The sequence below is a fragment of the Gigantopelta aegis genome, unplaced genomic scaffold, assembly GCF_016097555.1.
Source record: "Gigantopelta aegis isolate Gae_Host unplaced genomic scaffold, Gae_host_genome ctg2132_pilon_pilon, whole genome shotgun sequence".
Lineage (NCBI taxonomy): Eukaryota > Metazoa > Mollusca > Gastropoda > Neomphalida > Peltospiridae > Gigantopelta > Gigantopelta aegis.
In genome coordinates, this window is record NW_024532853.1 from 60,995 (window position 1) to 133,083 (window position 72,089).

The following is a 72,089-nucleotide window of genomic DNA, read 5'->3' on the forward strand; positions in this document are numbered from 1 at the left end:
TGAGCAGTTTGCATTAGCAATAATACTTTTAATCTAGTTACTTCATACCTTGCATGGAGTTGCTATTAGCAACAGTTATTATAAGATGCTTTTTCTAAATCATTGTTATTCTAATGGCTTGTCTTCCATTCTAATAGCAACCCAGCTGATGCAAGCTTTCGTTCAAATGTTGTTGAAAAGCTTAATTAAACTAATTGAACTAATTGCAAAAGAAACAAATCGATAATTAAATAGTATTAAGAAGTATTTGGATTATGTAATCCAAATACTTCTTAATACTATTTAATTATCCATTTGTTTCTTTTGCAATTGCTTTTCAACAACATTCAAGCCTAGACCCTAAACATAGTAACATGTGATTATATGTTACTATTTATAGTAACCATGTGGCTACCTCCAGAAGGACCCAATTAAAGTGATACTGAGTTCTAATAATAAAATCTGATAATTAAAAAATCAATTCTAGTTCTAATTACTGCATTACAATGCAGTAGCCATTTGTAATTCTAGCCCTTGTCAGAGTCTTTTCTTATCGTTTTTATCTTTTATTATAATAGTGGATTAATTGCTGATCGTGTCAATTTGAGGTATTTTCTAACTATTGGAATGATAGGTATTGAATCAATATGTGTCATGTGATACATAGGTTGTACCTCTATAGGTAGTGGAATATTTGTTTCTCTACTGGGCGTGGCTTATTATGCTGAAATCCATCATCTTGCTTATTTCATTGTTATACAATTCTTTGTGGGCATATTTGAGGTACATCCTTATTTTGTTATTTTTTCATAACAATCTGGTCCTCCTTTAGTCCACAGGCTGGCCAGCAGTAGTAGCCATTATGGGTAATTGGTTTGGTAAACAACATCGTGGTCTTCTTTTAGGTATCTGGAATGCACATACTTCAGTTGGTAATATATTAGGAACAGCTATACCATCAATATGGGCTAAGACAGGACAACCATGGTAAATAAATAGTGTTTTTATTATTATTAACACTAATAGTATTTATTAAATTGTTGATTATTTGTCCGTAGTCACTCTTTTCTCTCTATTTTAATCTCAGGGCATGGTCCTTTCTAGTGCCAGGATTTGTTATAATATTTGTTGGATTGTTAATCTTCTTTTTTTTAATACTTGGTTAGTATCATTTAACATCATAAAGTTTTCCATATTATCTAATTATAACTATTTTAAACCTATCCACCTCATTCTTTCAGAACCATCTCATGTTGGTCTTCCTCATCCTGAACATCACTCGGTAGGACTATTATATTAATGTTAATGACAAACTAAGTCCATGACTGTTATAATTACAGGATGGGAACAAAGACGAGTCATCTCAATCTTCTGCTACTAGTCATAAAGGATATAATACTATCACATCAACAAATGTGGAAGTAGTAAGTATAGTTAATAAGTACTGAGTGATGAGTTATTAAATTTAAATTTTGTCAACAAAAAAGAAAAAAAAAGACGACAACACAGTAGATGATCGTACTTCCCTTATTAATACTGAACGGTACAATGGTACTGGTGCGGTAAGAAATTCTATTGAAGTACATTTACCATTGACTTACATTTCTCTTTTTTCTTCCTCCCTCCATTCCTCCATTCTAGACAAAAAATAAGGCCATTAGTCTTATAGGAGCTATCAAAGTACCTGTAAGCTTACCATAACTTAACTATCTACCTAACATATTCTAAGATTATTTTAAGCTATGTGGTGTGTTGATTTTCATTGTCGCAACTTTTGAAGACAACAGAATTACCACAACTTAATGCATATAGCAGCCAAATTAATGGTTCAATTCAGCTTTATTATCATTATTATAATAAATGTGACTATTTGAAATCACTAAAACTATTTTTCTTCTTTAATTGTGCTAAAACTTTTGAAAACATTTTAGGTCGCTTTTCATCCTTTTTACTGTAACTTACATCACTTACCAAATAATGTTGGAACATTTTAAACAATTATCATCTAATTACTTTGTTTTCATATTTGTCTGTCATTTAAGGGAGTTATTGAATTTGCAATTGCCCTTTTCTTTTCCAAACTGGTTGCATATACCTTTTTATTTTGGTTACCATACTATGTGGCATATCATCGTAAGTGGAGACAGTACATTTATAATATTATATACTATAATAATGCTATAGGTATTGGTGGTCGTTATATTGGCAAGCAAAAAGCTGATCTGTTAGCTACATTATATGATGTTGGTGGTATTATTGGTGTGTTACTGATAATTATCACATTACTATTTTCATTATCTCTCTCCGTCTTTCCTGTACATGTACACGTAGGTGGTATTTTTACTGGTGCTCTATCTGATATTATCAATGCTAGAGCTATATCTTGTGTTATAATGACATACTTAGCTGTTCCTACCGTAAGTGTGTGTGCGTGTGTGTGTGTGTGTTTATGCACACATGGAGTCTTAGTTGATTTATGATCATAAAATGATGATATTCTCTAGTTATTTTTATATCGCTACTTTGGACATGAATCAGTTGGAATATCTATACGTCAGTAACAACAATATTAGTTTTAGTAAATAAAAATCTTGCTCTCTCATTCACAGTCCTTATCATGTTAAGTGGTACTTTTATTAATGGACCATATGCTCTCATCACTACAGCTGTGTCTAGTGATCTGGTTAGTAATAGAGTTATTAATAGAGTTAGTAATATAATAATTGAGTTAGTAATAGAATTAGTAATATAGTAGTAATAGAGTTAGTAACAAAATGAATAGACAGTTGATGTGATATGTATAATTATATCTTTTAAAATGTATTGTACAGGGAACAGACAAGTCCCTTAAAAACAACCAGAAAGCTAAAGCTACAGTTGGTGCTATTATCGATGGCGTGGGATCTTTAGGGGCAGCATGTGGTCCACTAATAACAGGATGGGTCTCTGATTATTATGTAAGTAATCACTGATATCCTATAGCTCCACTGTTGTGTCAATTTTAGGGATGGGACAAAGCTTTCTATGTATTAATGGGCTCTTGTTTCATGGCTTCTCTGGTGAGTTCTAACAATTATTATGTACTTTTATTTGAATATAGTTTTAAATGCTATTGCACTAGGCTTACATTTTCCATATTACTTACTTTAATTAAAACATTAATCAATATATAATGAAACACCTCATGTACTGTCTAGATGCTTAGTCGACTATTTTTTAAAGAAGTTTATAAATTCTACAAAAAGATTGTAGAATGGGCTAGAAATAGAAAAAATAGGTAAGAGTATAATATTATATACAAAATTGTATGGTTGTTATATTCTTGATTTATCAATGCCATCAAAGTTACTCTTCATTTTCATTTTTGTCTATTACATGCAGAGCTCTCTAGATTAAGTCACATATGAACTAAAGACAATGACAGTGGCACTTGCTTGTAACAAACTGCCACAATATTATATTTTTAATACTTTCTCTATACATTATATAACTTTGAAAATAGTGTTTGTACTCCCCCATACAACTTTACTGACCTGTTGGGCCTCCTACTTAGTATTCAGGATTCTTTGCTGTTATAAGCTAGGACCACCACTGTAGCATGGTAATCTTTATTTGAAGACAAGCTAATCCTGGCTTGATTGAGCATTGGCCCTCACTTTAAACCATCTGTACTGGGTCTGGAGATAATAGTCTGTCATAGTCAGTAGAATTAAGAAAGAAATGCATCTTCTACAATTATAGCTAGATACTGGTATGTATATATGGATAGCCACATGAACTATTGATGGTTAGATGACTAGCATGAAAGTACATATTACTATAATCTGTATATTATCCAAACTACTCATAATAGCTATGTATGTAGTACCATATATGGTGATTTGTTAACTAGTTATTAAACATGATTATATTATCATGAAATTATTAAAGCTGATAATACAACACAGTATGAGAATACAGACTACCACAGCAGTAGCTCTATTCTCTCTCCATAGCAGTTTGATGCACATTAGGTAAATATTGAAGTCAGCTGGTCCTGTTGGCTGCGTGAGGTAACTTGGTACAATGATGACAAAATGTAGTAGTTTCAGGATCTAGTGGTACATAGACACTGAAGATGTTGTTGACAGAAAAAATGGGTGATGCAATAAGATCTTATGATTGGTATAGAGGTCAATCATAGGTGAGTTGTTCCTTTAGTTATATTACAGCTGTGGGGGAGGGAGGAGGTACTAGATACTGGAGATAACATTATAGAGTTAGCCTTGACTATGAAATAAGATGATCCAAATATTGTTAAAAGTTCAAGATGATCTGGAGATTCCTCTTAATAAGAGGTAATGAGGTTTTAAATACATCATGACCTGAACACACAAGACATTAACTTAACATTAACCAATAACAAATACTATTGTTAATAACTCAAATAGACCAGTATATTGACCAGAACAAAACTGGTTTGTAGCATCAAGAAACAGTAGGATACTAAAGTTATCCTTTCTCTACCAATTGAATTTCACAATGAATGTGGTTAAGTTTTTGATATATTATATACATACACAAATCTAGAGTATCTAGATGACAAGAGATAAAACTACCTGTCCATAACAAGTCCTGAAGTAAGCTAATTGTGTTAGTTGGAGGCTCTACTTTTCCTGCAATGCAACAACTAATTCATATGAATTACTCACTCTCTATTTTGTTGCAATCAAATTGATTCTTAAAATAACAGAATAGTTTTTACAGTGTGCATTAAATATAATAAAATTTAATAATTTATTAACTCAATACACAACCAAATTGAAAAATCACATTGTATTACAACAGTAAAATAAAAGTATATAAAAACTATCACACTGTATTAATATTTCAATATACTACTAGTCTGTTATTATTCCTATCACAAACATACAAATATCCTTCTCTGTCTAATGTTATTCCATATGGAACATTAAGGTGACTGACACTGCCACCATATCCTCCAAAAGAACGTATAAACTGACCATTAGTAGTGAAGATAGAGATGCGATGATTATCTGTAATGTACATTAGATTATTATCTATTACAATCCCTGACGGACATATAAGTTGTCCAGAACTAGATCCTTTGGTACCAAACTGAGACAAAAACTCTCCTTCGGGAGTGAATGTCTGTATACGATGATTATGGTATCAGTCACATACACTAACCCTTGGCTGTCAATAGCAACATCTACTGGTCCATTAAATTGTCCCTCAGCTGATCCATTTGTACCAAATGCATGAGAGAATGTTAGATCATGATTTAAGACTTGTATACGATGGTTGTAATTATCTGCAATGTAAATATGACCAGTTATAGGGGAATGGATATACCACAGGTACATCAAATTCAAGTGGTCCACTACCTTGATTACCAACTGATGTAACACATTTCCCATCCATAGATATCTTCTGGATCTTGTGAATATCAGCAACAAGAAGAAAGTTGTCTTGAGTGATGGCTACACCATGAGGTTGATGGAACTTGACATTTTCACTTCCTTCACTTTTTTGACCAAAAGACTTCATTTTCTTTCCATCTCTTTCCAGTACTGTGACACAGTGCTTACCAAACTCACTTACTATAATATGTCCATCATTAGTCACAGCAACTCCCCAGGGCCAATTAAGCTCAGATATAGTACATACTGGAATGATGTTATTAAGGTAGGGATTAAATGGGATCACTACTGTGGTATTATCAACTTGAATATTGTCAACTTGGACATTAACTTGATGATGACCATTAATTACAGGACTACAATGTATTATATAAACTCCAGGATGGGTGGTGGTAGTGACTGTAGTTGTGATGGGTGTAGTTGTACCAACTGGTACTACACTACAACTGAGTGATGATAGAGGAACAGAAGAGGACTGGAATCAGAAAATTGAATAGATAATGCAAATGATACTGTTTTTAATATTCATATTGATGTCCTGACGATCAATCTCCTTGACTTTGCATTGTCGTAAAACAGTAGGTGAGAGACATATAATATCTCCAATATTACATAGTGTATCAATAATGTTGTTGTCTTTCTTAAAGTAAATATTAGCTTTCTCTCTAGGATTAAACTCTTCAATCTTAACCTGTTGAATTACATGACTCATACGCTCCATCATTTGTTTTTGAAATTTCACAACTTGAGGACTACCTATCTTAAGAGCCTGTTCCACAAATTCTTGGCAATCTGTCAATTGACTCAATCCTCTTTCAGCTGATTTTTTCTGCTCTGATAATGATCGCAGTTTACTACCAATGACTTTGTCCACCTCTCTAGCCAGATGTCTCTCAGACTGATGAAGGACATCAATCATTTCTGCCATCATGACATGTATCTCCTCTTTGACAAGTTCTCCTTGCTTTTTAATCTCATTCTCTCTATCTTTGAGAGAAGTTAGGACATTAATAACAGCTGTTACTTTGTCACTAACTGACTTCAGACTCATTTCTAATTTTTGAAAATATTGGTGTCTTGACACTTTTGCCATTTGATCGTAGACCTCCTTAAGGTTGTTAATTAAGAAAGCTGTTGGAAAGTCAGCTGCTCCTGTTGATCGAGGTAACTGAGTATAACGGCGACAAGTGGGACAGGAGATGAAGTATTTATGTCCTTGATTATTCACTGGTAGACCTTCCAGACATTGTTGACAGAAAGAATGGAGACATGGTAAGGTCTTAGGGTGATATAGAGGTGAAGACATATAGCACAGGTGAGCTGTTCCTCTAGTTTCTTGAGAGTTGTAGAGGAAGAGGTGCTAGGTACTGCTTTCTTTGCCATAATAGGATGTAAAGAAACAGAGCAGATCTAGATAGAAGCCACCCCTATTGTGACCATATAAGGAAATAAAAATTTTTAACATATATCACAAGTTATGACAAGTACTATAGTACAAACCTATGTTGTCTAAATATCTATCATTTTTATAGGCTACTAATATAGGAATTTATATATGGAATTATTTTTGTGTATGTTGCTACTAACCTTGTGACTGTAATTTTAGACATTGTCATCTTTACATTTATAGTGATAATCACCCCCTTAATGAATATGGACTTTCTTACTCTCACTGCTAAATAAAAGCCACTTTATTTATGTATCATTAAAGCTATTATTGAGTGAACATATATATAAGGCTTCAACAACAATAACTAAAAATGTATACAAACTAACGCAATGTATTAATATCTTGATACACTACTAGTCTGTTATTACTACAATCATAAATATTACAAATATCCATGTCTGTCAAATGTTAGTCTTTATCAAGAATTAAACTGATTTACAAAAAGAACATTCATCTTTCCATCAATGACAGGATGTATGTAGTTGGTTATTACACTTCTTCATTGATAATATGCATAACTTTGACATTGAGTGTCTTACAATCACTGTTTTTGCTAAATATAACAATGATTTACAAAATAACAAAAATTATAATGAAAACCAATATTAATATACTTTAATTATTAATTATTCTAAATAATATAAGAAAGTCATACCAATGATAATTATAAGATCAGTTTAAATTACTTGTACTTAGAGACCACCTCTCAGACGTAACACTAGATGGAGGGTGGATTCTTTCTGGATGTTGTAATCAGAAAGGGTTCGTCCATCTTCCAATTGTTTGCCAGCAAAAATGAGACGTTGTTGATCAGGTGGAATGCCTTCTTTGTCCTGGATTTTAGCTTTGACATTCTCGATAGTATCAGAGGGCTCGACCTCAAGAGTGATTGTCTTCCAGTGAGGGTCTTGACAAAGATCTGCATACCACCTCTCAGACGTAACACAAGATGGAGGGTGGATTCTTTCTGGATGTTGTAATCTGAGAGGGTTCGTCCATCTTCCAATTGTTTGCCAGCAAAAATGAGACGTTGTTGATCAGGTGGAATGCCTTCTTTGTCCTGGATTTTAGCTTTGACATTCTCGATAGTATCAGAGGGCTCGACCTCAAGAGTGATTGTCTTTCCAGTGAGGGTCTTGACAAAGATCTGCATACCACCTCTCAGACGTAACACTAGATGGAGGGTGGATTCTTTCTGGATGTTGTAATCATAAAGGGTTCGTCCATCTTCCAATTGTTTTGCCAGCAAAAATGAGACGTTGTTGATCAGGTGGAATGCCTTCTTTGTCCTGGATTTTAGCTTTGACATTCTCGATAGTATCAGAGGGCTCGACTCAAGAGTGATTGTCTTCCCAGTGAGGGTCTTGACAAAGATCTGCATACCACCTCTCAGACGTAACACAAGATGGAGGGTGGATTCTTTCTGGATGTTGTAATCTGAGAGGGTTCGTCCATCTTCCAATTGTTTGCCAGCAAAAATGAGACGTTGTTGATCAGGTGGAATGCCTTCTTTGTCCTGGATTTTAGCTTTGACATTCTCGATAGTATCAGAGGGCTCGACCTCAAGAGTGATTGTCTTCCCAGTGAGGGTCTTGACAAAGATCTGCATACCACCTCTCAGACGTAACACTAGATGGAGGGTGGATTCTTTCTGGATGTTGTAATCTGAGAGGGTTCGTCATCTCTTCCAATTGTTTGCCAGCAAATATAAGACGTTGTTGATCAGGTGGAATGCCTTCTTTGTCCTGGATTTTAGCTTTGACATTCTCAATAGTATCAGAGGGCTCGACCTCAAGAGTAATTGTCTTCCCAGTGAGGGTCTTGACAAAGATCTGCATACCACCTCTTAGACGTAACACTAGATGGAGGGTGGATTCTTTCTGGATGTTGTAATCTGAGAGGGTTCGTCCATCTTCTAATTGTTTGCCAGCAAATATAAGACGTTGTTGATCAGGTGGAATGCCTTCTTTGTCTGGATTTTAGCTTTGACATTCTCAATAGTATCAGAGGGCTCGACCTCAAGAGTAATTGTCTTCCCAGTGAGGGTCTTGACAAAGATCTGCATACCACCTCTTAGACGTAACACTAGATGGAGAGGTTGATTCTTTCGGATGTTGTAATCTGAGAGGGTTTCGTCCATCTTCTAATTGTTTTGCCAGCAAAAATGAGACGTTGTTAAATCAGGTGTAACCCCCTAAACCCCCCCTTCTTTGTCCTGAAAAACAATAGTTATCTTATATTTTAGCTTTGACACTTTCTCAATAGTATCAGAGGGCTCGACCTCAAGAGTGATTAAAGTCTTTCCAGTGAGGGTCCTGACAAGATTTGCATCTTTAGAACAAGTTTATATGAATAATTTTAAAGACTAATTGCTAGAGCTTACGATTCTTAGTTATCGCAGATGAGATCGGCATTGGAAGCAAGGTCGCTTCTCTTTATACTGTCCTATGACGTAATGTCTAAATATAGTAAGTCTAGTTCTAAATTTAGTAAGGTGACAACGCACATGATTTCCTCGTATTAAAATAACCACCTAATTAGGATATATCGTTATGTAGCACATTTCGTATATGTTTTAAATACAACTGTTAAATAGTTGTTTCTTAGCACTTCCTTTTAGTGTTGCTTAATTTCAGAAACACTCCATCTCTTGATTATAAGTGATATCGGCCTGATCTAGTCTTCAGAGGAACCTGAGATTAACATCAATATACATTGTATGCATTACATCATCAATTTTATTACATAGTATCAAAAGCTCTCTCAAACTTGCATTTCTTTAATATTGACCAGCCCTGTCTGAGTCTCAAACAAACCTCAAATACCATGATAGTTCAAACATGCATGTCTGAACCATATGATTAATAATTTTTTTCCTTTGGTATTAGACAAGTCAGGTGTGCCCTGACTCTTGCAAAATGAAGGATCATGATCACTACATATACAAAATTTGTGACACACTTATATGGGCTGTCCACGGTCCTATATAGGACTGCCATGCTGTCAAATAATGTCAATGTCACGAAAAATTTCGTCCTGGTGCAAAAATTTGGACTTAGATCCAAATTTTGTAACGAAAAGGCTACAAAATTAATTCCATCTTGCAATACTTGGATCCAAGGGTGTCAGACGTAATAATTTGGTGAAGAGAAATGGAACTTGATACATACAAATCATTTTATCACTTTTTAGGCTATGGTCTACTTAAATGGAGAGCTTTATCCACCTGGGGAACTTTTCAAGTGTCAAAAAGGTAATGTCACAGCAGAGAGAAGATGGGAACCTGACTAATGAAGCAATAAACTAAATATAAAATTGGACTTATGCTTCAGATTGTCCTTGCTAACAGGAAGAGAAGCATTGGGAAAAAGGCTGGCAAACTAGCATTGAGAGAAGGAGAAATGTGCTATGAGAAGAAGTCGAGACAAGTTAGTTAGTATTTTTTTCAATTTCTGTGACAATTTGGCGGGAAATTAATTTCTAGCACACTATTGGCTCGTCAGGCGTGGATGATATTTCCCGCCATAATAATGGTGGTCATGCGTTTCCTTGCTTGTTGTGTACACATGCTCTTGATATATTTGGTTTAATAATTAATCAAGTTGTATTTCCTTTAGGTATTAAAATTAATATTTAATTTGCTGTTTGTTACAAATTTAATTTTAGGGTTCAGTGTCTATCAATACACACAAATTTTATTTTAATTACACACATATGATAAAATTGTATTGAAACCCTTCAATTTCAATTTACTATTGCTGAATGAAAAACATAGATGTGTGCTAACTGTGCTTTTATTATGGACTCTCCTTGACTAGACTAGAGACCCTTTCAATTTTCCTGACCAGATCAACTCTGAAGCAAGAGCACCACTATAGATACATAAATACTTACCATTAGTATCAACAAACTGACAATTAATTTTATGTTTTGTAAAAATAATATTAAATATTCAGGATAAATTTGCAAAATCAAATTATTTTTCATATGTTGAGTAGACTGTTACTCTTGCTAATCAAACCAGAGACAAACAGACCATTATAAGCATCTAGATCGAGTCCAAAAGAGAACTCTTCTGGACTGATACCCATTCAATGTGACATTAACAATGTCAAGAAAGTAAGTAATCTAAAATTGAAGTGTACTTGGTCACTGATATAAATATTGAACCACAGTTTGCTACTGTTTATTAATAGCAGAAGCATTGCAATGAAATCATTAACAGTAGCAAACTGTGGTTCAATATTTATACTACTTAGCTCTTTTCCAATAGAGTGTTTGGACTAGCAAACAAGAAAGACATCCCAACCATATATTGGATACAAGAATTAACCTTGTTTCTGTCAGACAGAAAATCATTGATCAATGATAGGTTGCTGAGTAACGTAGTCATTAATTACTGCTACACAGAAAGATGCCTATCCAAACATTGGTGGACATTTGCAAATGTTTGTGGGGTTTTTCATTAGCTTTTGCCACATCTCTTTGTGGCAGGCAAACCCCAACACAAAACCTATATTCAACATCAATTAAGGGACCACTGTCTTGAAATAAGACAATTAAACCCATTGCCCCTGCCAGTGGTGAAAAAAGAAAGCAAAACAATGTGTTGCTGATATTAGTATACTACAAATGTTCATCGAACAGAAGGGGGTAGAATGATTAAGTGCAAAGGCTGTAAAGACTGATATTATGAAGATAGTGTTGAAGTCTCAAGAGACATTGGCAGATCAAGAGGCACATATCATGGATATGTGGCACTTGTGTAAAAACTCTTAATTAATTGTAGCATTACCTATATAATATAACCTATAATTGTATAACATATGCTTGTCTTTATTTAGATTAATATATGCTGCCAAAAAGGACCATATTTTGCTGCCAAAAAGGACCATATTTTGCTGCCAAAAGTGGGACCTATCTCTGGGAACAAATTTTGCAGTATAGGTCCAAATTAGGTAGCAAAATTTGGTCCTAGATCCAAATTTACCTTGCATAAATTGGACCTAGGTCCAATCTTAACTAGGAACAAGTTTGCCATGACAGTCCTTTTTTAACAAAAGTATTATTTAGGAGGAGGTGTGGCCTTATTGTTCCGACTTATGCAGTATACAATGATGAATGTTTCATGAAGAAAGTGAGGCAAGTTGTTGGCAGGCGGGGGAGACATCGTAAAGTCATCTGGAGAAAAGTACCATTAGGAGCATGGCTACTGAGCTATCTAGGTGTCTTCAATTGTTTCTCAAGCAAAAGGTACAAATATTATAAAACAATGCCTTTTGGTGAAAACTTTTTTTTCACATATTATCACGGTCTACTTGAGTTAAAAAGACTGTGATAGAGATGAAGTCTTGCATTACAAAAACAGAAAGTGGCGAGAATCCATGTAGAAAAAGAAACAATATTTTAATCTGGTCTTACTGTATTTATATGCAATCCAAGTTTTTGGGGTTTATGGTTTTTATTGCTTAGAGTAAGTTTATATTAAGGTGGGGACATTATCTTCTTTTTCAAACTCATTAAAGTAATCTATATCTTAAAAACAGTTTACATTAAACAGGAAGTAGACAGCTGCTAATTGTGATGGATTGTATATATGGATAATTTTCTACATAATTCCTTGTTGTCTATTTATAGCTATCGGCTGTATATACTGGTTCTGACATTTATATGTTATGCTGCCTATCACATGTCGCGTAAACCATTCAGTGTTGTTGCTGTAAGTTCATTTGAAACAACGATCTATTGATCTATTCATTGTAACAGAGTTACATGAATACAATCTATTCATGTAACAGAGCTGTAATAGAACAGCAGCTGACATATAAGACAATGTGAAAACACAATAACTGCTTCATATATACCATACAGTTAATATTATATATAGTTATGTTTGATAACGTTATTAATATTTACTGATGTTACTTCATTAAGCACTAAACTATGTTGGCTAATACAATGAATATTAAGTATTAATAGAACATATTTATAAACAGCTAAAGGGAATATAACAAATTCTTTTATAACAACCAAATAACAATTAGAAATTAAATTTTGTGTGTGTATATATTGCTTACAGAATGTTCTAGCTCCCAATTGTAATCTATTAGAAGGCAACAACAATGATAATAGCAGTAAAAATGATCAATACTTACATCCAGTAGATCAGGTGACTACGAACTAGGCTTGCCACCATTCGTAAGTACATATACATGTACACTTATTACTGATATGATTGTTTCACTTCACTTATAGATGGTACATATTGTAAGACTGTCATTGGTGCTGTTGACTATGCCTGGCTCTTTACATATGCTGTGTTTATGGTTGGGAGGTAAGAGAAGATAGGGAGTGAGGAAGGATTTGGTTATTTTTCTACTAGTCCATAGTCACTGTACATTTGTCCTTCTTTTCTCTATAGTGGATTAATAGCTGATCGTGTCAATTTGGAGATACTTTCTACTGTTGGAATGATAGGTATTGGTATTAGTCAATGTATGTATGTATCATGTGATACGTGGGTTGTACCTCTATAGGTAGTGGAGTATTTGTTGGACTACTGGGTGTGGCTTATTATGCCCGAAATACATCACTGGCTTATTTCATTATTATTCAAATTTTGTGGGCATATTTGAGGTACGTCCTTATTTGGTCATTTTGTCATAACAATCTGATCCTCCTTTAGTCCACAGGCTGGCCAGCAATAGTAGCCATTATGGGTAATTGGTTTGGTAACAACATCGTGGTCTTCTTTTAGGTATCTGGAACTCACATACTTCAGTTGGTAATATATTAGGAACAGCTGTACCATCAATATGGGCTAAAAAAGGAAAACCCTGGTACATTGCTTAGATAACGACGGTATTAGTACAAACTGTCCTGTATATTATCGTGCATATTAGATTAATTTTACAATCACATATAGGATAAGGGAATTTGGCGGCAAATATATATTACTATTTAATTCAGTTTTATTGTATTACTATTCACAGGGCATGGTCCTTTTTAGTACCAGGATTTTGTCATGGTTGGTGTAGGCTTGATAATGTATTTCTTCTTAATACTTGGTTAGTATTTGTTAAGTCCATGTATCTATTAATATGTCTGTCTGTCCATTCTCTCTTACCCATTTGTCCATCCATTCCTCTATCTTATCCATTCATTTCTTCCACCCATTAGAGCCATCACATGTTGGTCTCCCACCTCCTGAGCATCATCTGGTAGGATATACTAACTAATAAACAGCAAATAGGACTATTATATAGGATCAAAATAGGGACAAACTTCTCAAATTTCTCATACGAGACATAGGAGTCAAAATGGAGATGATTCTAACTTATTGATAATGAGAGACAACAATACAGAGAATGAAAAAGTAAGTTGAGCATAGAGAATTGACCACAAATATAGTTGTAATTTAAATTAGGTCTGGGAGGAACAAAGTAAAGAAGAGAACAGAGTGGATGAATATACTAGTCTTAAAGAAAATAACAGATCTCATGAAAAAAATTATCGCAGCAGTACACTCGGCAATGATACAGCCGATATTCATGAGGAGAAGACCCCTGAAGTAAGTACATCATCTATACTTGTCTGTTTTTTGTCCCCTCCCCTCCCCCCCTCTCTCTCTCTAGACCAAAAATAAGGCCATTAGTTTATTAGGAGCACTTAAAGTACCTGTAAGTCTGAGAAGTTATGTGTCAACTGTTCATATTATTGTTCATTAAGGGAGTCATTGAGTTCTCATTTGCTCTTTTCTTTGCTAAACTGGTCGCCTATACCTTCTTGTTCTGGTTACCATATTATCTTAATGTCATAGTAAGTTAATGTAGATCACGCCCACATTATTATAAGCAACACTGTAGCTATTGGTGGTGTATTATATTGGTGAACAAAAAGCTGATCTGTTAGCTACTTATTATATGATGTTGGTGGTATTATTGGTGAGTTACTAATGAGTATGACATTACTATTTCATTATCTCTCTCCATCTTTCCTGTACATTTCATGTAGGTGGTATTTTTACTGGGTGGTCTATCTGATATTATCAATGCCAGAGCTATATCTTGTGTTATAATGATGTACTTAGCTGTTCCTACTGTGAGTGTTTGTGTGTGTGTGATGGAGTCTTAATGATCACAATTTTTTTAAATAGTTATTTATTTTTCGTTACATGGGACATGATGCAATTGGACTTACTAGCGTATGTCACTAGTAAAAATGATAAGTGTAAATTACTAGTTATTAAATATTAATTAATAATTATATTATAATTGTTCAGGTTACTACTCTCAAAAAAAAAAAAAATTTTTTTCTTAGTTCTTATCATATTAAGTGGTACTTTTATTAATGGACCATATGCTCTCATTACAACAGCTGTATCAAGTGATCTGTTAGTCTAATAAATTATGAAGTATCTGTCAACAATCAAATTGTTAGTATATGTAGTATATGTACACAATATGATGAGGCAATCTGATTGGTCAAGTAGTATATTTTGATTACCAGGCTTTATGAGCTTTCTATTTACTTCCAATTGCATATGCTTTGCTTTAGAGTTTCTTGACCAATGAGCATTATACCAGCTTGAAACATAAAATCTTCCATTATGTGCTTAAACTTTATAGCAACAGCTGTTAGGGTTCTAAATTGTGTAGTTTCTTGGTTCTGATCCTTTTAATCTAGGTTAGGAGTCCATAGCTTTGTAATGAGTCTTGTGTACACAAAGTGTCACATGATTTCAGTTGTAATGTAGCCTGTGATTTTAGCTTTTTTACCTATATTAGGAAACTATAGTCTTATATTAAGTACAAATGTCATGTGATCTCAGTTGTAATGTAGGAGTTTTATATCTTTTAGGGAAAACACACAAGTCACTTAAAGACAATCAGAGAGCTAAGGCTACAGTGGGTGCTATTATCGATGGTATGGGATCTTAGGAGCAGCATTTGGTCCACTAGTAACAGGATGGGTCTTGATTTCTTTGTACGTTACTTAATACTGTGATCTAAATACAATGCTTTTTAGCAATTTATCAATGTAGGGATGGGACAATGCCTTTCAATGTCCTAATGGTGTCCTGTTTCCTGTCTTATTTGGTAAGTGTCATTAAGCACATTATGTAGGGGACCAACCCAGAAAGATTGACCGACATATTCAATCAGTTATACTATGAAGTTTGTCTTGTGTCATCAGACATGTGTAATATGTATTTTCAGTATTTCTGGCCACACAAGACTGCCTTCAATAACTAGCATCTATTTGCCATTTATGACAGCTAGCTATGAGACTTTTAATAGAATGTTGCTGAAAGAATAAACTTGTAAATAATTCCTTTTTTCATACAATATACATTATTGTATGATATACTATATTGTACTATATTGTACTATATTTGTACTATATTGTGCTATATTGTACTATATTGTACTATATTGTACATATTGTACTATATTATTCTCTATTGTACTATATTGTACTATATTGTACTATATTGTAGTATATTGTGCTATATGTATTATATTTGTACTATATTGTGCTATATTGTACTATATTGTACTATATTGTGCTATATTGTATGGGTTGATAAATGGATGGAAGATGGATAAATGAAATAGTAGGCTAGGAGTTTGTTTATGCGAGAAATGATTTGTAATTTATTAATTTATCAATAATTAACAAAGTAATAACTATTTGTATTAATAATTACATTTCTTTGTAGATGCCCTTAGTAGATTGGTTGTTCGCGAAGTTCGGAACTTTTTATAACATCATCAAAGTCTGGAGAGGAAAAACGAAAGGAAAGGTTAATAATACAATAACTAGGACTATTTATATTCATACCTGACAAAATTATTATGCTCCTTTTTAGGAAGGGCTACCAAGTTTTCACAAATACTAAAGATAAAATCTGTGACTCTATTATGTAGAACACACCTACTAACATATTAGTGTACAATATTTATATATATAATATATTATGTTATAGTAATTGTCATTGAAATTAATTTATGATTTATGAATAAGTGGCTAATCGCCTTTGTTAAAGGGGAGGGTACTCTCCTAAACCGGATCCAATTACCGGATGTATTTCCTGAGTTGAGTAAGCATACTAACTTTTTGCGTTTACTGTTCGAACAAGAAATGAAAACAGAACTTGCTGAAGAAAGTAAGACACATACAGGTGTTGGGAGGCAGGAAGACATCGTAAAGTCATCTGGAGAAAAGTACCATTAGGAGCATGGCTATTGAGCTATCTAGGTGTCTTCAATTGTATTCAAGTAAAAGGTACGAAGAGTAATAATAGTAAAACCATAGATAGTAGAGTACAAATGAAATGCATATTGTAGTGATAAATAATAATGTTATACTCTATACCCTAAATACTAAACATTACATCCTAACTGTATAATTTTGCATTGGAGTATACACTTCCTGCCATACAACTAGTCATTATGTAATAATAAAGAACTTTAATATGACCTTAAAACATTGTGCTACATACTGTACTCATTGTTTTCCTTATAGCTATCGACTATATATATTGTGCTGACATTTTTATGCTATACTATTATCATATGTCACGTAAACCATTCAGTGTAGTAGCTGTAAGTTACTTTATCATTGTGCTATCTATCCTTATTCATTTATACTTTGTTCATCTATCTATTGTCCATCCTCAAAATCTTACATTATCCTACCTATATTTCTACCTCTGTAGTATATTGTCTTAGTATGTTAAATATAGTTTAGATTTAGTTTTATTTATTTAAAAAAACAAATTGTTTAGTTAAATATTAAATTTTTAAATTTATTTTCTCGATTATCATTTCATGAGTGTGAATTGTATAAAGGAGTTAGTTAAAAACTTTCAAACTAGACCTCAAATCTTTGACCACTAATAAAGTTACATGATGTGATATCAACATTATTATTACTATAATAATTATATAGTGTCCCTTTTAGTTAATATACATATTACTATAAAAACTAATCTGTTATTTTATTAACTAATTCTAAGAGTCGACTATTATGGAATTTACAAATTAATCACTTCATAATTTATTAATATGTTGGCTTAGACAGAGAGGTAATAGGTATGATAGGATATTTTAGACTTTATGTTTGTCTGGACAATCAATACTAAAAATAAAATAAATAAAACCAAGCTCATATACAATACAACAACCAATCAAAATACATCTAATGAGTCCATAGCAACAGCATACAATTTTATATTTAATCAACATATTACAAACAATGTACATGTTATAGGATTATATGTAATATATATATTACATATAAATCTACATGTTAAAAAAGGCTTAGGCAGAGAGATAATAGCTATGATAGGACTTTATGTTTGTCTGGACAAACGATACTAAAAATCAATAAACAAAACCAACAACCAATCAAAATACATCTAATGAATCCATAGCAACAGCCAATAATAGCTGGAATAGATCCATAGCAAAGCCAATGAAATAACTGGAATAGAGTCCATAGCAACAGACCTATGAAATAGCTGGAATAGAGTCCATAGCAACAGCCAATGAAATAGCTGGGAATAGAGTCCTCAACAAATTGATGTGTTCTATTACAAGCAGCAGCAGTAGTTACACAATTAATTAATTAATTAATTAGTTACACAGTGACTAATTCATATGAATATTAGATCTCTAATAATCCCTAATGTAAGTTATAATTATTAGTAACATATAATTAATTTTGTAATTTAAACTCCAGAATGATTTTTGTTTTTGTTTTGATTTAGTTCATATTTTTTTCAGTTCTAGTTTTTAGTTTTAGTGATAAAATTTAAGATAACATACTAAAAAACTAATTTCAGTTTTAATTGACTAAAAGAACAATAGTTTTTAAGGAAGGGAAATGTCTGGAAATTCAGTTAATAAAAAATGTAAGTTATTAAAAAAATGAACCAGACAGATTGTAAAAATAATAAAAATATAATTTTTTATTTGTAACTAATATCAACATAGGATGACAGGTATATTTGATTGTCTGAAGTCCTTTTTTGTCTTTAAAGTTTAGATTATAGTATTATAGTATTATAGTATTATACTGATGCAAAATGTTATAAAAAGCATTGATTGTCCCTACCAGTCTATGGGCAAATTTTCATGACAGAGTCTTTGATGTTTCCTATTCCAAAAACATTAAAGAATTCCTTTATAAAGAGACATCAGTTGTCAATAATGATTGTCATATTGACTGTCTACTTTATAAACACTGTTAGTTGAAATCCCACCTTTAAAAAGTTTGACGATATATTTTTAGTGTCATCAAATTTTGCTTAACAAAATCTTTTGTCTGTTTCTTTTTTGGCTCCGCCCACATTCATGTTATAATTTCAACCCAATAGAATGTTCTGGGCTCCAAATTGTACATTAACATAATCAACTAATACATAACAATATCAGGATGATGAGCTAATGGAACGATCCCTTGATGTTCGTGATGTAGATCCTGATAATTACATTGATGGATGGCTCCTTTAGTAAGTGACTGGGTGACTGTATTAGAAGAATTGTATTGTTTCTTTTCAAAAGATAGCTCTCATTGTAAGGCATTATTGGAGCAGTGGGATATTCCTGGCTTTTTACATATGCTATATTCATGGTTGGTAGGTAAGGGAAAGAGAGGAGGAGAGAGAGAGAGAGAGAGAGAGAGAGAGAGAGGGAGAGAGAGAGAGTTTGATACCTAACCTGCCATCATAAATAATTTTTAATGTCTTTTCTTTATAGTGGATTAATTGCTGAGTGTCAATTTGAGGTATTTTCTAACTATTGGAATGATAGGTATTGAATCAATATGTGTCATGTGATACGTAGGTTGTACCTCTATAGGTAGTGGAATATTTGTTTCTCTACCTGGGCGTGGCTTATTATGCTGAAATCCATCATCTTGCTTATTTTCATAGTTATACAATTCTTTGTGGGGATGATTTGAGGTACTTTAGATATTTCTTTTTGTCATAATGAGTTCCTTTTTAGTCCACAGGCTGGCCAGGAGTAGTAGCTGTTATGGGTAACTGGTTTGGTAAAAGACATCGTGGGTTTATTTTTAGGATTTGGAACTCACATACTTCAGTTGGTAATATACTGGGAACAGCTGTACCATCAATATGGGCTCAAAAAGGGAAAACCTTGGTAAAATTCTTTACTAATTTATATGACATGGTATATGCTTTGTATTTTACAGGGCGTGGTCGTTTTTCGTGCCTGGATTTATAATAATAACTAATGGGTATTAAGATTTCTTCTTTTTAGTAACAGGTATATTCGTAATCTATCAAACTAGACCTCTCTTTGTTGATAAGTGAGAAAGGCCTAGGAAAGCAAATGAAAAATGAGGATGCCATATATAAAGGCTACAAATATGTAGACCACTGCTTTTTCATCTACCAAGTTATAAAGTCAAAAAACAATTTTATTCTTGCTATTAATAATTCAAGCAGTTTTTTAGTTATTAAGCAAAATATTTCTAAGTTAGCTAGTATTGTTGACTTTGTTTTTTTTTTTGTGGTCAATTTAAATTCAATTGTTTGTGACTTTTTTCCTGCACACCAACAAAGAGATTATTATTTGAGTAATCATGGTGTGTCTTCCATCAATTCATTCATTGTTATTCATCTATTCACTAGATCCAGTTCATGTTGGATTGCCTCCTTCAAAAACAACACCTGGTGAGTCCCTCAAATAACACAACTAAATATTCGAATAAAACCCTTAAGGAATCTGAAGATCTATGTCATCTCAAACTGAACAAAATGGTAACATGAACACAGACGCTTGCCCAGTCCAAGAAGATGAGAGACAATCTTTTTCTCTAACAGAGAGACAAGTAAGAGAAAATAAAGTCAATATAATAATAATGTGATATGATTAACCTGTTTAGTATCAAAGCGACACTGAGGATGAAGAGACCGACTTATCGAGACAGATATCAAAGGATTATAAAACACTAACACTGAAACTGAGTGAACCACCTGAGTATAAGTGAACGTTTTTTATATGATTTCTAGTCTCACATTCTTTCCATTTAGCCAAAGAAAGGGAAAGCCATTACTTTGTTAGGAGCTCTGGAAAATACCAGTGAGTTAATAATAGCATATTAATTTAATTGATTATCAATTTTTAAGGGTGTGATTGAGTTTGCACTGTCATTATTTTTTGCTAAACTGGTTGCATATACCTTTTTATTTTGGTTACCATACTATGTGGCATATCATCGTAAGTGGAGACAAGTGTATTTATAATGTTATATACTATAATAATAATACTATAGGTATTGGGGGTCGTTATATTGGAGAACAAAAAGCTGATCTGTTAGCTACATTTATATGATGTTGGAGGTATTATTGGTAAGTTACTAATGATTTTAAAGTTACTCTCTCTCTCTCTCTCTCTCTCTCTATCTCTCTATCTATCTCTCTCTCTCTCTCCCTTTCCCGGTACTACCTTGTTTTTTGAAATTTAAAGGTAGTATTTTTTACTGGCGGTCTATCTGATATTATCAATGCCAGAGCTATATCTTGTGTTATAATGATGTACTTTAGCTGTTCCTACTGTAAGTGTGTGTGTGTGAGCGTGTGTACCATTCCCTAGCACATAAAAATTTATTATTATAGACATTTTTGGAGGGAAAGTTTCACTTAAAAATACCCTACTAAAGTACTAAATGTTGTTACCAAAATAAATATCTTAAATTATTAAGGGTTACTTTTAAATTAACAGACTATACAGATTGTTATTATATAATATTTTATATCATCAATTTCTTCCCTTTGTATTTTTAGTTATTTTTATATCGTTACTGGGACACACATCATTAGCAACTTCCATAGGTAGTAGTACATATATACGTTATATAATATTGTATTGTTAACACTCTTTATTATATAAAGTTCTTATAATATAAGTGGTACTTTTATTAATGGACCATATGCTTTAATCACCACAGCTGTATCAAAGATCTGGTAGTAATTGAGTTATTAATAGTTATTAATGGTTAACAATAGTTATAAGTAGTTGCTTATGTAAATTAATCTTTTCTATAGGAAACACACAAGTCACTTAAAGACAACCAGAAGCTAAGGCTACAGTGGGTGGTATTATCGATGTATGGGATCTTTAGGGCAGCATTGGTCCGCTAGTAACAGGATGGGTCTCTGATTTCTTTGTAAGCAGTCAGTCCAAACATCTTGTAATCCAATTATTCTATGTTAATCTTAGGAATGGGACAATGCCTTTTAGTTATTAATGGGCTCCTGTTTTCTATCTTCTTGTAAGTGGTGTGTCAGTAGGTATAATATTAATATATGATCTTGATATGTTATTATTGGTGTACATGTACACATATGTTTTTGTCTAGATTGTTGACTCGGCTACTTATAAATGAGATAAAAGGTTTCTATAGACAATTTAATAGCTGGAGAATAAGAAGAAGGTATTAATATGTTATACATGTAAAAATATCTTATACAATATTATTAATAATAGACTTTAATGTTATAATAGTTGTTGTGGACTTTGACTTCATAGTAATATGTGTCTTTTTTTAGAGAACCGGAAGATGTCATGGCTAACAAATGCAACAACTGATGAATCTGAAATGTAGTTCAGAGACGACAACCTATTGTTATAATATTTTTTAAACAATGTTACAAAGAATAAAACAATTAAAATAATATGTAATGCCCGACTTATTTACATAATATCAAACTATCATTTATTATTGTTAAATTAACTATTCTGTCGACACTGACTCGTAGCCACGCGTAGAGTTGACGCAGACAGACTGGTCAAGAAAATTGCCGACTCAGCCGACAAGTTACAGCTGTAGGCTACCGCGTTTGCTGCCAAAAAGGGAGTGGCTGATTATAGACACAAACACGTGCAGACATTTTGGCTGGTTCATTATTTTCGTAATAGTAATTTTTTGGTCTACACATATAAAGGAGCGTAAGTTATTACGAGTTGATATATATATATTTATAACTGCTTTTACAGGCGAAGACGAAATGAATCCACGTTACCCAGTGAGTTGTTTTTGTCATTTGTGTTTGTTTATACAAGTATTTGTATTTTACATGTTATAAAAATACAACTTCTTACACATATAATGATTATAGGTGTAGCTTAACATTTAAGTTGTTTTACTTCTGCAAAATGAAATCAAAAGTGTTATTATATTGACAGAGTCTATTTAACTACAGGAGTCTAGACTACTCAATATAACATTACGTAATTCATGTAAATCCAAGACTTCGAAATGTAGAGTTTCAATATGGTGTGTTATTAGTGTCAAATTGTTTTGAATGATTGTGGGAGTGGTAATGTCACTGTTATAGTCGTTATTAGACCCTACTTACTTCAAGCTTTCCTGAAAACCTTTAATGGTTGAGTATGCGATGCAGGCCAGCCAGCAGTGAGCCACTCCCATTATTGCAATATTAACAGACATCATGCCATCATTAAAGCATAACAGTTCATTCTTTGTACACAAGGCACAAGCCAGCACAAACAGCGTGCCTTTTGCATAGTATAAAATAGTTTTTATTAAGTTTTAATTATATTAAAGTTTTTCACATACTTATGTTTATCTAGTAGTTTTACATAGTGCACTCTTTAAGAGAATACTTAAAGTGAGGAAGGATGGCCTGTGGCTTATACCTTGAGATGATTGGCTTTTCAGTGTTTGTGCTAAGTCACAACCATTGTGCTTGGTCCTTCATATTTTAATTGTTGTCAAAAAGTTACAATATCTCAAGATATCATTTATTATACTATAATAACTGTTCCACTAGTCTCTCCAATTTAACTTGAATGTATAAATCCTCAGAGTACTTTTGTGCTATGAATGTTCTGTTCTACATGCATCTCAGAGACTTATACATAGCATTTTTGGTCGAGATCTTAACAACTATAATGTTTAAGCAACAATAGTAACTCAGAAAGTACACTGACTTGATTTGATGTCTCTAGTTGTAAAGATATATTTCATTACTTTTTTAGGACATATTTATATATACTCCCGGGCTGTTTGTTAACATTCTTCATGATTATATTCACTGCTTGTTTCCTCTACCATAAAAAGGCCAGTGCATGTTGTCGTAAAAGAACCGCTACCAGAGGTATCACCTATGAAGCCTCCTCAAAGTCCAGGAGATATCACCAAAGAAACAATGTTCAGAAGTGTTACCACCCACGACACCACACTATTCAAAAACGAAAGAGCCTGAATCTCCCACATCTTTATGAAGGAAATTCACCTGAACATATTGAGCTTCAAGAAAATATCTCCGTTACTGAAGTCTCAGTAATTGCCTCGTACTAAAAAACAATAAAGTTTGGCTAGGTGAGTTTGACTGTGTGTCTGTATTTGGTCATGATAAGCCTTTCTTTGTAAGATTTATATATAATTAAAGGATTGTGGAGACATTTTTATAGGTATCCTCATGAGATAGATACTAATAGATACTTAATAGATATTGACTGATACTCAAGTAGTTAGTATCCATTGTTGTCTATTGAATATTATCTATCAGTGTCATGAGTGGATATATAATAAATTACTTTATATGAATAAACCAAGAACAGTGAATTAATTAAATTATAGCTGAAAATTTAATTTAAGGGTTAAAGAACTTATTTGAACTAAAAATATTTTAAAATTAGTCATTTTGATTTAATCAGTTTTAATTTTGATTCTGAGTGTGATGAGTGTGTGATGTGTGGTAACTGTGTGTGGACTTATCTGGTTTTTTTAGGGAGAGACAGTAATGGAGAAACATTTTGCTGTAAAAAACTATGTACGATGAAGATCATTTGAAAAGAGAAGCATTAATAAATCGCAGTTTATCGCATGAAAATATTCTATGTTTTTTATCAGAGCTTATAGATGTAAGTCCTACTGCAATAAACCGATGGAATTTATATTTTATTTTATTACAGACGACTTCTAGATAGTGTTTAGTTTTCCAATATCACAGTAAAGGAAATTTGTGGAAATTTTTAAAACATCTCCACTAATTGAATTTGACCATGCACTGAATATGGCAATATCTTTGACATAGGGCTCAATTACCTTCATAACATCAGTATGTTATTATTGAATGCTAATAGAGTGTACTCCCTTCCCCTCATCCCCTTTTGTCTCTTTCCTTTTACATCTCTTCTTTTCCTCTTTCTCCTCCAAGCATTCATAGCTCACAGAGACATAAAATCTCATACATGTTCTTGTGAAATCAGATGACACCACTATGCCTGTGTGATTTGGTGGTATAGCTGTAAGAAGAGCAGGTGGACAATCATGTTGATTTTGATTTCAATTTTACAACAAAACGGTGGTATGTTAATATCTAATATTATATTGAATCTATTTTTCTTCTATTGATAGGCACACAAACGTTATATGAGTCCTGAGAATTCTAAAGAAAGGATGGACTTTGACGTATTTTCAGAATACAAGATGGCAGACAATTTAGTCCTTTTTGATATGTCTTATGGGAATTTATTTCATTGTAAGCTTTTGTATTCTTTTAAAAACACCAACCATTTAAATTTGTCATCCAGGCACAACACAAAAATATTTGGCTCACTAGAATAAGATATGTTCCTCCTGGACCTACAGTTACCATCCATGAGAGAAGTTGTCTGCCTAAAATAATATAAGGCCTTTTATATCACCTAGTTGGCACGAGGAATGAAGTCAGTGAAACAAATCAAATATGATATGTAATGATGTCAGTTTTCTTACAGCTCTATCATCAATTATACAACTTTTAGAAAATGCTTGGACTGCTGTTCCACCGAGACAGGCTGTCAGTTGAGTCTATTTTAGACATTTGAAAAACCTGCTGAATTGAATTCATAATTATTGTTTATTACTGTTATTTTTCTAAATGCTTATTACACCCACGCAATTAATATCACACTTTCTAAGTATGACTGATCAATGGAGGCCTTCTTTTCTCTTACTATTCCAATATGCTGCTACTAGTTGTCGTCTTGTTAGCCCTGGTCCAAAGTAATGGTCTGTAATAACGATTATTTCATTAACAATACAATATTATTGATATAGATTTGACTACGCACCTTATCAGTTCTTTAAAAAAACTCGGTATACCTCATCCTCCCTGTGACGCCATTTGTTGGACAATACACGTCAAATACAGAAATAGTATGTAACATTTTTATGTAGCTGCTAACCATTGTAGCTGTACAAAAACTATGGGTGTGGCTTTCAATACCAGTTTCTTATCTTATAGGGTGCTCTAGAGAGCTTACAAAGAAATGTGATTAAAGAGTATGGGAAGGTCTGTGGGTATGTTATAATAGATACGGTGGAATATTTTTATTGTGTGTGTAAATCTTTAAATAGTTTATTATATTGGATCCCTTTCCTCGGTTTAGTATTGCGATCCAGACTTGTTAAAAGAGATTATGGTGAAAGAATTTGACAAGTTTTTTGAGAGGCGTTGTATGGTTATAATTAGTTTTGTTGTGCTTTTTATCTCTCTATCACACACAACATTTAGATCGGTTCAAGAATCCCTTTCAGAGCTGCGCGTAGGCACATTCCTCCTGACCTTGTAACAATGAAAGCTGAAAGATGGAAGCCAGGGACAAGGCCAATTATTACTCCTGCTTTTTGCTACCCGGAAGCTGAAACTGGGTGACAGCATAATAGTATCTTTTTTAAATATTTTCTTTTTTATTTAGATGATAACACTAGTTGAAAGAAGCTGTGATTCTTTACTTGATAAGCTGACAAAAAAAAAAAAAAAAAAAAAAGAAGTATGTAAGAATGATTGTAGTTGTAGATATGGAGGTAGTTCCACTTTGTTATAGTATTATCATTATTTGTGACATACAGGATATTCGGTCAGTTCACTATGGAGACATCCTAGCAACCGGCAGTTTGGTCATCAAGTGAATATATTAAAGGAGAGGGGGATGAAAATGACTTAGGCAGCTGGTTCTGTGTTTAGATTGTTTGTAAATCATAATCTGTTATGGGGAAGTCTAATAACATCTGTAAGGAAATATAATTATGTTGATCTCTCTCTGTCTGTCTGTCTGTCTTGTCTCTCTCTCTCTCTCTCTCTCTCCTCTCTCTTCTCTCCCTCTCTCCTCCTCTCCATTAGCTCAGCTTCCTTTTCTAATAATGTTAGTCAATTAAAATATTGGACTCGTATTAATGTAGCAAGCCAATTTAAAACCTCATTGATATTGCCTTCAACTTGTTGAAAGTAGAAGAGCACACTAGAAACAATCAAAGGAATCAATGGTTAAATTTTCCAAAACTAACCATTACTCTTACAGAAAGAAGGACTTTCTCAAACTCTTGCTTGAGGCAAGAGCAGAAAGATAGTAGGAAGAGCTGCTCCATCTTCAAAGAAGACATTGTCAGATGAAGAGATAGTTTCTCTTAGTATTGGTTTTATACTAGATGGTATGAGATACAAGTAATTGTCTGGTATTTACAGGCCTATCTGTTAGCAATTAATCCTGAAAACAAGGACATTTACTTCAAGCTATTGAAGAGTTATCTCCAAGAAAACGAGGAAGTTCATATGTGGGTTTTCACTGCATAACTCCATTTATTATGAAGTATGTCCAATATGCATTAAAAGAATTGTACCAGGATGTAAAATTATAAATTGAATCGAATTACGGCCACAATAACTTCTATCAAAACCAGATCTTCGTCTGAAGTACCATAGTAAATGACATACATTTCTGTGGTGTTGCTATAGAACAGTGCAATCCTTTAAACCTAACATAATTGTATCTGCTAAATTGAAGTGATTTTAATTGTTCAGATTTAGCAAAGTTTAACTTTTAGCACTTATACGTTTGGAGACAGAGCTTGGTCTCATTGCCATAGTTGTTATATAAACATTCTACTAAACATCAGTGGCAAACCAAGTACCCAAAATTGTTAGTATTGAAGCCAGACATTCTATGAAGGGAAGAAGAACTGTGGCAAACTCATGTCCAAAGGCTGGTTCCCTCCCTTTACATGAGACTACTAAATAAGTTAGACCTTTTCAATAACTTAAAAGCTTGCTAAGTATCTGAAGCATAACAATGAGTAATCTTAGCCAGCCTCTCCCACTTCGTACAGGAGGACATCTTAGCTACACAAGATTAGTAAACTATATATTCGGTCATCAATAACTGACATTCCTTTTTAGGACGGCATCTTGTTTAGGATATTGATCAGAATGTACAATATTTGGACTGGGTGATACAGGAGTCCATTAAGGATGTACTCACCAGGGGAAGGTATAGAACATATTTAAATAAAATTATATAAAAATTTATTATATGATGTTCTTAGAACCGTACGATGTTGGAATGAGACTTGTACAATAAAGGTAGAATTTTCCAAAGGAAGCAATGTTTTTAATCGCCATTTTAACAAATTCATTATTGCACCTGATTACTGGGACCAACCTAAATATTCCGACAGAACGGTACATTTGACACCATTTGTTATAAATTCATTCGTATACAGTAGGTTCAGTCCTAAGGAGAAGGAGGGTCGTCAACCCTTTGTGCCACTACCATTTGGATGGGGTCCACGTAACTGTATTGAATGAGATTTGCGTTTAACGGAAGCTAAGATGGCACTGATTAGTATACTAAAAGAAATACAAGTTTGAGAGAGCTATTGATACTCAGGTAACGTAACTAAAATGGATTATAATATGATATTTTTTTCTACTATTGTGAACTGTTAGGTTACTCTTTAAAAACGCCATTGGTATAACAAAGTTCCGTTGATGGTATTTTTATTGAAAGTTGTCGACAAATTCGCTTAAAAGTGATTTTTTTTGCTTGAAATTTCTATTTTTATCATTTTTTTTTCCAAAAATTAATTTTAATTTAATAAATTACATATGACGTCACTGTAATGAGAGCCCTTGCAAGAGTTAGGCAATATGGTTGATATTGGAATACACGAAGCTGGATTTTCTTTTCCCTCACATTCCGATTCTGTTTCCTGTTGGATACTAGCTTGACTGTTCGGGTAGCCTGGGACAAGTAAGCAAAGTATTATCATGATCATTTGACGGTTCATATGATGTAGGTTTGCATATGCCAGCATCCTATCAGTGTCTTTAAAAAAACGGTTTACCTCATCCACGGTCCGGTGACTGCATTTATAGGAAATACCATGATAACTGCAGACGAGGGTCGATGTGTATAATATAATATATCAATTACATAATTAATAGATCTTGCTTTGTTTTGCTTAGGGAGTTTAAGAACTTACGAGAAATGGACTAAAAAAACTCATGGAAAAGTCCTTTTGGTAAGTGTGGAAAAATAACATATTATATAGATGGTTATTTCGTAAACTTTTGTTGAAATTGAGATAGCATTTAATGGTCAGGCAGGGGACAAGTCTCACACAATTCACATTACCCAATATTATTGCTAATGGTTAAAGTTGAGGATGTGTAGATCAGTTAACATGCATTGTACAGCAACTTCCTCCCAGTCCTATGGCTTTTTTTATGGAAAATTATTATAATAATTTGTGAGTGTTGACAGGTATTATGTTGGTGCCACACACCATGGTTCTGTATTGCTGATGTGAATTATGCTGAAGGACATAATGGTGAAACAGTTTGATAATTTTTCCGACAAAAGTGTATGTTGTTTTATCTTATTAAGATTATATTTTAATAAATGTTTTGCATTGGTATGATGCTCTTTCTTCGAAAAATTGTCATGATTATGCCACCTGACTTATTTTATGGGCAGGAGAACAATGGAAACAGTACAAGGACGATCATCAGCTCCCATGGTTTCCTGCTACGAAACAGTAAAGCTTGTGAAGTAAACATTAAAAAATAATATTCTCAAAATTTGCTGTATATGATACCAGCACTTGAGAGACACACAATTTCTCTGGTTGAAAAAATGTAGGAACTCAAGCAAAGTAGGAAGGCAGGTGTTTGACTTATGATGGTAACCATAATGTCTGACAATGTAATCTAGTTTGGGTTTCTTTAACTTTCTAAGGACCTTTAATGCAGATATACAATGGGAAACAACTCTTAGCGACTTCATTTGGTCATGACAGTGAACAGTTTGAAAGGATAAGTGATGATTTTCACAGAGGCTAGCAGAGTACTTTTGGCTGCTTTTGGAAGCAATAAAGTTATTTGGGTTTGACACGATAATTAGGTAATTAAAACTACATCGTTAGTATACTTTGACGTTCCTTGTTCATTTTTTATAGCCCAGCTACCATTTAATGATCTATGTCACTACTTCGGATCCTTGTCGTCGCATTGAAATGTATAATCGAATAAAATGCTTTCGATGTCTGGTCCTTGCAACTTTTTCGAACAGGAAACAAGCATAATCGGTTTGCTATCAGACATCCGATGGTAAGAAAACTCATTTGAAAATTATAATTCCTTTCTATTCTATTTTAAGAGTCACAAGAGTTTCTTCAACTTCGTTATGGACGCTTCAAATGAGAGTTCATCCACTACCATGAATGACGAGTGAGATTGTTTCAGTGTGCATATGGCTTTATTTTGGGCGGGATACCGAGACCACAAGTAGCGCCTAACGTACATACACAGCGTATTGTTAGCACTCAACCTACCTATATCAAGACAATTTATGTGGGATCGAGTAGTGCCAGTGATTATTATCAGGAGAAACAATCAGTAAGAGTAGGGCTAAGAACTAACAAATAATAACCTCAGTTTTTTTGACCTTTATAGGGACACTCCCTTTCTGAAGCTTCTCTGACATTCCCTTATTTGGACTGGGTGATTCAGAATCATTGAGGTTTATACCACCGCTGTTAGGTATGGTATTATCACCTGATTTTGTCTAAAAGTTTTAACTTTATCTGCTCACTTTAGTACATAATACGAATTTTAACAGTTTTACTTTAGAAATTATTAGAAATCCATCAAAATTTCCTGTAAGTGCATACAAATTTTTAGGGGGGGGGGGGGAGTTTTTGTTATTAAACAGTAAGGGGAGTAGTAGTAGAGTAGTTTCAATAAAGACAAATTATAATTACATAATTGCAATTTATTTCGGACCTTCAACCATATTTTATAGTGGTGACCGTGATAGTGTATAGATGTATGCAATATGGAGATAAAAGGATAAAATACAATATGATCAGTGTGGAGTATATTTGTGGCACTAGCAAATGTTAGAGTTACCTTGATATCTATTAGTCACTGTCACATAGAAAAATAGACGTGTTCAAACTATATAATTAATAACTTACAGAACTCGCGCTATTGCACAGAGACTGCATTATTAAGGTGTGACATTCCCTAGAACTCTTATGTTTACATTGCCCATACATCATCTACATTACTCAACCAGAGTTTTGGAGACAACTGAGATTTTCGACCAGACACGGTTAGAAGGTGTTAAGTCTATGATAAAAAATGCTAATATACTACACAAAATGTTTATTCCTGAAGAGAAGGGAAGATCGTCATCCTATTGTTATATTGCCATTTGGATGGGTCCCCGTATGTCTTGGAAATGAGGTTTGTACTCGGGTAGAAGCATAAAATAGCACTTGACAGCTCATGCTTGAGAAAGATTTAGTTTGAGAAAACTCCTGGAAACAGAGTGAGTGACTCATAAACAATACCACTTGCTTTTATTGTTATTTTGTAAAAGATTCCCACTAAGACTAAAGTTGGAATTTCACTAAGGACTCCCTCTAATGTAGTTTTTTTAAAAGTTGGCAAAAAATCAAAGACTGTGTGTTTTGTTGACTCACTTATGAATAATTTGAGTGGATCAATTTTCTATTTTTTTACGTTAAACTACACCAACTATTGTTTGAGTTGATTTACTAAACCCTTAGCCTACCCTACTGATTATGGTTTAAGCTAAAGATATTCTTGATTTTCTAAAATCATTTTAAACTTATTTTGAAAATTGAATTTACATATAATATAATTTAAATATAAATTCTTTAAAACATGTACACAACATCACACTTAACATGCTACCACCATTTACTCAAATAAAGGTAGACATGGTCATACGGTTTAATAAAAGCAAAAAAAATGAAGCCATATAAGCACAAGTGAAGGGCTGGGTCCCCCACTTACAATATACAATAATGTCTAGTAGACAGCACTTTATTGCTTCTGAAAAACTTGAGAGAGCTTCCTATATATTATCATAAAATGTGGTTTTTTATTACAAAAATTACAAAATTTAGTAATGATTATCTATAAGCTTGTTTATTTGAGCTGTAAATATTGCCTTCATTATTAATTTTATTTAAATACTTAACAAATATTTAACATATATGATAATCTGTTTTTTATACTTATATGTTTGTAATGTAATCTAATTTTTAAAAGCCTTAAAAAAGGTTATAGTAATAACTTTGGCATTTCCTTTTTGCCTGAGTTAAAATGCCTAATGAAAAGTGGAGAGAGATTTTTCTCTCTCATTACTCTACCTTTGTCTAATGCTGTTCATATTAGGTGCTGGATAGTTGTCCGTATTATCCTGGTACCAGTAAGTCAAGCCATCATTTGGTATAGTAGTAATAATAAGTTTATTGTTGTGCTCTAGATTTGTTCTATGCTCCTTATCAGTTCTTTAAAAAAACTGGGCATACCTCTCCTCCTGACAAACCATTTGTAGGAAATACACATGAACTACTAAAAAAAAAACTGGTATTATTATAACTGTTTTACTTGTAACAACCATACCTTTTAGGAGTCAATGGGAAGCATACAAAAAATGGTTGAAAAAACCACAGGAAAAGTTTTTGGAAACATCTTTCAGAATTATTTATAGGCAAATATAGGTGTATATTATTACCAGGTATTATGTTGTGCCACTCCTTGGTTTTGTATTGCCAATGCTGACCTGTTGAAGGAACGAATGTGAAACAGTTTGATAAATTTGCAGACCAGAAGTGTATGTTGTTGTTATGGCGCGTTGGTGTCATAGGATTAATTTTTTTTATAGTTCAAATCAGTATGCTATATCGAAAAATTGGTAATGATAAACCACCTTGACTTATTTTTCATGGAAGGAGAACAATGGAAACAGACAAGAAATATCATCACTCATGTTTCACTGCAAAGAAACTAAAGCTTGTAAGTTATTAGACATTAAGAAATTTAAAAGTAACTGTTGTAGTATTTACCGATAATTGAGAGACATTGTGGTCTCTGTTTTAAAAAATGAGGAACTAAGCAAAGTAGAAGGGAGTAGTTGACTTATGGAGGTGGTAACAATGATGTATGACAATGTAACTTTTAGTTACCTTTCTAAGGACGTTTAATTCCTTTACAATGGAGACACTTTTGCGCGACTTCATTTGGGTCACGAAGTGACATTTTGAAAGGAGAAGGAGATGAATTTTCCAAAGGCAGCAGAACGAATATTTGCCATGTTTGGAACTAAATCTAGTTGTATGGATTGACACTCTACTATGTAACTGCTCAATAATAGTTATTACTTTAATCCTTCATTATTTTCATTCCATTTTTATGTGTTTCTTTAGCTCAAATACCTTTTTTGATCTTCCTGACCCGGACTACCTTGGTCGACAGCACAGAGTATTTAAAAATTTTTGTCGTCTTCGTAAATTTCTTAAAACTTGTTCAAAAACAGAAGACTAATGTCTGACACTTCTATGAATACTAACTTAACATAAATTGCTTATAATTTTTTTGTAGAACAAAGATTTTCTACAGCTTGTAAATGGATGCTAAACCAAAGGAGATGACAAGACACATTAGGATCCATAGAAAACAAGCATAATTGATGAGGAAAATAGTTTCTATATGCATTGGGTTATCTTAGCTGGTTATGAGACAACAAGTAGCCTTACTGACATTTTACAGTTCTTATACCTATTAGCGCATTTCTTCAACCCAGATGTGCAAGATAAGTTATGTCAATCTATGAGGGACTATTACCAGAAAAACAAGGGGTGTTGCAGTGCAAGACTTATATAACTTATTGTTAATGTTTGAGTCTAGGGATGCTACACGTTATGATGCGTCCCACAACATAACATACTTGGACTGGGTCATTCAAGAATCACTAAGAGTTCTGCCCTCCAGCTGTTGGTATATTGGCTGTTACTAGCATTTTTTGATGCTTCAATTCCCTCCATTAGAACTCGCGTGTGTTGTACAGAAGACTTGCACAATAAATGGTGTGACAATTCCTAAGAAACTCTTACGTTTATATTGCCATTCAACAACTCCACTATTCATCAGAGTATTGGGATGAACCTGAAACGGGTTTCGTCTGAACGGTTAGAAGAAAGACTAAAGATGACAATGTAGATAAACCTGTGCTCATTTACAGGTTTAGTCCTGAAGAGAAGGAAGATCGTCATCCTATGTGCTATATGCCATTTGGATGGGCGTCCACACGTTAATTGTCTTGGAATGAAGTTTGCTCAAATAGAAGCAAAGATGGCACTGACAAGACTGCTAATGAAGTATAGGTTTGAAAAAACTTCCTGATACTCAGGTGACATTGTTTTTCTAGTTAAAAAAAGTTTTTTGTTTGTTTGTTTATTTATACTTTATTGGTTGTTGTTTTTGTTGTTACATATAGGTTCCTTAAAGACATTAGTAGGAATATCACAAGGGCCAATTAATGGATTTTTCTAAAAGTTATTAAGAAGAAAGAATTAACTCTTTGCAATTTTTTAAAGTACCCACGAAGATATTGAGTTTTTAGAAATGGTATAAGTTTTTTGTTATAATTGTATATGTGAAAACTCAATGTTTTAATCATATTTTTGTCATGAATTTTTGGACTCAAACAGATCAACAGAGTCATTGTTATATGTACAATACAATGTTGAATCCTGATATCTACCCTTTCCTGTTTTGGTCTAGGATAACAAATTGCATTATTGACAGTTCCTTTGGTATGGCTTTAGTGCATGCTTTGTTGGGTTGTTGCCATGTCAACAACAAGTAAAGGCTTCTAGTTAATTTTACATGTACATGATAACATGACGGTTTATGAAGTAGGGGATGTCATTTGCCCATTGCAACCCAATAGCAACATATAATGTGACCTGATTTGCAAAAAAGGGATCGTTTGGCCAAACCATTATTGGTTTGACTGATTTGTGAAAAGGGGACCATTGTTTAAAACATCTTTAAAAAAGTTTTGTATACATACAGTTACCATGAATAGTTGTGTATATACAGCATTGTATGCATACAAAAACTGTTTTTGAGATATTTTAACAGTGGTTCCTTTTTAGAAAATCAGTTCTGCCATACCTATATATATATATATATATACATATATACACACACACACACACCACACACATATATATATAATAATTATATATATGTATATATATAGATAGAGATAGAAAGAGAGAGAGAGAGAAATATGTCACTACAAGCTGCTCTGTATTGGTAATTAATCCTAGATCTGGGCATATTTCCAATATCAAAATTCATTTTATAGTCAGTCCTTCTACAGAGAATCAAATGTCCTTATAATTGCTGAAGTATGACATGTTAATCTCCACCACATTGTCTCACAGAATTCATTGATTCTACTTTAAAGTTTGCTTGAGATGGTAGAATTAAAATATTAAGGGTTGTAATTCTCATATTATAAGAGCTCACTAAAGACCATCTACATGAATATATAATTTATATAATACAATCATTCCTATCATGCTAAGGCTTCTGTCAAGTGTTTACTATATACATATATAATTATGCATGTGTGCATGTCTCAAGTTTCATATCACTTACACAAGGACATTTATCCCACATGCATCTCAATTCATTTTTATAACAAACTTAAATTTATGTGGTTACAATGTATGTACAAATTTGCATATAGCATAGGCCTGTGTAATCATTTGCAGCATGAGAGGATTGCTCGTGACTGCCATTATTGTGGTCTACATACAGTATACTCCCTTGATATTCAGTAAAGGATAATATTACTGAAACAATGTAGTGAATTCTTTGAGGCTTGCCCTAAGTGTGGGCTACAAGCCACAATTGACAATGTACTACGATAATGAAAGGGACATTAAAGCTGAATGTGTTATATTCAATAGTAACATATCAGGTATCAAGCTACATTGAGCTTAGAATGGCATGACAGCTATTGTGTTTGTGAACATCTGGTTATTGCTCAGCAGTTATTACTAACGTACAGAAATGGTATGTGGTGGCGATGTCTCAAATTTGTTTAGCCATCTATATTTATATTACCTTACAGATATAACAAGTAAACAGTTTGGAGAAGAAACTGGTTAAAGAAAGAGATATTTTGTGAACAAAATGGGTAGTCAAGTCTCAACCCCCACTCAAGTCATTCTTCAAGATGTCATTTTTTGGTTCTGATCTTTTCACATTTCTCCAGTTCTAGAGAGAAAGAATGGAAGTGGTTACCAGTACATTGTTACCTTACAACTGGACATGCCAACTTCTTATTGAAACTGTAAAAGGAAAGCAATATTTAGCAAATGGATTTAAGATTAATATCCAGACCAGCTGTAAGTCACCAAGTTATTGTAACCAGTGCTCATTCGGTGTTTCTTCGTGGAAAATATGCAAAGAAATCACTGTCTTCTTTGCTGGGCAAAAAGAGATAGTTTTTTAGTGCAACAGGCAAACAACTCTGGGCTGCACCAGAATTTATAGAAGATGGTAACCCTGACTATGATTATGGCTTAATTCTTTTACCTGGTTCCAGTAATGATGGATTTGGATGGCGACACTTTTAAGTGATGCAGAGTTGACCCGGTCGTCCACTATCAACTTGTGGATATCCAGCTGACAAGCCTAAAGGAACCACTTTGGATTTCAGGAGGAGGAGAGTAGACAGTGTCTCTGACAAAAACATCTATTTCATGCAAGATTCCTTGGGCACTGGCAGTGGTAGTCCAGTTTACACATGGCATAAAGGTCCTGGACTGTTATTGGCATACAGAGCTTTGGTGGTGTCTTTAACACAGCTGTGCGTTCACTTCAGAGGTGATACACAAGTTCTTAAGGAAGTCAGCTATTCAATGATTTTACATAATACAATCACAAGCAATTTCCCAATGTGTATCTGAGGGCAGACACTCCAACCAGAAGATCCAGATGTTGAAGTGTTGTGAGTTGCCATTATGGTGCCACTACAACATTCGACATATTTCCACTTCAAGCCCAGCAATCTACAGAAACATCCAATCATTGCCAGTTAAAACTATAGCTCCACATCAATTAGGGGAGCAAGACTTCATATGGCAGACAAAGGCATGCTTTCTCCTCCATTCAAGGAGATGGGGTTGTAAGCTGTCGATATGGAGAAGGGCCTTCAGCAGATATTATGTACATAGCAACAGTGATGGCATGTTTCAATTGAATCTGCTTCCAAACAAGGGGTCTATCTTGCATGGATGGTACTCTTATTGATCAGCAATAGTGAAGGGTCTGGTTTGTGAACTGTCAATTTATTTCTGACAAAAAAGTGAACCTGGACCTTGGGAAAATTTATCTTACAATTACGTAAATAATTCACTCTTCTTCTTTTTTTTATTGTTCTTTATCAATACATATAAGGGAAATATTATATACTTCTTTGTACAATAATTTCTATTTTTTTAATTTAAAGTAAACAATGATTGCCTCTTAAAAACGAATTCATAATAATTTTGCAATCAATACAAAGAATTTAAATGCTTAATATTTGACATTCTGCAAGCCAAACCCTGCAGAGCAACAGAACAAACCTTGAACATGTCAAGTTCTTTAGCTGGGGAAAAGGGTACTTTTTCAGAATGTGCTTTTCAAATTGGACAATACTATTAAGATTATATTAAAGATGGTTCACATGTGACGGAAATCCATAGCAAATTATCAAATTAAAAAAACTATGGAATGATTTGATTTTATTAATAATATATTGTTTGTTTTTCATATTGGAATATGTGTTCCCAGCTTTCATGCACAAGAGCCCTTTAGTCTCAATACAAAAAGAGAGTTCTGATATGTCAATACATGAGAATAATACTGAGGTAACTAATAAATTGACTATCTGTTCTGAAAACAATATTTGTTATTTTGAGAGCTGAATTTGGATAACCACCTGCACTGTGTATCCCTATGGTCGCCACAAACTGGCCATCATGATTCTTTATGTACACGGAGAGGCCACTTTGACCTCTGTAGGTATCGTTAAAAATAGAAAAAAACGTTTCTTTGTGACCTTTTCAAGCAATCCTGATGAAGTCCAACATTGTACCTACAGGTCTGTCATCCCCAGGGAAGCCACTTAAGGTAGCAAGTTGACAAGCTAAATCTTCATCTCCTAATGATGGTGATACACTGAAACCTTCGTTTTTTTTTTTCACACAAGACAATGACCGCATAACTCTGCACCTTTAGCCTCATTTCAATATATGTGGGTGAGATCCAGTATGATTCTGATTTAGTGATTATTTGAGCCTCTTTTCCCAGAAAACAAACGTGTTTATTTCCGAAGGATACCGAGCTGGTACATGCTCAACCAAATTACCCCAACCTGGAATAAATAGACAATGTGCACTGGTTTAGAATAACCTGGTTTGTCTAGTCCTGAATTCAAGTTAATCCTGAATCCAGTACCTCTCCCAATTTTTCCACAAGGGTAATGAACAAACAAGGCACAAATCCAACATAAGGACACAATGTGCGTGGGAACACTTGAGTTCTCTATCATCAAAAGCGTGAATGGTTTTGTCATTGCTATGATAAATAACCTAAAAAAGGACGATCCATTTTATCACTAGTAGCAGGGATTCCTGACTCATCGTTATCATTCTTTTCATACTCCAAACCAGCTAAGATTGACACAGGGAAGATATACTTCCTCTGAGAGACTACATTGGGAGGAAGTTGTAAATCAGGTGGATGTACTTTCACCCCTAGGGTAGAATTTAGTGGCTCCCATAAAGGATACTCGTCACCAGCAGTGGCCATTACTTTCAAAACAGTTTTTGACACTGACACTGTTAAATATTGTCAGTTATTGTCTACGTGACTAAAGATGATTTGACCTGACCATGACCTGACCTGACCTGACCTGAACTTTAAAAGGTTAACTAGCATATAGACCTTCTATTTAAAGAACTAGACCAAACCTAATTTATTTATCATAGAACGCAAAGGGGTTGCTACTCCTAACAGACAGCAAGGTCATGGTAAAGAACTATCTTGCTTAGGCCTTCTACTGATTCTTATTATTGGTGTGGCTTTATGAGTTTTTTTTTTCTTTTTTAATGTAAGTGCATCTCAACCTCCACCAACAGATCTACAACTTCCTAATCCTAGTGGATCTTTTGGTCCTTGCGTAGGTGAAGCTACTGGTTGGGGTGAAACCAATTTGGAAAGATGAAGATTTCACGTGCTATCCAACCATTCTCCTCCCCTAACAAGTGATTCTGCTATTTATGGAAATTGAGTCAGAAAGGGGGAGCAGTTGGTTTGGTTCTGGGTTCAAGATTAATGTAAACCTGATTGTTTTTTTTCGCATTTTGGTCATCAATTAGTCTTACCAGTGCTCACTGCACTTACGTTGGTGGTGATGATTTCAATCCTGGTGGATTAGCAAGAAAATTACAGTTTTATTTTCCAGGACAACCTCCACAAGTAGCTACATCAGCTGCTGAGGCAGTTATGGGCATGTCCAGAGTAATACAATATAAAAAAGAGGATAAAATGAGATTCAGGCAAGTCAAGATCATGACTATGGACGATCAAGTTACCAGGAAGTAGTGAAGGAGGATTTGGGTGGAGTTGCACAAGCTAGTGATAATAAGTTATTTGATCGTGTTGTCACTAATTGCGGTTACCCCTGGTGATAAACGACCCACTGGCCGGCTATGGATAACAGTGGGAAAAGTTACCGGAGTTAAAGAAATCGTATATATTATAAGAATGACACATTTGGTGGTCAAAGTGGCATCCTGTCTACACATGGCTTAAAGGATATTGGACTGTTGTTGGTATACACAGTTATGGTGGTACCTCAAACTCTGCTCCTCGAATTCGTCCTGAGAGATTTGAGCAACATAACAAAATATCTTGGTATTGAAAGAGATAGTTTGGGGCTTCGCGCAGACCCCACAACATTGACATTGTATTTAATGCATGTTAATTTACATACTGAAAATCAGTAGTTTAATAACTAGTTATTATAGCTTCAGTGACTGATAATTTTTGTTTATGTTGGATTCTATTATTGAGTAATAAAAATTTTTAATAAACATATTATCAAATATGGGTGGGACCGGCCCTCATATAAATATTAATACTACTTTAGTAAAATCTACACTTGTCTATATGATTGCCCATGACTGGGGGATTAGATGGACCAGCTAACTACTTATTGTTATTGCAGTGATGTTGCTTTAATTAAAATGATTTCTTTGAAGCTTACTTTACTGAGTAGTTAATATGGCAAACTGATAGTAGATATGTGTAAGGACTGATAGTTGATCTAATGATTACAGCATATCAGTGTAGATGATCATGTTCTGTGATGCATGCCTCCCTGGATCAACCTATCTTCTTGTTTAGTCACCATAAGTAAATCATTATCTGTAATAAAGTCCAGGTTGCATCATGACTTGCATATACTTGTTAAAAGTTATCCAAAGCTAAGTACATTTTATTGACTATTTTGTCACTATGTTTATTTACAAACTTTTCACTAGCACTAAATGTAGACTCGTACACACCACACCCCATTATCAAGAATGACTGTTGCAGATAAGCTCTTACGTGATGCAAGCAATATAGGGAATATAATTATGTTATCATATAGTTACAACCAAAATAGTTTTACTAGATATTATCTGAGGTTTCCATGGAGCTACCTTCTGACCTCATCTGACCTGGCTCACCTGACCTATAAACTCAATTAAATATTATAGTGGTCACATTTATCGTCATAGTAGGTTTAGTAATACAATTATAAGCAATACACACCCAGACCTGTTTATTGAGTCTTGAACTGGCCTGGCCTCATCTATAAGGATAAAGTTGAGTGTACTCTTGAAGGTATACACGTTGCTCAAGTCAACAACCCACCTGAATTAATAGGAGGAAGTGCAAGGATGTTTATTAAATATCATTATCATCATAGTCTATGTAATAATACATAAGCGGATTATAGGATCATTGTTGTTATATTCGACAGCTTAGACAAGACTAAGTCCAATGGTAAGTTCGATAGAGGTATAGATATACCCACATCATAGTTTTATGTCCATAGTTTTAGAATCTTGGTTGTTATATTCTAGATCTGTGGATAACAATTATTATATATAATATATTAATACAGGCAAACCAGTGCAAGATGATCCAACAGATATTACAATGGCCTGATCCTCAGTCATTTTCTGGACCTAGATATTAGATGAAAATGATGAAAGATTTCATGTCTGTGAAAGTCTGTCACCTCCTTACAAGTGGATATGTTATTTGGAGATTGAATCAGAGAGTGGTATTAAAAAACGTTGGTACAGGTTTCAAGATTAATGTAGATGATGTCAAGATCGATCACCAAATTATTCTTACCAGTGCTCACTGCACTTACATTGCTGGGGATGAATTCAATCCTGGTGGATTAGCTAAGAAGATTAAAGTTTATTTTCCAGGACAACCTCCACAAGTAGCTACATCAGCTGCTGAGCAGTTATGGGCGTCCAGAAGTATATACAATATAAAGAAGAAGATAAACACAGAGCAAGTCAAGATCATGACTATGACTGATCAAATTAAAAGGAAGTAGCGAAGGAGGATTTGGTTGGTGTGCAAGAACTACTTGTAACAAGTTATGGGGTCGTGTTGTCAGTAATTGTGGTTATCCAGGAGTAGTTCCAGAGAGAGGTGTTCATTTTACAAAAGAGGAAAAGGGTAACGCCAGTATAGATACCAAACATACTCATGGACTATGGATTGCCCCCGCTACTATGTGGATAACAGGTGGTGAGATCATCCCTGTAACAGACGAGCGTGTATTTTACAAGAATGACACAACAGGGGTCAAAGTGGTAGCCCCTGTGTACACATGGTATAAAGGATATTGGACAGCTATTGCCATACATAGTTATGGTGGTGAATTAATTCAGGCACACGAATTCGTCCCGAGATGATTTAAAAAGATTACAGAATACCTTGAAGTTATTTGATTGGGGTCTTCTCTACAACCAAAACATAATATATATAATTATGTCATACATATAATGTATTCAGTTAATTTTATATTGTTACAGTACAGAGGTTAAAGGATGCAAAAATGTATAGTTTGAATTGAGATTTGTGTGGTGGGACACATTATGATTTGAACAGAAAGACTAACAAATTATATTACAAGATATAAATAGTTGTTGGTATATAGCAATCTTATAATAATAACAATATAAATTGTAAGTCAGACTGGAATACACTAGACTATTATTTTTGAGAGTGGAATATCAACAATTGGTCAGTTGAAAACTCTAGTGTTTTGTCTCATATTAAAACTGTGAGAAGTAACCTACTGCTGCAATGATTTATAATTTAATTGTGATCTGATAAGATAAACTATTCCCTCTTATCATGATATCTGTGTGTGACCAAGTCAAATAAAGAACTCATCAATAGTCAGACCTAGAGACTTAACTTTATGAAACAACTGTATTTTACATTGTATTAGAATAGAATCTATGTTTGATAGATATATATTATATTAGTATCTGGAGTTAATAAATTTAAAAACATCTAGAAAGAGAGAAAATAAATTTATAAACCTAAACATTTTAATTGTTTGTTAATAGGACTATATTGATGCCAATGAGATAATATTAATATAATAATATAATTATTACTTGTTGTCTTGACTGCTGACTCTCTTCTCATCCAAAAGTAGTTTTGTATATGTACTCAATTACATAATTCCAATAATTATAATTCAACTCATACACAATGTATATATATATATGTATATCTATACGGATCTGGATAACTTTCCTAAAATTAAGGTACAAATGTCTTTCAATAAACATGATCTACTTTAACATTATTCAGTTTAGTTGTGTCCACTTTGTATTGTGTAGTATTCTGATTTGGTAAGACAGCTCATTAATGTATCATTTAAAAATAATTAGTTTGTTTTAACCAAGTCATCATTATTTACTTTAGCTATGTCAAAGCTATTGTCATAATAGATTTCCAACCATGGTCACAGCTGCTATGAGTTGAACTCAGTTGTGGTAAAAAAAGGAAAGGGAAACAATAGTGTAAGTATGCACTTCTGTATAGATATGATGATTTAATATGTTAATGTCAAGATGTTAATTATTTTGCCAAAATTTTTACAAAAATTAGCCAAAATCTTGCTGTGTACAAAAATGAATCAAATCACACAAACAAAATCAAAATACAGAATATTATACTGTGAGTGTGTGCTTGTGTGTGTGAGATGTGTGTGTTTGCATGTATTAGTGTGTGTTTTAGCATTGGTGTTGTGTGTTTTGTGTCCAAAAAAGTATATGTTTCAAGGTCCCAGTATATGTAGAATGTATTGTTGATCTCTTGGATCCAACAGTTGACCTTGTATCTCTTCCTAATGATAGTTGATTAGTCTTAGAGTTGTCAGTTTTAATTGTATTAATAGTACTGCCATAAGTAGCACGGACAGTAATATCTTGAGGTTGTGAGACAGGTAAGTCATAAGTACATGTACATGTTCTTCATCATAGTCATCTGGATGTTCTATACGATCAGCAATCCAGTTGTCATCATTTTCAAGTAATGGTTGAATGTCTGCACGGTTTTCAATTAGAGATGGTTTACTGCTACCTCTACAATACACACAAATGCTAGCAATTTTCTTAAATGTCCAGACAACAACTGAAATGAAGATTCCAAAAAACAAGGATCCCAGAAAATGTAACAATCACTCTTGAAAATCTACTGCTGGTTGAGAACCTATGCTAGCCGATGATTATCTGCAATTAAAGTTATAGCACTTGCTGCCATTAAAAAAAAAAAAATTATTAAATTGCTAAAGTTTTGAAGATTATTTTTATATGGACGAAAGATCATAAACATTCCACCAAACAAAGTAAATAGTGCTATTTGACAGTAAAGAACAATAAATTGACCAGAAAATTTATAAGGAATGAAATATAAACATAAAATGATGATTCTTAGGACAAAATAAATCCCAGCAAAGCAGCGGTAATCACGTGTGTCATCAGAACCATTTTTATAGGGTCCAGTGAACACATCACACAAAGATATCAATATTTCCTTTCTAAAATGTAAACAGCTCAGTAATTTGTGGAATAGTTTAAATGGATAAAGTTGTATGTAGAGCATTGGTAAGAATATAATGAACACTAACACAATGATAGCAAAGATACCAGCTAGACAATGAAGTAAACTAAAATGCTTGACAACTCCATCATCAAATAAGGCATATGTACTATTCCATACATACCATGTTGTAGGATATAATATAGCTGAAGAGAAGTAGCAGCAAACTGAGTGAAACATAACAGATATATTGAGGCTATAGAATGAATCAAGGAAGGCTCAATGTCAATCATGCGCCAGAAACGTGCTAGTAGACGATGAAGAGGTCTAGTGATAATGACTACACACCTAAATCCTTTATCATACATTATAATCCAGGTATAGATCAAGAGTAGAAGGACCAGTGGATAGGTTGGTATAATATACCAGAATGATATAGCTTGTAATGGTGTCATGTGTGGTGTGATACAGAGAGGATCAAACAAAAAGACTAGGAAATCCAAATTAAATATATTGCAAGGTAAAATATACCATTTTATCTTGTTGATTGAGCAATCATAATAATTAAAATAATTACTGTCAATAACAAGATTTAGACTTAGATTTGGATACACTACACTAATCATTTGACAGTAGAAGACTACTCCAATCATAAAACCATTGGTCAATTGTATGTTGAAGACTATTATTATCAACACAACTATTGTTACTGGTAAGAGTTGTATTAAGATAAACCACACCCAATCTGGTATTGATGGATGCTGGTCACATTGGACACATCTATCAAGCTGATTAATAGGAACTCCATAACCAGGGTCACATTTTCCTGTTCTACTATCACTGCAGTTTTGTATACATAAACAGATATACTGATAAGTTTTGTTGAAAGGGTTTGGTTTATAAATCCTTGTGTTTGAAATGATAACATAACATCACTGGATTTGCCATGTTATCTGATTGTGAATTGTAGAAGAGAGTTATAGGAAAACTTCTAGAACAATTATAATTACAGTCATACGATATTGTTTGACATTGTTTATAATGAGGAAAAATACATGGATGCTGGACCAGAGATAACACATGCTATCAAATCATACCTCCAATCATGCGATTCACCATTACAGTCCATATACTGTTGCAGTAATATAAAATGTTTCTCCAGAGATAGCAATGTTGCTATCATCATCCATTTCTATGTCTAAGTAAGGACACTCGAATACCTTATTAGAGCCCATACTAAACTTGTTGCCATACTCATAAGTATGCTGAGTAATTCTGGCATTACTTCCAGAATCTATCATTACATCAACTAACTGGACACCAGAAAATATTGATGTATACATTTGGAAGTCCTTACTAGGGTTGATATGAATATTACCACAACTATAGAGAACCAGAGACATGAAGGTAATGTTTGTAGATGATAGAAATAATGGTCCACTGTGTGAACTACACTTTATAGTTACTGTCTTACCTCCATCTTTAGTAGTAAGACCTACAATAGCAACATTAGACTTGTCTATCACCTTACTGGTATTGTCCAATATATAGGTACCAGGATACAGGTAGATGACAGTGGAGTTGTGTTGTAGTCCTTGTAGAGCTAGATTGAGAGTAACACAAGGTGTCTGGTCTCCTCCATTCCAACAAGAGGTAGTGTTCACACCAAATGATGAACTGACATAGATCTCATGCTTCCAGTTAGTAGCAAATGTAAGGGAAACAAAGAGAGAGACAAAGATAGTCAACAGCAACATGCTTATAGTAGACCACAATGTATCTAAAAAATTATTTTTTTGTATAATCTAATAATACTAATTGTGGTATAACTATCTAACCAAAAGGCACAGCTGTCCTATCTCACTATAACTTACTATACAACAATTGTCTTGGACATTTTCCACTAATATGTATACTGATTCTCTTCATAGTACCACACAGTGATAATCTGTTTACAAAACATACCATTACATTTCTTATGTCCCTTATATTTCCTACTAAAAATATCATATGTCTTGCAACTGTTGCTCTCTAAACATTTTACAAGGATTATATAGATATTTTAGTAGGCCATTGGTATTTTGGTCAGATTAATGAATAGACAATAGTGACAGAATACTAATAGCCTACTGACTCTACTATAACAGTGGTTACAACAAACCATCAATTGAATATTTCTATTACTGAACTGATAGTTCTGTAATATTGTGCTCCCATAATTATTAGACAAACAGTGAAGAAACCAAAAGGAATTTACTCGCAACTGACATATTTAGAAATAAACACTAATTGTATAATAACAATTTCATTAGCTGTCCATATAAGGGGTGTGTCAATATAGAACCAATACACCCCTCATAATATGTTTACTACAAGAGAATCATAGCACTGGTCTACTAGATGTACTATTCCTTCCAATCAATCTCTTCTCTCTAACTACAGTAATAGTCAATACTACTAGTATTTTTGCTACTATGTACAAGTAAGTCAGGACATTAGGATTTCAGTTTCTTCATGACATTAGACATAACATCTATAGATATATCATTTAATATGTTATCATAATATTACTATAAGTCATTGTAACAGTCAGTTATTGAGTATAATTGTATTATTTATTACAGAGTTGCATACTATCCTTACAATGTGTTCTACAAAGTTGGTAATCCTGGACCATACCACCTCGATGATAATGTTCTAGAACTACAAAGAAAGGTACTATAATATCCATGTGTAAACTACCAGCTGTAAATTTTGCTGTCTCATTAGCTCTTGTGTTATCAATGTTTGTTATTGTTAACACAGATGATCTGAAATAGTAGGCTAAAAATACAGGAACATGATTGTTAATATATGTGACCAACCAAACCCACAACATGAATGTTCTTTAGTTTTTAGTGTTGGTATTATTTTGTTGTTTTCCAAATTATCCCAGCCTGGAATAAATAGACAATGTGGATTGGTTAGAATAACCTGTTTGTCTAGTCCTGAATTCAAGTTAATCCTGAATTCAGTACCTCTCTTAATTTTTTCCACTAGGGTAATGAACAAACAAGGCACAAATCCAAACATAAGGAAGAGATTTGTGAGATACACTGGGTTCTGTCATCAAAATCATGAATGGTTTTGTCATTGCTATGATAATAACCTAAAAAGGGATGATCCATTTGTCACTGATAGCAGGGATTCCTGACTCATCACTATCATCGTTTTTTTTACTCCAAACCAGCTAAATTGACACAGGGAAGATATACTTCCTCTGAGAGACTACATTGGAAGGAAGTTGTAAATCAGTTGGATGTTTACTTTCAAAACAGTCTTTGTTTATCTGACAACTGATTAAATAATGTCAGTTATTGTCTACGTGACTAAAGATGATTTGACCTTACCATGACCCTGACCTGACCTGACCTGACCTGTCCTTCAAAAGATTAATTAGGATATAAATCTTCTACTTAAAGAAACTCTCTTTTGGTTATTATAGAACGTGAAGTTGCTATTTCTATCAGACAGCAAAAACATGGTAAGAACTATTTTGCTTAGGTTTTCAACTGATTCTTATATGTGGGTGTGGCTATATGAGTTACTTTTTTTTCTTTCTTATTAATGTAGACATCTCAACCTCCACTAACAGATCTACAACTTCCCAATCCTAATGAGTCTTTTGGTCCTTGTGTAGGTGAAGCTACTGGTTGGGGTGAACACGTATGTATGCGTGTGGAAGATAAAAGATTTCACGTCTATCCATCCATTTTCTCCTCCCTATAAGTGGATCTGCTATTTGGAAATTGAGGTCAGAAAGTGGCAGCAAGTGGGTTGCTTCTGGCTTCAAGATTAACGTAAAACCTGAAGTCGGTCACCAAGTTATTCTTACCAGTGCTCATTGCACTTACATTGGTGGTGATGTATTCAACCCTGGTGCATTAGCTAAGAAAATTACAGTTTATTTTCCAGGACAACATCCACAAGTAGCTACATCAGCTGCTAACCAGTTATGGGCATGTCCAGAGTATATACAATATAAAAAAGAGGATAAAATGAGAGCAAGTCAAGATCATGACTATGGACTGATCAAGTTACCAGGAAGTAGTGAAGGAGGATTTGGGTGGAGTGCTCAAGCTAGTGATAATAAGCTATTTGATCGTGTTGTCACTAATTGCGGTTACCCTGGTGATAAACGACCCACTGGCCAGCTATGGATAACAGGTGGAAAAGTTACTGGAGTTAAAGAAAATCGTATATATTATAAGAATGACTTATTTGGTGGTCAAAGTGGCAGTCAGTCTACACATGGCTTAAAGGATATTGGACTGTTGTTGGTATACACAGTTATGGTGGTTCCTTAAACTCTGCTCCTCGAATTCGTCCCGAGATGATTGAGAATATAACAAAATATCTTGGTATTGAAAGTTGGGGTCTTCGTGCAGACCCACAACATTGACATTGTAGTTAATGCTTGTTAATTTACACACCGAAATCAGTAGTTTAATAACTAGTAATTATAATTTAATAACTAGTAATTACAGTTTCAGTGAGTAATAATTTTTGTTTATGTTACATTTTTATTATTTGAGTAATAATAAAACAATATTATACAAATGGTGGGTGTGACCTTATATTAATACTACTTTGGTATAATCTAATTCAGAGCACTTGTCTATATACTTGTCCAATATTGGACATTAGATGGATCAACTATTTATTGTTATTGCAGTAATGTTGCTTTAATTAAAATGATTTCTTTGATGCTTACTTTACTGAGTAGTTAGACTGTTAAGAAGTATGCATAATGACTGGTTGGTTCATATAATCTAAAGTACAAGATTACAGTATATCAGTGTAGATGATCATGTTTCTGTGATGCATGCCTCCTGGATCAACCTATCTTTCTTTAGTCACCACATGTCATTCATTATTTGTAATACTTCTAGTCAATGTGGATCTGCTGTTTAATTTAGATGTTGATGACAAAAGCTGTGAGCATGAAAATAACCCTAAGTTACATGACAACTTGTATATACTTGTTAAAAGTTATCCAAAGTTAATTTTATTGACTTCTGTGTTGTGTTATTTAGGACAAACTTTTCACTAGCAGTAATTGTATAGGCTCATGCACCATGTCCATTATCAAAATCACTGTTACAATAAGCTATCTTAAATCATGGAAGCAACATAGGGGATATAATTATGTTACCATATAATTACAACCAAGATTGGTTACTTGATGTTATCTGAGGTTTCCATGGAGCTACCTTCTGACCTGCTGACCTATAAACTCATTAGATATTATAGTAGTCACATATATTGTCATGGTAGATTTGGTAATACAATTATAAGCAATGAACGTCCACACCTGTTTACGGAATTTTTGAACTGGCCTAACCTCATCTATAAGGATAAAGTTGAGTGTCAGTAACACTACTTGAAGGTACGTTGTTCAAGTCAACAACCCACCTGAATTAATAGGAGGAAGTGCAAGTATGTTTATTAAAATCATCATCATATCATCAACATGATGACCTGTCTAACCTCAGCTATGTAATAATATATAAACGGATTATAGGATCATTGTTGTTATATTCGACAGCTTAGACAAGACTAAGTCCAATGGTAAGTTCGATAGAGGTGTAGATATACCCACATTATAGTTTTATGTCCATAGTTAGGATCTTGGTTGTTATATCTAGATCTGTGGATAACAAATTATTATATATAATATATTAATACAGGCAAATCCAGTGCAAGATGATCCAACAGATATTAAAATGCCTGATCCTCAGTCATTTTCTGGACCTAGTATTAGATGAAAATGATGAAAGATTTCATGTCTGTGAAAGTCTGTCTCCTCCTTACAAGTGGATATGTTATTTGGAGATTGAATCAGATAATGGTATTAAAAAAGTTGGTACAGGTTTCAAAACTAATGTAGATGACGTCAAATCGATCACCAAATTATTCTTACCAGTGCTCACTGCACTTACATTGCTGGTGATGAATTCAATCCTGGTGGATTAGCTAAGAAGACTACAGTTTATTTTCCAGGACAACCTCCACAAGTAGCTACATCAGCTGCTGACCAGTTTATGGGCATGTCCAGAGTATATACAATATAAAGAAGAAGATAAACACAGAGCAAGTCAAGATCATGACTATGGACTGATCAAATTAAAAAGGAAGTAGCAAAGGAGGATTTGGTTGGTGTGCAAGAACTACTTGTAACAAGTTATGGGGTCGTGTTGTCGTCAGTAATTGTGGTTATCCAGGAGTAGTTCCAGAGAGAGTGTATTATTTTACAAAAGAGGAAAAGGGTAACGCCAGTATAGATACCAAACATACTCGTGGACTATGGATTACTCCTGCTACTATGTGGATAACAGGTGGTGAGATCATCCATGTAACAGACGAGCGTGTATTTTATAAGAATGACACAACAGGTGGTCAAAGTGGTAGCCCTGTATGCACATGGTATAAAGGATATTGGACAGCTATTACCATACATAGTTATGGTGGTGAATTAAATTCAGGCACACGAATTCGTCCTGAGATGACAAAAGATTACAGAATACCTTGATGTTACTGATGGGGTCTTCTCTACAAACCAAACATTAATATATATAATTATGTCATACATATATAATGTAGTCAGTTAATTTTATATTGTTACAGTACAGAGGTTTTAGATGCAAGATGTATAGTTTGAATTGAGATTTGTGTGGGGGACACATTATGATTTGAACAGAAAAGACTAACAAATTATATTACAAGATATAAATAGTTGTTGGTATCATAGGGATATATATGTTTATAATAACTAACTGGAGGTATAGATAGTTATACCACAGTAGTATATACAGATTATACAAAAAAAATTATTTTTAAATACATTGTGGAATATAACATGTTGCTGCAGTTAGCTATCTTTGTCTTTTCTTTTGTTTCCTTACATTTGCTACAACTGGAGGTATGACAATAGGTGTAGGAACAGGGGGGGGGGCACAAGGGGCACGTGCCCCCCAATATTTTTGGTATATTTGAGATTTTCACAATCAACTGATTTAGATAGCTACTTTTCAATCCCTATCCTATACAATTTACAGTTTTAGATGCACATTTTATGTAAAAAAACATCTTTAAAATTTTTGTCAGTGTAAACGACAGAAGGTTTAAGTTGAAATACTTCACTGTTTAAACTAAACATCAATGTTACATATGGCCCCCCAATGAACAAATTGTTCCTACACTATGATATAGTACTGTTATAATAATAACATATAAATTGTAGGATGGAGTCAAACACTAGGACTTATTTTTGAAGTAGAATATCAACAATTGGGTCAGTTGAAGTACTCTAGTGTTTTGTCTCATATCAACAACTGCGAGAAGTAGCCTACTGACTGTCAATGTTTTATAATTTAATTGTGATCTAATAAAATTAACTAGTCTCTCTTATCATTGATATCTGTGTGTGACTAAGTCAACTAAAGAAACTCATCAATAGTCAGACCTAGAGACTTAACTTTATGAAACAACTGTATTTTAATTGTATTTAGGATAGACTCTATGTTAATAGATATATGTTATATTAGTATCTGGAGTTAATAAACTTAAAACTTCTATAAAGAGAGAAAATAAATTTATAAACCTAAACATTTAAATTGTTTGTTCATAGGACTATATTGATGGTAATGAGAAAATATTAATATAATAATATAATTATTACTTGCTATCTTGACTGCTGACTTCTCATATCCAGAAGAATAGAAAATAGTTTTGTATATGTACATATATAATCAATAATCAATACAATTCCAATATAATATATATATATATATATAATATATATATATATATATATATATATATATATCTTGTGGATCTAAACAGTAGATGGATATACTTTCCTAAAATTAAGGTACAATGTCTTTAATAAACATAACTCTACTTTAACATCATTCAGTTTAGTTGTGTCCACTTTGTATTGTGTAGTATTCTGATTTGGTAAGACAGCTCATTAATGTATCATTTAAAAATAATTAGTTTGTTTAACCAAGTCACCATTATTTACTTAACAATGTCAAAGCTATTGTCATAATAGATTTCTAACCATGGTCACAGCTGCTATGAGTGAACTCAGTTTTGGTAAAAAGCAAATGATAGTGTAAGTATGCACTTCTGTATAGATATAATGATTTATATACATAATGTCAAGATGTTAATTATTTTGCCAAAATTTTACAAAAAATAGCCAAAATTTGGCTGTGTACAAATATGAATCAAATTACACAAACAATATCAAAATACAGCATATACTAGAGTGTTGTGTGTGTGTGTGTGTGTGTATGTATATAGTTTGTTTTAACATTACTTCATTTTGTGTCCAAAAAAGTATATGTTCAAGGTCACCTATGTAGAATGTATTGTTGATTTCTTGGACCCAGCAGTTGACCTTGTATCTCTTCCTAATGATAGTTGATTAGTCTCAGAGTTGTCAGTTTTAATTGTATTAATAGTACTGCCATAAGTAGCACGGACAGTGATATCTTGAGGTTGTGAGACAGGTAAGTCATATAGTACATGTTGTACATGTTGTTCATTATAGTTATCTGGATGTTCCATACGATCAGCAATCCAGTTGTCATCATTTTCAAGTAATGGTTGAATGTCTGCATGTTCTTCAGTAAGAGATGGATTACTGCTACCTCTACAATACACACAAATGCTAGCAATTTTCTTAATATCCAGACAAACAACTGAAATGAAGATCCCCAAAAAAAAGATGCCAGAAAAGATAGCAATCAATCCTTTAGAAACTCTGCTGCCTGAACACCTATTGCTGGTTGATTATCTGTTATTGCCAACATTAACGTTATAGCACTTGCTGCCATTAAAAATATAAAAATTATTAAATTGCTAAAGTTTTGAAGATTATTTTTATATGGACGAAAGATCATAATCATTCCACCAAACAAAGTAAATAGTGCTATTTGACAGTAAAAAAATAAACCTGGACAAGAAAGTAAATAATGATTCATAGGAATTAAGTATAAAACATAAATAATGATTCTTAGGACAAAATAAAATCCAGCAAAGCAAAGAGCGAATCACGTGTGTTAAAAGAACCATTTTTATATGGTCCAGTGAAAATGTCACCAATGATATCAGTATTTCCTTCCTTAGATGTAAACAGCTCAGTAATTTGTGGAATACTTTAAATGGATAAAGTTGTATGTAGAGCATTGGTAAGAATATAATGAACATTAACACAATGATAGCAAAGATAGCAGCTAGACAATGAGGCACACTAAAATGCCTGACAGCTCCATCATCAAAGAAAGAACCATATGTACTATTCCATGCATACCATGTTGTAGGATATAATAGTTGAAGAGAAGTAGCAGCAAACTGAGTGAAACATAACAGATATATTGAGGCTATAGAATGAATCAAGGAAGGCTCAATCTTAGTCATATGCCAGAAAACGTGCTAGTAGACGATGAAGAGGTCTAGTGATAGTGACTACACACCTATATCCTTTATCATACATTGTAATCCAGGTATAGATCAAGAGTAGAAGGACCAGTGGATAGGTTGGTATGATATACCAGAATGATATAGCTTGTAATGGTGACATATTTGGTGTAATACAAAGAGGATGGAATAAAAAGGCCAGGAAATCCAAATTAAATATATTGCAAGGTATATATATACCACTTTACATTGTTGATTGCACAACATAATAATTAAAATAATTACTGTCAAACATGACATTAAAACTTACATTTGGATACACTACACTTATCATTTGACAGTAGAAGACTAGACCAATCATAAAACCATTGGTCAATTGTATGTTGAAGACTATTATTATCAACACAACTATTGTTACTGGTAAGAGTTGTATTAAGAAAACATCACCCATCCTGGTATTGATGGATGCTGGTCACATTGGACACATCTATCAAGCTGGTTAATAGGAACTCCATAACCAAGAGTACAGTTTTCCTGTTCTACTATCAGTGCATTCCAACAGATTTACTGATAAGTTTGTTGAAGTTGAAGGTCCAATCCTTGTGTTTGAAATGATAAAATAACTTCACTAGATTTGTGCATGTTATCTGATTTGGAAATGTAGAAGAGAGTTATATTAAAAACTTCCAGATAATATTATAATCACAGTCATAAAATATTGTTCACATTGTTTATAATAAGGAAAATAAAAGGATGCGGACCAAGAGGAACGACCATACTTCCAATCATGCTTTCAATCATACTCTTCCATCATACCTACAGTCATATACTGATTGCTTTAATATAAAATGCTTCCCTCCAAGATAGGTATGTTCCTATCATCAGCATTTTTATGTCTAAGTAGTAAGGACACTCTAATACCTTATTAGAGCCCATATTAACTTGTTAACCATACTCATAGTATACTGAGTAAGTCTGGCATTACTTCCAGAATCTATCACTACATCAACTAACTGGACACCAGAAAATATTGATGTATACATTTGAAAGTCCTTACTAGGGTTGATATGAATATTACCACAACTATGGGAGAACAGAGACATGAGGGTAATGTTTGTAGATGATAGAGAAATAACAGTCCACTGTGTGAACTACACTTTAATAGTGTTACTGTCTTACCTCCATCTTTAGTAGTAAGACCTACAATAGCAACATTAGACTTGTCTATCGACCTTACTGGTGTTGTCCAATATATAGGTACCAGGAATACAGGTAGATGACAGTGGAGTTGTGTTGTAGTCCTTGTAGAGCTAATTTGAGACTAACACAAGGTGTCTGGTCTTCTCCATTCCAACAAGAGGTAGTGTTCACACCAAATGATGAACTGACATAGATCTCATACTTCCAGTTAGCAGCAAATGTAGGGAAACAAAGAGAGAGACAAAGATAGCCAACAGCCAACATGTTTTACAAGTAGACCATGATGTATCTAAAAAATTATTTTTTTTGTATAATCTAGATAATACTATGGTGATTATACCAAAAGCACAGCTATCCTATCTCACTATAACTTACTTAGTAGCAATTGTCTATCATTTTTACTTAATGGATTTGATCTCTTCATTGTACCACACACTGATGTTGCTAAACATACCATTACATTTCCTATTACTTATATGTTCGGAAAATATATCATATGTCATTGACAGATGTTGAGCTCTAATTTTTTTAAGGAAATAAGACTTAGTAGCCAGTGGTATTCATCACAAAATTTGAGTTAATGGTCTACAAGGGCTAATAAGGCTAATAACAGTTACAACAAACCATCATGGATCCTATATTACTGAACTGATAGTGTTTCTGAATTAGTGTTCTCACAATTATTGATTAAACTGACAGAAACCACAGGAAATACTGCCAGTAGGCGAAAAAATGGAGGGGAACATATTAAATATTATTAAGATAATAAGATTTCATTACACATCTGCATTGTAAGGGGTGTTTACATGTAGAACCAATACACCTATCTTCGTAATTGTTTTTTACATTGAAATTTAACAATACTGGTTTACTAGGGTAGGATTCCTTCAAAAGGTTCTCTTCTATCTAACTACAGTGCTCTATGTATTACTAGTATTGTTTTTTACCAACAGGAATTAATTGTAAGTCAATAAATTGCACAATTAGAAATACATACATTATTATGTCATAGCTTTTGTAATTACAATATTCATCTGAGCATTCCCATACTCAGGGGTAGATGTCATGTAGAACCAATATCATAATGGTTACTATACGATGAGTTACAGCATCGTTGGTCTAAATACATTATGTATATTCCTGGAATTCACCAAGTGTTCTACAGTTGTATGGTGCGCTACTACTCGAGGCTGCTGTTTGTTTAATTCTGGAGGTGGTCTACAGAGGTAAGTACTAATAAATTTGCTAAACTCACCACCCTGTCCAATTTTTAGGGTTACCTGACTAGTATGTTGATTTTGAGAGATTTACTGGTATTGGTTTAGTCAATCAAAATGTGGTCAGTATTATTTACATATATAGATATATATGGTGGCATAGGGGGTTTATGGGATGGATGACTTCAATTTTAAGTGAATTAGTAATTAATACAGGGGGGGACATATAGGGATCATAGGTAGATAATATATGACCAAATTAATATGTTATCATAATCAGTCTTTATAGGTTAGGGGGGGGGGGGGGGCCCAATATACTCGAGTCAGTCATGTTACTATAAGTAAGTATAAAATAAGATATATTATTATTATTAACCCCTTATGAACACATACTATACATTACAATGTGGCTTCTACAAAGTGGTATCTTGGGACAACTCCTCGATTGTTACATCTTCTGGCTGTAACTATTAAATTTTACACCATAAAGCCATACAAATAAAATGTACTACTTGGGGTAATTGCATCACAAATTAATTTGTTCTATATATAGCCAGCAAATTGTCAGTATCTTGCTATCAAACTTAGTTCTTGTGTTATCAATATTTGATTACAATTAGTACCATAAATGTTTTGTTTAACTGGTTAAAACTATAGGGGAATATTTGAAACATCTCAACTATAGAGCTGGGATAAGTTTATAAGCTGGTGAATGTTTTTGGTCGTACGATTAGAAGTGACGAAAACTCAAATGGGGCTTTTGAGTTCAGTTGGCAAATATGCAAGTTATCTTCCACCAAAAGTTAGGATTCCAACAAGAAAATGATAGAATATTTAGAGTCTATCTTTCAGTTTTACTGAAAAGCAATAGATTGCAGATGATCTGATATAGTTAAGTGTTAAAAGTGGGCAGTCGCCATGATTTTTAAAGGGTGACCAATCAAATCCACAATATGAATCTTATTAATTTGAATGTAATATAAATATTTTATTGTTTTATTTGATGTAGTTTTTATATCGGATCTTCACCAACTTTACTGTAACTGATCTTGAAGTCATCAAATTGATTATGGTGAAAGAGTTTTGACACTTTTTCAGATCGTTAGAGTAAGTCCTCCATTATAATAACTAATTAATATACAGAATTTAATTAGTGTATTGTTTGTATTTAGATAATCTTTAATTAATATTTTGTTTACATATCTTTTAGTCCCCAGGGCTTGAAGTAGCACGAGTGTACAATGTAATCTTCCTCTAATTTTATTTGATATGAGGGGACTGCTCATTGGAGGGAAACAAGACGATTAATAAATAATTGTTTCCATGGAAAGAAACTGAAAATGGTATGTTTATGATAACTATATTATATGGATGAATGGATGGATAAATTAATGGATGGATGAATGGATGGAATGGGATGGATGACAGATAGATGGATGGATGAATGGACAATATGGGATGATGGAAGATGGATGGATGGACGAAGATGGATGGATGGGAGATGGATTAATGGATGGATTGGTGGACAGATAGAGTAATGGTATGACAGATTGATGGAGGGAATGATTGGATAATATTGCATGGATATAGCTGGGATGGCTGAATAGATAATAGATGGGATCAACTTATATATCACATTTAGATGACTCCTTTGTTTAAAGAGATGTTTACATCTATAATGACTAAACTAAAGATATTGCTGATACTGGTAACAGTATTGATGTTGCTAAGTAAGCTAATATGATATGTTGTTACATCTTGTTTAAACTAAACTTATTAGATTGTTTTCTCACTTAACAATGGAGACCATATTAGCTACAGGGCTATCATATAAAGTGGACATATTAAAAGGACATGGTGACAAGCTGGCAGAGACTGCAGATGGTGTTTTTGAGGTGTCTCGTCAAGGAGCTTTAATATTTCAGCATTTATCAGTAAGTTACTATAACAATTAATGATTACAATAACTTAACTATTGGTAGCCAATAACTGAACTTGATAATACCACACCATACTTAATTTAATAAGTGTATTTGTTCATGTATAATATGTTTCAGATATGATCTAGACATATAGTTCAGTATTCACTAAAAGAAATGAGCCAGATATTTTGACATCCTGTATAGCTAGCTATCTTCAAAGTAGTTCGATTTGCTTGTAAATACTGACTGAATTACACATGAATGATTCAGTTTATTCTTTATTGTATTATGATAGTTAGTAAGATAATTATTGCATTCTACAGACACTTAATAATACTGTCAACTTGTTCACAGACCATTTGTGGTAGATAAATATATATACACACACAAAGACAAGGTCAAAGTTAGCATGAACAGATTTTAAATAAGCTCTAGTTTTAACAGTAATGATTTCGTTTACAGGTCACTTCCCTTTCTTATTTCCCTCGTACGATGGGGAGCTTCAAAAACACCAGCTGCCCATAAATTTGGTGCTCTAGCTACAGCATTGAGACATCTTATAAAAGAACGACGTCAACAATTGTCACCACCTCAAAAAGTAACAATTGTCAACACTACTGTTATATACTGATATAACCATCCTTTATTTTTAAATCTTTAGAACAAAGACTATTTACAGATTCTAATTGATGCCAGCAGAATGATTTAAATGAATCAATTAATCTCATCAGACCTGTTTGAATAATGATACAAAAGGAAGGAATTCAATGAACTCAATATCTACTACATTTAAATCAATACTGACTAATGATGAAGTTGTCAATCTCTCTGTGATGCTATTTTAGCTGGTAAGGTTATACAATCCTGTAAAAGTTAATGGATATATTTTTGATCCATACATTATAATAGTGGAAATATTTGAGGGAAAATAAACATACTCTTATAATGTACATTTGACAGGCAAATTTATTACACAATTGAGTTGTCCTAAATTAATACCTTTACCAAACATTATTAGAAACAAAACATTGATACTAAATGTCATATTGTCATAGTATAACAGGTTCTTATATCATACTGTGATTGTTAACATCTGTTACAAACATAATCAAATGTTCTCACTTTCTTTCTTTAGGTTATGAGACTACTAGTAGTTTATTGACATTAACAGCATATATGTTAGCACTTAATACTGACAAGCAAGATAGATTATGTCAGGCAATTGATGATTATTATCTGGAGAATAATAGGTAAGCGTGGTGTATAGCGTGGTGGTGTGTGTGTGTGTGTGCGTGTTGTGTGCAGACATTACAACTTACTGCATTACATTTAGGATTAATTTTATTTTAAGGAGATACATATAGTTTTACTATATAAACGTTTCATTATATTTACATACACACACACATAGACATCTTGTTTTCGTCAATTCATTTTTTTTTTACTTGATATAGCAAGCATCTCTTGATGAAGCATCTCAAAGCATTGAATATCTTGATTGGTGTCTTCAAGAATCATTGAGAATGTTCTCTCCAATTGCTTGGTACAGCCATAATACATGTACATGAATCATATTATATATGTACATGTACATATCATACATATATACATGTACATGTATCATATTATACATGTACATGTATAATATGATACATCTACATTTACTGTATTATATGTACATGTATAATATGATTCATGTACATGTATAATATTATCCATGTACATGTATAATACAGTAAATGTAGATATATATATTATGTACATGTACATATACTGATATGATACATGTACATTTTACTGTATTATACATGTACATGTATCTAATATATACATCTACATTTACTGTATTATATGTACATTATAATATTATCCATGTACATTGTATAATACAGTCAATGTAGATATATCATATTAACATGTACATGGATAATATTATGAACATGTACATGTACTTAACACTTATATCCATGACATGGTCCTTCGTCCGGTTTGTTCATCCATCCATCTAATCTATCCATTCATTACAATTAGATTACATGCCCACATAAACACACTACAATATTCATATTGTTATTTTAACAGTCCAATGTGTTATTGTCAACATACTACAACACTCAATGGGTACACAATACTGAAGGAGTCAATGTATTAGTACCACTTAAAATATTACATCATGATTCAAGATGTGGTCTGAACCACTCTCCTTTATACCAGAACGGTAAGTTATACTACTAACAATAATAATATATAATAGTATAATGGAATATCTAATTTAACAATAAAGTTAATACTTACTAACAATAATAATATAAAAATAGTAATAATGGAATATCTAATTTACACATTAAACCTATTTTAAATTGTGTGTATAAATTTTAGAAGATATCATAAATGATTACTATAATTGTACTTACCGATATTTAAGTTCGTATATTAAATTAATTGGATGTGGGCCATGTGGCCCTGAAAATTTTGCTACATCAGAACATTCACTAAATTTAATAGACATAAACGATAGTAGAGTTAAGATATTTGGGGATGCAATAAGAACACTTTCTTAATGACAGGGCATTGTTTTCATCTTTTCTACTTTTTAAATTGACATTTGAAAGGGGACACCCCTTTTTAAGAGGATTTTAATTAAGTTATACTAAATAACATATCAAGTTTCCATAGCAACTATGATATGATCTATAATAATGTCAAGGTGACTTTATTAAAAAGACTTGAAACACTAGAGTATTGATCTACTAGTATCATTTTGACTATATTTTTGTGGTACTTCTCACTTTGTCTACATCTCATTTCACTTGCTCTTATTTCACAGGATATAAGGTTTAGGGTTTAGCTGTGTAGACAAATGACATAAACCAATAGCAAAGTGATACTTAGCTAATGAAATGAGATATAGGTAAAGAGAGATGTAGTAAAGTGTGAGAACAGTTCCTTTTTTTGGCTTGTTACTTTGTACATAGTAATACTTGTGTTAGTGGTTAAGGATCGATCTTTGAGGTTAATTAGAGGTTATTGTTGAGTTTAGGGTTTAGGGTTTAGGTTTAAGTAGCAATAAGGTTGCTCATTATTTGATTCTTTTAAACAACTTCTGAATGAGGCACCAATGAACTCTATTATAGTTCATGTCAATCATTATCCTGTAGTTTGCTCCAGAGGAGAGAGACAGTCATCATCCAATGTGTCATTTACCATTCGGGATTGGTCCTAGAAGTTGTCTTGGTGGCAAATTTTGCCTTATGGAGGCTAAAATGACAATGATTAGTATTTTAAAACAGTACTAATTTGTTCAAGCAAAGACACACACAGTTAGTAATACTATGTTGCTAATAGTTATATAACAGTGATGATTGGGCTGTGTTACAACTAGCTTATGATGGCTATATATCACATTTAATACTATAGATTATACAAGTTGATTGTGTCAAGTATTTAAGTTGGTTTATATATATGTAATATATATATATGTAATGTACTTTATAACTACATTGTACATTATAGTATTACATACAGTACATTATAACTACATTGTATATTACGTATTACATACAGTACTTTATAATTATATTGTATATTGCATATATAATAAACATGTACAATTATTGGATATTCAATATTAGGTTCCCATGGAAACAACAAACTAGGTGTGACATTAGCTCCAGCTGCAGAAGTGAATCTCCTTTTACAATCAAGAAAGTAGTTGATTGTCTGTTCATTAAAATGGGTGGAGCTAGTTATGTTAGTTATTAAACTCTCAACTACATTTTTATTTATATCACCTGTCTTATCAGAAATCAACATTTGACTACTGAACTCTTGCAAAGTACAATAACTGAAATGATGCATAATCTTTATTAATTCAGTAAGATATTGTGACAACGGTACAAAGGTTAAAGGATGCAAAAATGTATAGTTTGAATTGAGATTGTGTGGTGTGACACATTATGATTTGAACAGAAAGACTAACAAATATATTACAAGATATAAATAGTTGTTGGTATATAGCAATCTTATAATAATAACAATATAAATTGTAAGGTCATACTGGAATACACTAGACTTATTATTTTTGAGAGTGGAATATCAACAATTGGTCAGTTGAAGACTCTACTGTTGTTGTCTCTTGTTAACAACTGTGACACTTCCCACATAGATATATGATGTAGGATGTTTAAATCCCAAAGTGGATTTAAAACAATTAATTTAAGTGGGAACATTATATGTGTACACATAAACATTATTAAGAATTAAAGTCTCACACACGATTATTTAATGAACTGCAGGTTAGGTGGCATAATAATCGTGTGGAGACATTGAAAACATGTGTTAGAAATAGTCATTATAATAAATGTTAATAATTTGTAATACATTAATGTCAAGATGTTAATTATTTTGCCAAAATTTTACAAAAATTAGCCAATATATGGCTGGTACAAAAATGAATGAAATCACACAAACAATATCAAAATACAGCATATACTAGTGTGTGTGTGAGAATGTGTTTGCATGTATAAGTTTGTTTAAGCATTACTTTAATTTTGTGTCCAAAAAAGTATATGTTTCAAGGTCACCTATGTAGAATGTATTGTTGATCTCTTGGACCCAGCAGTTGACCTTGTATCTCTTCCTAATGATAGTTGATTAGTCTCAGAATTGTCAGTTTTTTTAATTCTATTAATAGTACTGCCATAAGTAGCATGGACAGTAATATCTTGAGGTTGTGAGGCAGATCTATAGTCATATAGTTCATATTGTACATGTTGTTCATCATAGTTATCTGGATGTTCCATACGATCAGCAATCCAGTTGTCATCAATCTCAAATAATGGTTGAATGCCTGCATGTTCTTCAGTACGAGATGGATTATTGCTACCTCTACAATACACACAAGTGCTATCAATTTTCTTAACTCTCCAGACAACAACTGAAATGATCCCAAAAAAAGTATACCAGAAAAGGTAACAATCAATATTTGAGAAACTACTGTTGGTTGAGAATCTATTGTTAGTGGATTATTTCCAATTAAAGGTATAGCACTTGCTGCCATTAAAAATAAAAAAAAGATTAAATTGCTAAAGTTTTGAAGATTATTTTTATATGGACGAAAGATCATAATCATTCCACTAAACAAAGCAATAGTGATATTTGACAGTAAGAGGCAATAGATTCACCAGACAATTCATAAGGAATGAGGTAGAAACATAAAATAATGATTCTTAGGACAAAATAAAATCCAGCAAAGAAGCGATAATCACGTGTGTTATCAGAACCATTTTTAAAAAGGTCCAGTGAAATGTCACCAATGAGATAGTATTTCCTTCCTTAGATGTAAACAGACTCAGTAAATTTGTGGAATAGTTTAAATGGATAAAGTTGTATGTAGAGCATTGGTAAGAATATAATGAACACTAACACAATGATAGCAAAGATACCAGCTAGACAATGAAGTAACTAAAATGCTTGACAACTCCATCATCAAATAAGGCATATGTACTATTCATACATACCATGTTGTAGGATATAATAGTTGAAGAGAAGTAGTAGCAAACTGAGTGAAACATAACAGATATATTGAGGCTATAGAAATGAATCAAGGAAAGCTCAATCTTAGTCTTACGCCAGAAATGTGCTAGTAGACGATGAAGTGGTATAGTGATAGTGACTAACACCTAAATCCTTTATCATACATTGTAATCCAGGTATAGATCAAGAGAGTATAAGGACCAGTGGATAGGTTTGTATGATATACCAGAATAATATAGCTTGTAATGGTGTCATATTTGATGTTATACATAGTGGCTTTTAAAAAAGAAAACTAAGGAAATCCAAATTAATATATTGCAAGGTATAATATACCATTTTACATTGTTGAAATGAACAATCATAATAAATTAAAATAATTAATGTCAAACACAACATTAAGACTTAGATTTGGATACACTACACTAATCATTTGACAATAGAAGACTATCCAATCATAAAACCATTAGTCAATTGCATGTTGAAGACTATAAAAAAAAACACAACTACTGTTTACTGGTAAGAGTTGTATTAAGATAAAATCACCCAACTGGGTATTGATGGATGTTGGTCACATTGGACACATCTATCAAGCTGGTAATAGGAACTCCATAACCAGGGTCACATTTTCCTGTTCTACTATCAGTGCAGCCTAACAGATTTACTGACAAATTGTGTTGAAGGTTTTGGTTCATCAATCCTGTGTTCTAAATGATAACCTAATTTTATTAGAATTTGTCATGTTATCTGATTTGGAATTGTAGAAGAGAATTATAGGAAAACTTCCTAAATTATAAGAATCACACTGATAAACTATTTGTCACATTGTTAATAAGAAGAAAAATAAAAGGACATAAAAAGATGCTGGACCAGAGATAACACATACGTTCAAATCATATCTCCACTCGTATGTCAATTCATATGTATCATTACAGTCATTACTTTTTGCAAAAATATAAATGTTCTCCAGAGATAGCAGAATAGTTTTTTGTTCCTATCATCAACCATTTCTATGTCTAAGTAGTAAGGACACTCTAATACCTTATTAGAGCCATATTAAACTTGTTGCCGTACTCATAAGTATACTGATCATGAGTAAGTCTGGCATTACTTCCAGAATCTATTCCACTACATCAACTAACTGGACACCAGAAAATATTGTTGTATACATTTGAAAGCCCTTAATGGTGTTGATATGAATATTACTATGGAGAACCAGAGACACGAGGGTAATGTTTGTAGATGATAGAAATAATGGTCCACTGTGTGAAACTACACTTTATAGTTACTGTCTTACCTCCATCTTTATTGTAAGACCTACAATAGCAATATTAGACTTGTCTATCACCTTACTGGTGTTGTCTAATATATAGGTACCAGGATACAGGTAGATGACAGTGGAGTTGTGTTGTAGTCCTTGTAGAGCTAAAAAGAGAGTAGCACAAGGTGTCTGGTCTCCTCAATTCCAACAAGATGTATTATTGATGCCAAATGATGAACTGACATACATCTCATACTGCCAGTTAGCAGCAAATGTAAAGGAAGCAAAGACAGAGACAACGAGAGCCAACAGTAACATGTTTACAAGTAGTATCTTAAAAAATTATTTTTGTGTAATCTTATACGCCCGCATAAAATGGACTTGACAATTATTTTAGTAGTATACTACAATTATCAATTCGTATTATCTATAGCATGAGAAGGAATGTTAATGAGATTCACGACGTGGTGCGGTCAGTTACACATACACTGGGGGGGGGAGAAACCATGTGGGACCATAGTGTTTAGTGTAGAGAAAAGCAGTTGTAGAGTTCAAATATGCCCAAGAATTGCTGTGTGGTACACTGCAATCAACAGGTGGGAAAGGAGCAGGACTGAAGTTTTTCAGATTCCCTCTTAATGACCAGGAACACTGCAAAAAGTGGATATTAGAAGGGAAAACTGGCAACCAGTGAAGAGCACCAGGATATGCAATGAACATTTTGTTAATGGTAAGGACACTCTATTTGCTGATGACTCATGCCAGTATCATTTACTCTCTAACTTACCATTTTGTCACTGTAGGGGAGCCTAACTCCAGTCGAAGTCATCCTGACTATGTACCAGCTTAGATAAACTCACTCAGCCATGCACTTGCAATGTGCTGTGATAATAGTTCCACTAGGCTCAACAGCTATCCACAGTTCATAAGCCATATTTGGAGACTTCATGCTTGGAATAACCTTGTCAGTGACTAAACCCAACAAAGAGTTGACAGTCCAAGTTAATACAGTTTGGACAAACCACTTTGAGAGAAATTGTAGGCTTGTAGGCTTTTCCAGTCTCGTAGCTCCTATTGACTATAAACACCAGGTCTTCTAATGAAATATCCATATTTGTCCGAATTAGTCCCATAATGTCTAAGGAAATGTGGAAGTGCCCAAAATGTCTAATGCTTTGATCAATTAGCATCAAAGAGTTTTGACAGGTACTCTCTGGGATGAAAGGTAGGGTTGCCAAACCCATTTCAAATATCAATCATGGAGTTTATTACAAATCAGAAAGGAGGACAATCACTACTATGGGATGACTGCAGATTCACTTAAACAGAAAACTAGACAATGGAACCTGCTACTGGAGATGCCACAAGAGATCATGTGCTGCTAGAATCACTACACTTGGTACAGACATACTACAGCAAACAAATGGACACCCCATGCAGTCAACCCTGCAACCACTCGAGCGGAAGGAGATAAAGAGCAAACTTAGAAAGAGGCTAGAGAAGAGGTGACCCTGTTCCAACTCTGTACAATGAGGCACTGGTAGAACTCAGTACATAGCCAGACTGCTCAGATGTTGCCCCAACTTTACTTATCTCTACTCCTCATTCAAATCATCCATGTACAGAAGTAGACGAAAGAGGCTCCCTCTACTCCCTAAAACAAGAGCTGAGATCGATCTGACTGGTGATTTGGGTGAATACACTATCTGGGGAGAGATTTCTGCTCCGAAATGAGGGCTCCATCAATCGCATTTTGATCATTTTCTACAGATGCCATGCTCCATTTGCTTTATATCTTGATGTGATATATGTTGACGGAATATTCCAGGTCTGCCCTAGCATGTTTATGCAACTTTCCACCATCAATGGATTTGTCCATGGCCAGCAGTTTCCTCTGGTTTAGCCTTGCTACCATCCAAGACCTGAGCAGATTACAACAGGGTGTTTACATACCTCAAGGAAGAGCTACAGAATCGAGGCCTGCAGATGAGTCCACAGAGTGTGATGGCTGATTTTGGGCTTGCAGTAATCCAATCTCTCGAGATGCAGTTGCCAGGCATATTGTTGCATTGAGATTCAAGGATGCTACTTCCACTTCTCACAGTGTCTATGGAGGAAGGACAAGGCTCTTGGGATGGCTGATCTGTACAAAAATGATGCAGACACCAGGAACTTCATCCATAAAGCTGCTGCACTACCCTTTATTCTTCCAAGATTCGTTAGGATTGCTTGGACCCTGGTTGAATCAGAAGCGCCCCAGACCAGTGAGGCAGATGAATTCATCCGATACTTCAAAATCTACATGGTTAGATGGATCTATTTTCCTGTGAGGACATGGAACTACTTCAACCACGATGGCCACGCACAAACAGCCACATTGAAGGCTGGCATAAATCGCCTAAACAAAATGGCACGGAAAGCACATCCTAATCTCTCTTTGAGTTCATTGAAGTGATCCAGAAGGAGCAGGCCACCACTAAGTCACCATAGAGCAGTTATCGGGAGCTGGAGAGTGAGAGCTAAGAAGAGCAAGGTGGTGAGACATGAGAGACCATCAGAAATTGATGGAAGAGTTCACAGGAGGCATCAGAACATTAGAATCATTTTTATCTAGTTTAAGCCATTGTGTAGTTTCTTTTGATTACTACACTATGTTAACATTAAATTAACACTAGTTAGACATTTGGGACACTTCCACATTTCCTTAGACATTCTGGGATTAGACATTATGGGACGAACCCATGTGTCCATACTCAATCTGGGGCCATGCAGACATACTGTCCGAAAAAACCGCTTTAAACTGAGTCTCTTCAAGGTAAGGATCATCTTCCTCCATAAGCCCCAATACCTCAAGGCGTTTGAGGGTACCTTTTTTGCTACAGGATCGATAGATAATAAAGTAGTCGCTCATTTGCATTGCATTCTTTCACATTAGCTACTGTAGTCCACGTGGCTTCTTCCCCCAGTGGGTGTAACCTGACTGCACCCACGTCGTGAATCTCATTAACATTCCTTCACAATGAAAAGGGCCTGTAGCTAACCAAAGGGCATAGCTGTCCTAGTCATTATAACGTATTATACAATAATGCAAACACAATTGTGTGTTTTGGACATTTTCCACTAATGGACATCGCGACTCTCTTCATAGTACCACACACACCTCTAATCTATTACAAAACATACCATTTTTTTCTTTGGGTGGTTCTTTGTGTAACTTCACTCTGATGACATCATCATTAAATGACAGATAGTGATGTCATCATATATGATGACATCATCTAAATCCCATCACCTACACCCTAACCAAACCTTATGACACACATAGTGATGTCATCATCATAACATCATCATAAAGTTTACACCAAGAAGGACCCACTGTTCTTTTCCTATATGTCCTTATATCTCCTACTAAAATCATATGCCATTGAGCTCTAAGTGTTTGCAATCATTATTATAATAGTTGCAACAAAGCATTAGTGTGTGTTTAGTTAACTATAACTAAAACCCAAAACCCTGTTAGTTTAGCCTATTTGACTTTTTAGTTAACTAACTAACTAACTATATAAATCTTTTTCGTCTGACAATTAACTACTAAAATTAACTATATGTTTTCTGGACACACCAAGAAAACTAACTCAAACTAACTAAAATTTTATGCAATAATGGCAAAAACTAGCTATAACTAACTAGTATAGATAGTGCTGAACTAAAACAACAGATACCTGTAACTTCAATAAATAACTGTCAGAACTGCACAAAAAAATAAACTAAGGCATGATATGATAACTGTAGTGATAAGTTAACTGATAACTAAAGATGGCACTATTTAATGCAACCATATATAGGGCAGCAACAGTGAGCATAAGACCACATGTATACCTTTCACCTTGGGGTATATAATAGGTTGGAAGAGGTAAAGACATTACAACTGATAATGACAGTGCTATTACTGCTATACACAATGAGCAGTAAGACCACATGTATATCTTTCACCTTGGCTGGGTTTTATCTACTGTGTGGGGGAAGCTTTCCCAAGTAACTTCCCCCCCCCCAAAAAATTACAGTGATTTAGTAGCATGAAATTAATAAAAACAAGATTGAGAAGCAAGATGGAGAAGAAACATTAGAGCATGCAATGAGAATATTTATTGAAAGACCTGAACGTTTAACAACAGGAAACACTGGGAAGAAATTATCAAAAATTACAAAAAAGTCAAGAAAAGAAAATAGCACTGTAATTAAATAATTATTATTTATTCTCTTTAGTTATTCCAACATATTATTCATAAAGCTAAACGTGCATTGAAGTCAATTTCTCCCTCTAAAAAAATAATTCTATATAGAACACTGCTTGGGTATATAAAGGGTGGAAGAGGAAGACATTAGAGCTGATAATTATAGTGCTATGCTGCGCTATACAAGTGAGCAGAAGATCACATGTATACCTTTCACTTTGGGTGTATAATAGGGTAGAAGAGGAAGATAATAATGATAGTGTTATTACTGCTATACAAGAGTATTTTTACACTAGATGACAACTACCCAATTAGATGTTTGGGTAGAAAAATGAAAAGTTAGATGCAACTTTAGCACATATGGCTCAGGATATTCTCATTATGCCTGCCTCATCAACAAGATTTTTTTCCAAAGTTGAGTATGCATCAAGTGATAGAAGAACCAATTGGGAGGTACAAACTTAGAGAATGAAATACTTCTTAAGACCAAACAAACAATACCTTTAGTAATAATACATGTATTAAATTTAACAATAAAAAAAAAATTCTTAAAGCAGAGAAACAAACTAAAATTAATCCTCAATACAGAAACACTAACTTATACTGACTAAATTTAACTGCTATGCTCCCATAATTATTAGATAAACAGTGAAGAAACCAACAGAAATTAATTGTGTAATAACAATATCCCTTAGCTGTCCAATGTAAGGGGGTGTGTCATGTAGAACTAATACACCCCCTCGTGAAATGTTCACTACACGATGAGTTACAGCACTGGTCTTACTAGATGTACTATACCATCAAATAAATGTCTTCTTTCTAACCTACAGTAATAGCTGTACTCTAGTATTGTTGTTACTATGGTACAAGTAAGTCAATAAATTGTGTCAGTATTTAAGAACATACATGATATATTTGTTGCATATTTAGGATTTCAATTTATAGATGACATTAAACAGAACATCTGTAGATATACCCATAATATGTTATCATAATATTACTATAAGTTACTGTAACGTCAGTTAGTAAGTATAAATACATTATTAATTACAGAGTTGCATACTATCCTTACAATGTGTTCTACAAAGTTGGTATTCCTGGACCACCTCCTCGAGCTTTCTTTGGGTAATGTTCTAGAACTACAAAGAAAGGTACTATAATATATTCATGTCTAAACTACCAGCTGTAAATTTTGTATCTCATAGTTCTTGACTTCTTGTGTTATCAATGTTTGTTATTGTAGTTAATGGATTGTTTTGTTTACTTGTTATTATTATAGGGAATATTTGAAACATATACAGAGTGGCATAAATTATATGGTGATGTTATTGGGTAAGTAATTAGTAATAACACCACCAAATCAGATCATGCATGGAGTTATCTGCTAATAAGGAAGACCAAATATAATCTAGAGTCTATCTTTCAGTTTTACTTACATTTTACCATAGATCAGATGATCTAGATAGTAGGTTAAAATACAGGACACATGATTGTTAACCCTTAGTGACACTGTTACGAATACATAACAACAATAATAGTTTGGGAAAATCCGTCGTCACAAATCTGTGACAGAGTCTACATTGTAAACATTCGGCTGTAACTATTAAAGTTTATGTCCAAAACCATCAAACATTCATAGTTAAATAAAATGTACTACTTGGTTTATCAATTGCAATCAAAATTATTTGTTCTATATATAGCAAATATGCAAATTGATTCCAGTATCGAATATCAAGCGATTCAACGATTGATGCTATATTTTGAGACAAAACGATACACCACGATGTTTTTTTAAAGTGGAAAACTTTAAAACTTGGATATATATCTCAACTATAGTAGTTTAGCTATATAAGTTTTAAGCTTGTAGAAGACAAACATGTTTTGGGTCGGTACGAGGAAGTTACGAAGTTTTGAAGTCCAGTTGGCTTTCTTGAAGCCTCCGTTGCAAATATCAACATTCATATTCCACAAAATGTTCTTGATCCACAAGAAAATGATATAAAACCTACAAAAAAACTAAAAAAATACTGAAAGAGCATATTTAGTGCCATTTTTTTTTTTATAGTTAAATTAAAAGTGGGCGTCGCCTTTTAAGGTTACCACCAAATCCACAATTGAATCTTCTTAATTTTAATATATAAAATTTTTATTGTGTATTTGAATGTAGTTTTTATAATCGGATCTTCACCAACTTTACTGGGTAACTGATCTTGAAGTCATCAAATTGATTATGGTGAAAGAGTTTGACACTTTTTCAGATCGTAGAGTAAGTCCTCCATTATAATAACTAATTAATTATACAGAATTTAATTAGTTATATTGTTTGTATTTAGATAATTTTTAATTAATGTTTGGTTTACATATCTTTTAGTCCCCAGGGCTTGAAGTAGCACGAGGTGTACAATGTAATCTCCTCCTAATTTTATTTGATATGAGGACTGCTCATTTGGAGGGAAACAAGAGATTAATAAATAATTGTTTCCATGGAAAGAACTGAAAATGGTCTGTTTATTATAACTATATTACTAATGATGACAATGAATGGGACAAATAGATTAATGGATTGATGAAAATGATGATGGACAGATAGAGTAATGGATGGCTTGATGGACGAATGGATTGATTAAATATTGCATGGATAGCTGGATGGCTGAATAGATAATAGATGGGATAAACTTATATATCACATTTAGATGACTCCTTTGTTTAAGAGAGTGTTACATCTGTAATAACTAAACTTAAAGATATTGCTGATACTGTAACAGTATTGATGTTGCTAAGTAACTAATATGATATGTTGTTACACATCTTGGTTTAACTAAACTTATTAGATTGTTGTTCTCACTTAACAATGGAGACCATATTAGCTTTGCAGGGCTATCATATAAAGTAGACCTATTAAAAGGACATGTGACAAGCTGGCAGAGACTGCAGATGGTGTTTTTGAGGTGTCTCGTCAAGGAGCTTTAATATTTTCAGCCCATTTATCAATCAGTAAGTTACTATAACAATTGAGACTACAATAACTTAACTAGTGGTAGCTAACAATAGAAGTTT

The 72,089-nt window shown here is 33.4% G+C and overlaps 1 pseudogene; it reads right to left on the reverse strand.

Moving 5' to 3' along the window:
- Positions 1-7,544: 7,544 nt before the first annotated feature.
- On the reverse strand, positions 7,545-19,108 carry LOC121391339 (annotated as a pseudogene).
- Between the last annotated feature and the right edge of the window lie 52,981 nt (positions 19,109-72,089).